Source organism: Chelonoidis abingdonii, chromosome 18 (genome assembly GCF_003597395.2).
Source record: "Chelonoidis abingdonii isolate Lonesome George chromosome 18, CheloAbing_2.0, whole genome shotgun sequence".
Taxonomy (NCBI): Eukaryota; Metazoa; Chordata; order Testudines; family Testudinidae; genus Chelonoidis; species Chelonoidis abingdonii.
The window spans coordinates 3,655,064-3,726,930 of NC_133786.1; the positions used below are offsets into that span (position 1 = coordinate 3,655,064).

Sequence of the window (71,867 nt, forward strand, 5' to 3'; positions counted from 1 at the left end):
CCCCAAAGCCCTGGGAAATATTCTTCAGGGAGCAATCCTGCGCTGGCTCGCAGGGGATGGGGGTGGAATGCACAAGACAGCCCCACAAAGCCATTTCTACCTTCACTTCCCATGCTTCGGTGACTGCTGTAGCAGTAGGTCTAGCCACGCCGCAGATATAGAGCTGAAGAATCCAACTGCAACAGGGTAACAACTTAGGAAGGTGTGAGTGGGTTAGTGGCTTGAGCAGGAGCCTCAGTTTCTCTGTGAAAAGCAGGTAAACCCCCTCTCGACACATTATTAACATGTTGCTACCCACATGACATTTCGCACTGTCCTAGAGGCCAACACAGGCCGAGGGACTTGGGATGTCAAGACAGTTCTGTACAACATTTCAACAGGCAGAATAAACGGCTGCCTAAAGGGATGAGGTGGACACATGTAATCTACACTCTGGCCTGCCCCAGATCCTGGAAACAGAATAAAGAACTCAGCAAGGAAACTCCCAAGATTATTTCTTCCTCCCGCACCCCCGCCCATGCAGTTGCCTGCGAATGACATTTCATTCCACTCTTTAAAAGCTTTTAGCCAATTGCTCCGGCATGATAACGTATCAGGTGATATTTCATATCTCCTGGCCCTGTCCTTAATGTACGAAGTGCTTTTTTACAAGCTCCGAGAGCTCAGAACACTATTGCTGGAGAAATTTGGAAAAGAGATGCCCGAGCCACATTCCTGCCGATGAAGTATTCCAGATGCCGTAGGCATGAAGGTTGCTCAGTAATGAGTTTCACCCTTCACCCTCCCAGCTCCGAGGCTCTACCTCTCACGACCATGGTGTGAGCTCTTGGGTTGCTAAATTAGAGCAGGGCGGGTCAAGCTGGAGGCAGACACAACATCTTCCAAACTGCTCCCAAGCAGTTCGTTCGGAAAGAAAGGGCGCCGAATTGCAGAAGAGTAATGCCCATCTAGGCTGCACTGGAATACACCTACCTCTGAACCTGTTCCTCAGAGAGCTTGAATGGAATGCAGATAGCTAAAGTCTGGCTGCAAATCTTGTGATCAGAGGCTTTGTTAGGGTGCTTTGCAGTCCTGGAGAAAACAGACTGCCTGTGAATCCTGCTGCTTTCGTCTGGGGCTCTCAGAGGACTTTATAAACATGGTTGATGAACCCTCCAACCCCCACCCAAGAAGACAGTGTCCTTTGCCCTGTATCACATGCAGGGGAACTGTGTCAGAGGGAAAGTAACTTGCCCAAGGTCACAGACAACTGGTAGCAGAATCAGAAGGGGACGCCCCCTGCTCTCGGCACTAGACCACACTGCCTGCTGGCAAACACAGTGATGGGGCAGAACTAGCAGCAGCCCCAGAGGCTGCAAACAGTCCAAGTAAAAATCTGGCGGAAGCTCACAGAGCCTTTGAGCATTCGACTCGTGTAGAAGAAGCAAAGCTGACGGCAACCTGAGCCGCCACAATATACCTGAGACGGAGTCATGTCGTGTCAGAGACCCTCTTGCCAGTTCTCCTGGTTCATTAGCACTGACTCTGCCTCGCTAGTTGCCTTTGCCAAGCAATGGAGGGGGGCCAGAGGGGTAGGGAGGGCATTTCCGGTGCGGTAGTCCAGGGCTCGGTGAGCGCAGAGCCCCAGACGTGCCCAGAGAGGGGCCTGCATTGGCCAGGTCACGCTGGGCCTGGGGCAGCTTGTCTCAATGTGTTTCAGAGGCTGCTGTTTCTGCGGAGGGGCAGAGAAGCATTTCTAGCACCAGGGAACAGATGCAGAGTGAGCCTTGGAGTGGCCTGGGGGAGAGTTGCTGTGGAGATACCCCAGCTGTCTGGGAGCCAGGTACAGGCAGGCCCTGAATGTGCCACGGCTCTGATCCCAGATGCATCATGGCAGGCAGCACAAAGCCCAGAGATGAGCCAGGCTCTGGGGAACCCAGTGTTAGTGATAGGGGCACTGGAGAAAGCAGGCTGCTGTCAGAAAATCACCACAGGGTACACAGGGCACTGCCTGTCACCTGCCTCGCCTCTGTCAGCCTCTCCCAAGGAGAGGCGCCCACTCTACACCTTGGCTCTTCATTCCTGCCCAGCCTCCTGCCCGTCATTCCAAGACCCAGGGGTGACTCTGAGTCCTGGACAGGGACAGGCACTAACCCGGATCCCCGCCCCAGATCTTCCAGCCCTAGACCCAGCTCACACCGCACTTCATCTGGTTCAGCAGCACAGGGGGAGGCTTTATTGCTGGGGCTCCAGTGAGGAGCTGAGCCCCCGGAACAGCCAGCCGCAGCTCCCCTGAGATGGCCACGCTTGCGGCTCCGACAGCCCGTACATGTGCCTGGGACCTGGCTGCCAACTGTAAGAGTGCCAGCCGGAGTCTGTCTGGAGCAGGATGAGGGAGAGGCCTTGCCTAGAGGGAGCCCTATGATCCCCTGCCACCACTGCCCACCCTCCCTATTACCCATGATCATGACACTGCAGCTACCAGTGGTGTCCCAGAGACCGAGGGACCTGAGCCTCCATTGTCTGAGGGAGATCAGCCATGCATGCCAGTGCTGGAGCTCAGACCCATTCCTGCCAGGCTTCGTGTTATCCCCCAGCAATTCAGAACGGCCCCATACAGCACCATGGCCACTGGGCTGGGCACGTCCAGCAAGGTCACAGGGCTGACAGGACCCCCCAGTAACCCCAATATAACAAGAGCAGGGGTGATGCCCAGTCCTGACCCCTGGGGTCTATGGAGGGTCTGGAGTGAGCAGATAGAAAGTGTTAAAAATTGGGACAGGGAGTGGGGGGTAATAGGTGCCTATATAAGAAAAAGCTCCAAATATCAGGACTGTCCCTATAAAATCAGGGCATCTGGTCATCCTAAGTGTGAGAGTGCCCCGAGGGGACTCATTGGTCAGTTTAAATGCCCTGTATGGGGTTTTGCAGAGGAATTCCCAATAACTCCTTTGTGAATCCTGTAGAGAAAATTACCCAGCTGGGACTGACAGCGCTGCCGGCTGCAGCCCACAGCGCTGGGGGACAGGCATCGACCCACACCCCAGACTCCAGCTAGGGCCGACTTTACCATTTTTGCCAGCTCAAGCCAAAAAAAAAAAAAAAGCCGCTCAGACTGTGCCGCCCCAAGAATAGACAGAATGCTGCCCCTTAGCCTGTGCCGCCCCAGGCACGTGCTTCCTCTGCTGGTGCCTGGAGCCGGCCCTGGCTCCAGCACAGCTCCAAGAGAAGAGGTGACTCCGTAGCACCATCTAGTGGCTGCCACATGAATGGGCATGGTGGTGAGGCACAGGGGCCAGCCACCATTGCAACTGCCATGCTCTCCTGGGTGGAGGGCACCCTGCTATGCTCACAGAGGGCAGCGCACGGGGACAGCAGTTCTGGGATCAGTGTTCCCCACCACAGATTGTCACACCCAGTCCAGCTCCCACACAGGCCCCAGAATGAAGCGGGCCGCACTCCCTCCCCATAGCTGCCATCAGTGTGTCAACCCTGGAACCCCTCTGATGGCTTTCCCAGTGCAAACACAGGGGTGAGTGGCTGAGAGCCATCTGAGAGATGTTAGCAGACCCTCTTAGAGCTTGACTGCACTCCTAGAGCAGCCTGAATAAAGGGGCAAAGGATCTTGTCTGCACTGCCCTGACTCCAGAGCCAGCAATTTACACAAGGTCAGGGAAGATCCTCCTGGTCTCAGCCATTTTCTGGCGCCCCCATCTATATCAACAAGCCAAGGTGCAAACACTTTGCCATAATAATACCACGGACCTTGACCCGAAATGCTTAGTGCTAGATAATTATCAGCTGTTACCACTTTCAGCCAGAGAGATCAATGCAGCCACTGTCCCAGGAGGGTTGGGGGAGCACAGAGACTTGTATCCTGGGGAAAGTATTCTGGAGACTGTGTCTTACAAGCCCTCTCTGTGCCAGTCTACAGAGGATATGAGTTACACCCTTACCTAGAGAGCTTTAACTCAAGCTGGGGCAACTCACACATTTAGCTCAGGAGGCTCTGGGGTGGCCAAAGAGGCAGCTGTCACATAGGGAGAATTAAGATCCCAAAGCACACTTACCCTGTGGGGCTGCAGATACTGGGATGGCCTGGCTGTCACAAGCTAGAATCCTGGAAAGAGAAAGATATGGGTGAGGCGCATGCAACTAAACTGGGATCTTCTAGTACCCTGGCTTCAGTGGGTTTGGACGAAGTAAGGCAGTAGGAGCTCGCCAAGACAGTTTGTCTGTATGCCCAGATCTGCTCCCCAGCAGTGTCCATCCAAAAGCCAGCCAAGCTTGAGTAACAGAACTAGCAACAGCTAGCGATCTGTCTCTCTCTTCCCTCCCAGCCTGTAGGAGAAGCAACTCCTTTCGCTCATGGGGCTTTTGTTTGTTTGCTTGCTTGCGTGGGAGTGAGGGTGTTGTGTCTATGTGCACGTGGGTAGGGAAGTGCGGGTTTTGGGGCGGGGGGGTTACTGTATCTCTGCCTGTGAAGAAATCACTCCAGGAATGCTAAGTTTTACATGTTGTCCCAAATAAGATTAACTTATGGTTCAGGTGTTTGTGTTCCAGGTTTTTTCATGGGCTTTTTAGTGTCTCACAGGCACGTACATGTCCTATAGGAAGTGAGATCTGGGGCCAGAGTGCGATCCATGTGTTACCCATGTGTCAGTCTAGAGGAAGTAACAGAGATCAGGATCCAGCCCCTGGTCTTTTCATGGTGATTCAGTTCCTGAAGGGCAGGGAAAATGCTGGGAGGAGATCAGATCTTGTATTTATTTCAGCTCCCTGCAGCCATGAAAAATACAAACGAAGATTCTCACTCCCAAAACATTGGCTTTTTCTGGCCTGCTGTTTTTCTTGGAACATCTAGGAGTAACTAGAGAATTGGTAGGATCATGATATCACATGTATCAGGAAGCCAAAACCCAAGCTCCTAGCTGGGGAATGGATTTTTAATCAGTCTCTTCAAAGTTCTTTATTTTCAGCGGGATTTGGTTAGCATATATTGAACTCAAACACACAGAATACAGTTGGGAGGAAAGATCTCTTTGTTAAAGATTCAGCACATCTCTTCCAGTAAGGGCTGAGAGATCTCAAACTTCAGTTCTCCATGGTTCCAAGGAGCCCTCCAGCAAAACCAGGGAAGACAAGACTTGAGGTTCATGATAGCTCCAATGTAAAAATCAAGAACTCCTCCTCCCCACATTTCTGCTCCCCTCCCCCAGCAAAAAACAAATCACCAAAGCCAGTACTTTTCCTTGGCAGGGTCACCTTTTCTTCAAATGTAGCCGTCCCTCTCTTTGGGAAGCCATTGGCCAAATGAAACTATTTACTCCTCTGGGGAGTGGAGCGCACACGCCTGCTTGTCAGTAATTTAGCTCATCTTGTCTTTGAAGAGCAGCAATCACTTTAGAGTTCCAGCTGTCACTTTCTCTGACATTCCCCCACAAGGCTGCTCTACCCCGCCCTCTCCATTGCCTCGGACACAGTCCCACACACCCCCTTAGGCAGCCTCCGGCTTTGAAGCATGCAAAGCAGGAAATTAAGAACCATCTTCAAACAAAAACTCGGCTCCCCCAGGAACAGAAAAAGAGGCAATTTCCTCACTGTCTCCTCTCCTTGCTCATAGGGGTGGATTAAGGTAATAAGGGGCTTTAGAGCCACCGTCACCCCAAATCAGCTTTGAAACTGGGGGAGGCTTGATAAGAAATCTGCGCAAAGCAACAAAAATATACTATGAGATAGCGGTGCATCTGCAGAGGAACTTCTACAAAGGGGCATGGTCAGGATGTTCTATGGGGAAGCCCTTGTTAAGATGACTCGCTTGGAAAGAAACCAGCATTGAAAGTGAAGATTGCTTGAGTCAAAACCCCACCTTCGAAAAGCCCTGTGTTTTGAGGAAGTTCAAAATCTAGATCCAAATTTGCTTCTCTTTATCAGGAGCAACACTACAACCCCGGAGCTGAACCCTACTTGATGCCAGGTGTCTGAAATCCAGACTGGGATCTGAATTTTACAGCTTTTCTATCATGCAGGGTTGCTGACCCTAAACATTCCAGAATCAGGCCCCTCAAAGTCACAGGATTGGCTCAGAAATCTTGAGTTTTAAAAAAGAATAAATGATAGGTCTTTATTGTGGTGTTTCTTTGCAGCCTTGGGAGGAAGGGGGATGTATGTCACACTTTCAGTTTTTTCTCCCCAGGCATGAAGACTAGAAATGTACAGTGGTTTTTTTTCTTTTAAATGAACATTGAGTCTTATGCATGCACCTGACACCAGGAGCTAGAGCTTCAAGAAAAACACCTGATAGTCTTACAGTAAAATCACAGAGTTGGCCACATCGATCATGGGGAATCTAGAAAGTATTCTTGGAAAGCTGCAAAAGGGTGAGATGCAGAAATCAGTGCTTCACAGTTGCCCAGCAATGTGACTTGTGTGGCCTGAGGGCCACATTCAAAGTTCAGGTGTCACTGGCAACATTAACTGTTCTGTGCCTCTTCTATGTGAAGTTTAATATGTTGGTTTATATTGTTAATTTGATGCCAGCGACTCGTGGTCTGTGGCCCATGACGGATCCATGGAACTCTGACGGTGGTCCATGAAGACCCATCTGATCATGTAATGCTGGCTTCTCATTGTTTCTAGCTAAAATTATATTAAATCCTCTCCCAATGTTACTTTTCTATTTGAATCAGTGTTATAGCTTCCACAAGGATTAGGGCATGGGACATGAGATATTCACAAGAAAATCTCTCTACAAATGTAATTCCCCACTATGAAACTATTTGAGAATAACTGCTCCAGACCACAAACTCTACAAAATGTGCTATGTGGCCAAGCATTTTGCATTCCCTGTCTTTTTTCCCTTCTTGTAACTATGTAACTTTGGTGGTCCATTAACAAAGTTTCTGGCAGTGAGTGTCCTTGTTTTTTGTTTATAAAGGGAAGGGGGAAAGAAATATCCCGTATCCTGCTGACAATGAAATGGTCCTAATGATATTAAACCTACCTCTCAGGGGATAGTAAAATTCCTGAGTCTGTATGAGTGCCATCTACACGTTAGTTTCCAACATTGCTACTGTTGACAGAGGAATTATGGGTACTATTTTTGCCAGTGCAGATACAGCTTTAAAGTGGTATGTCTGTCAGGGGGAAAGTACATTGTCACAAAACTTCATTAGGCTCTGCTAAAAATAATGCCCACTGAGCATGCTCAAAAGTGGCTTAAAACTTTATTATTCACCCAATTAAAAAAATATATTGTTTGTTGATGGACTGTACAGTGACCACGAATCACTCGCAAGAGTCAAACTCCTGTGTTTCTGAGCGAATTGTGTGGTTTAAAAAAAAAAAAGCAAGTTGGTGTTCTTTTAAAGTGGGAAAATGCTTTTTTACTTATGAAATAGCTGAACAGATTTTTCATCAAATCTTCCAAAACAATTAGTCTTCACCAAAAGATTAAGTTTGGGAAATAGCAGGCCTAAAGGAGAGTGTTTCAGACAGTTATGAACAAGTGATAACAGAAGTTTAGATCTGAAAATGTTAATAAGGGTGGTCAATATCTTTTTTTTTTCCATGAGGAAAATTGGCTTTTCAACCCAAATGAACATTTTCATGGGCGAGGTTCATGTAACCCATTATTACCTATTTCACCCATGAGCACTTGAGCAGAAATACGCAGCTAGTCTTGTCTTATGCGTGGAGCATTTGTATCCACCTCTGCAGGTATACATGGACAGAGGAAGCTAGAATTGCTGGGTTAGTGGATGCATTGAGGAGAGTTCTCTAGTACAGAAAACTCTGTCTTATGCATTGATTTTTTAAAATATATTGTATACAAATGGAAATAAATCCTGCTCCATAAGGGCTGGCTGGTTTAGGGGATTGGTAATGAGCTTTGACCAGAGAGTGCACTTTTCAACTCCAAGACAGTGACTGAATATCATTGTCACCTGATGATTGTTTGAAAGACATTGCGGAATCTCTCTCCAGTTCATGATGCACATGCATACATATCTCATTTGGCACTAGCTGGCATATTTGATAATAGCGCCAGACTCTCTTTGCTATTGTAATGAAACGTTGTTAGCCCCTGCTGGTGCAGCTGAACCAGATTGGGATTGTCATTTTAGATAGGAGACCAGAAAGAGGGCACGTGATAAAAGAATGTAAAATCCTCAATGGTCTAGACCAGATAAATCAGGAACTTCTGTTCTCCCTGTCTTGTAACACAAGAACAAGGAGACACCCAGCGAAATGAAAAGGTGGGAAAATCAAAATGGATAAAAGAAAATACTTTTCACCTAACACGCGATTGAACTGTGGAACTTGCTGCCAAAGGAAGTCACTGAGGCCAAGAATGTAACAAGATTAAAGACGAGATTGGACATTTATATGGATACTAAGAATATGCAGTTATCGTTGATGAGAACTAAAATTCTGGAAGGGATATTAAACATTGTGCGTAAGGCAATTGGCAACTATTAGGGATCAGGATGAGACCTACGTGAGTGCCAGATTATCCCACCTTTGCTACTGCAGGGTTCTTACGCATTCCGCTGGTGCTGGTGGTGTCGCAGACAGGATACTGGGTTAGAGGGAGGTCTGATCCAGGGTTGTGATTCCTAGGCAATAGTCAAGATATGCCTGCACTTCTACAAAGTGACTCGTCTTATTTTTTAATCAGACCCTATTCTCTAAATCTAACAATACTGAGTGTGCTGCCTCCTCCATCTAACTCCAGAGAACAGACTTTGCAATTGCAAACTAAGGCTGTGATATGGAAATACTCAAAAGATTTGACTGTTCTGCAGAGCTCAGCTCATGTCTCAGATGTTTCCAAAGGCAGATAAGGTAACAGGGGAGCACAGCGTGGGGGGAAGAAAATTTGTAGAGCGCATTTGATCTTTTCAAACTCGATGGTTTATCATTTGCCCTGAATAAGCCTTCCTGGTGATAGTCCTGAGAGAGAGGCTGCTCCATCCACCTCCTATTTTCCTTTTGATTTGAACTGAATACTTTCCTCCTTTCCTACATAACCTCATGCATTCCCAGAATGACCTCAACTGATATATCTAGTGTAGGAGGCTTCCACCGCTCCCTTGGTGGAATAAATATGACAAGCTCTGAACTGGAAGGATAAAATGGGATCCAGAAACACAGCAGCAAAAAATCTCTCTGAGCTGCAAATGTTTTGGAAAAAACACCAGGTTTTTGTTCATTATTCTTTTTATAGTTACCGTCTTTCACCCCTCCAATAGATCTCACCCAAAATGATCTCCAAAGGCTTTGTACCTTACATCCCCTAGGACTCAATATGCCCACTCCTGAAATGCAGCCATCACTGGGGTGGAATAGAACAGTTAACAGTGCAAAACAACAGTTTTAGGACAGGAACTACAGAACAACCTTTTCATGGACTGGCTCTACCGGAGTAAGGTAAGTAGACAGAATGTCATTGCTGGAGCTGCTCAAAACTTGTTCAGCTACAAGCTTTTTTTTTTTCCTTCTCAAAACATGGTTTAGTCAAAAACAAAATTTTATGTGAAAAAAAAAAACTCAGTTCTGATGACATTTTTCAAAAAAATTTCAAAATGAAAAATATAGGGAACAAAGCCTGAAATTTTTCAGTTTTGCATTTCAAAACGGTGGGAAATGCCCACTTTCTCTCAGTTATTTACCCTCCCTCATCCATATTTATCAACTGGAATAGTAGGGAAAGTCAAAACTGGAGAGAAAAGAACACTTTTTAAAGTCTCACTTACTGTGAAAAGTATAACACTTTTTTCTTAATGTTTAACTGTGTCTCTTTGAGAGTAAGCAACACAAAACGGAGAAATTAAAAAAGTGACACTCCCCCCTGTCCCCAAACTCTGCCTCACTCCATCCTGTCCTCGAGTGGGGAAAAATGGGGCAGTGGCGGAGTTGAAAAATAATAGAAAAGGAGATTTGCCTACCGAAACAAAATGAAAAGGTTCTAAACAAACAAACTCATTTAGAAATGTTTTGTTAAAACCTTTAAAAGTTTCCAATATACTTGCAATGGAAATGGTTTAAAAAAAAATGAGCCACAATAAAAAACAGTCGTTTTGACCAATTCTAGTCATTACTATCTACCTTCTTATAGAGCCCCAGTCACCATAGTATCCAAGTAGCTCAAGCCTGTGGATGAATTTAGAGAAGAATGATTATCCCCCATATCTTCAGGGAAACTGAGGCAGGGCAAGATTAAGTTACCTGCCAGGGCCGCAGCGGGAGTCTGACACTGAGGTAGGATGCAAAACCAGCCCTCCAGTGCCTTAAATACAAGACCACCCTTTTAGTAGCACTGGGAGCCCCTACCAGCAATGAAGCTGTGCAGCATCTCTCATGCCAATGTCCTGTACAAGGTACCATGCAATATCCAGTGCAATGTACTGTGCATCTGTCATGTCAATGCACTATGCAGTCCACAGTGGGTTAAATTCACCCAGTGAAGAAGGCCAGCAGAGAGGTGAATGTCTGCCAGTGGGAATACACTGCCTGAGTCTCTCCAGTCTTGAGATGAAATTCCTCACTGTGTAGGGAGCCCACAATAGGTCCATGCACCACTTACAGCTCTCATAATGGGGCTAACGCAGCCCCTAAGCCTGTGCTGGCTGGTTGCTCCCCAAGCATGAATTTCAGGCTCGCAGCACGTGTGTAACCCTGCAGGAGTAGCCACACATCCTGAGAGTGTGTGTATGTAAACACACACAAACACACACACACACACACAGTGCTTGATACCTTTAAGTATCTGAATGCAAACTCTAAATAATAACTTCCCTTTTAAAAACAAAACCCAAACAAGAAACCCAAACAAACAAAATAAAACAAACCAGAGCTTGTCTGCAAGCCAAGCTACAGAGCCGGCTTCCCCGCTGTCCAGCTGTGAAACCCAGGAATTACTCCAGCGTGGCTTATAAAAAGGAGAGTTTTTAATTGAGTTCATGTTCAGTTATAAATCAACATACAGTTAAATGAATTAAATCAAGGTTCTCGCTTGTAATGACTATCTGACCTCGTCACCACACGGCCCTCTCCCGGGCTGCCAATTCTCACAATTTCATAGTGAGTCTTGTGGCATCGGATGTTTTTCTTAAAGCCACAGCTCCTGAAGGCAAGTGATTTGGTGAGAATCTCAGTGTTTGTTTGATGGCAGAGAACAGTTTTCAAACATGACGCTGAAGGCTGAAAACCCAGACAACAAAGCCAAAGGACCAAAATGTATGGTGTTTTGTTTTTTTTTAATTCTCATGATTTTTACCATCATTTTACAATTTACCATCAGATTAAAGCTCGCCGCTGCTGGAGCCAGAGCTACTCTCGGCTTGTAGACCGAGCTCCCCGAGGAGGTATGGATCATCACACACCTCTCTATCTTCCACTTCCAGCGCAGCACCATTCTCCAACTTGCATTAAACCCAGAGCAGTGTGGACATAGTAAAAATCAGGAACACACAGTTTCCCCCAGGGGAAGGGAGGAGAGAAAGAATGACCCACACGGGGCAGATGTTAGTCATGACTGGAAGGTGCTCAGATACTGCTGGGTCAGGGCGGGATAAGAACCTGTATGGAAGAGAAGCTACTGATTTGGGGGAGCCCAACATGATTTTTGATGCTCAGAGCTGGCAACATTTTGTCTCCCGTCTAGCCCATGCACTGTGATGCCCCTAGAACAGAGGCTTTAAAGTCCAAAGCATCCTAGGGTGAGGGCTGGTGAGGGAATGTTCTTCCCTTTCCAGCATGGCAGGCTCTCATTAGCACTGGTAGTATTTGTCCCTCCCAGCCAAAGGTGGACATCACCAGTTCCTCAGTGTACAACCAAGCGCCAGAGGGAAGGATGGCCTTGTGAGCAGGGCACTGAACTGGGGCTTAGGAAGTCTAGGTTCAGACCAAGGCTTTCCCATAGACTTCCTGTGTGATCCTGGGCAAACACTTCATCTCTCTCAGCCTCAGGTCCCCAGCTATCAAGTGAGGTAACTGTATTGCCTTTGTCCTGTAATCTCCCTGGGGCAGGGACTGTGTAAGTATGTACAGCATCTAGTCCAGCGGAGCCCTGGTCTCTGGTGGGCCCTCTTCACACTCCTGTAATCTGGATCATGATACACTGGGAGGCAGCGAAAGGCCAAAAGAGGCAGGTTGAGCCCAGGCTATGGAAATATAAAAACTGGGCTAGTGCTGGAAAAGGGCCACACGTCTATGCTGGTGGGACACTCCAAGACCAGAGCAATGGCTTTCCCATCTCCCGGCAGGAACTCTGCTCGGATGCTTCGGAGGGTACGTCTACATTGTGAAAAGACCCCTGCAGCAGCCAACCCAGGTCTACAGACTCGGGCTCATGCATCACATGCTGCAGTGCTAAAAGCAGCTGGGTAAATGTTCCGGCTCAGGATCTGAAGCCCACCTCCCTCCCTGGGCTTCACAGTCTGAGCTCCAGCCGGAGCCAGAATGTCTACATGGCTATTTTTAGCGCTGTAGACCTGGGCTCTGAGACTCGCTGATGCAGGTTGGGGTTTTTTCGGTGTAGACATAGTTAAAGGGCTATCTATGTCCACATGGTCAGTGATACCAGCTTAATGTTAGGGGTGATTTTAAACCTGTTTAGTTAAACTGGTATTAAAGGCTGTGGTCTTGTCTACATGAGACAGTTGCACGGGTTTAACTTAAATCAGTTTTCACAGTGATTTAGATTAAACTGGTGCAAACCCCTCTGTGAACACTTTTCTTTCGGAGCGGTTCATTTTGGCTGCTCTCAACCCTGTTCCTAATCAAAGTCGGCGAAACCACAATAAGCCTCGTTTAAACTGAAAGAAGCACATCCACATTGCATCCACTTAACTGATGGAGTGAAACGAAATTGGTGCAAGGTTTTATGTGGTCAAGGCCCACGATCACGCTGGAAGGTGTGTATCAGCACTATCGGTAGCTCCGAGCAAGGTCATTGCCAACCCAGGTGGGCGTTTGCAACTCGTATTTCTAATCCCATGCACAAAAGCACTCGGGACTCTTGCCCACAGTGAGAAGAGTGCCCCCTTGCCATCTGTGAATGCTTTTGTTTCTTACTGTATAAGAAAGTCAGAGGTTTTATTTCAATCACCAGGGGACCTGGAGGATCAGAAAGTTTTTCTTGTAAGTTTTAAAATACACCAAAATCCTTTCAAACAAATTCTTGTAACATAAACAAGCATATTAACAGAGCCATTGTTCTGTGCGCCAAATGCTCCGCTGATCTTGAAATAACACTGGAAAGGTCCAGTGGGAATATTGGACGGAGAAGCAGCCTGTGAAGGAGCCGACGTTCCAAGTACCAAACACAGAGAGATACAACTATGAGCTCTAAAGCAAATAGCTCTGCTCTCCAAGAAACCAAAGCCAAGACTAACCACAGGCCACCACAAACAGTTGGGTTAAAGAAATGCTGAGCACTGGATTTAAAGCTGCAGGACATGAGGCGATCCCCAGGTCAGGAACTACGTGACACACAGCTTATGGGGGCTAAACATAGGGACACGCCGGACTGCATGGACCTGATCCAAAGCCCACTGGATCCATGTGAGTCTTTGCACTGATTTCTCAGAGCTTCGGACCACGTCCGTGCCCAGTGTTATTCATATTATTATCCCAACAAACAAAGTGCTTTATAACTTAAGGCTGCTTAAAAAGGATCACACTCCCCACCCCACACACCTATCACAGCCAGAGAATGTCCAGTTAAGGGATCCATCTGAGCCATACCTTAATCCCATCCACTTCTGTCACCTGCTCCTAAATCCCATCTACCCGCAGCAAGTGAAATATATACTTCAAGTTCTTAACAATCCCAATACATCACCAAACCCTAAGGCACTGGCCGGGGCCACGTGGCTGTGGTCAGATCAAACACGTCCTCCACATTCATCTCTGAAACCTGAACTCAAACTCAAATACAAGCAGGCTGTTGGTCAGTTCCGGGGGGTGGGGGTGGGGGGGGTTCAGAGAAGAGCCATGGGAATGATGAAAGGATTAGAAAACCTGCCTTGCAGTGATTGACTCAAGGAGCTCAATCTGCTTAGCTTGACAAAGAGAAGGTTAAGGGGCGACTTGATCACCTGCACAGGCAGGAGTTTTGCCCAGTTGTGAGCAGTGCACCTCACTGTGACTGCAGGATTGGGCCTTTCACCGTAAGCATTGCAGGACTGGGATGATGCCTCTATGCTTTGTGCAGGGTTGATCACACTGTCAGCGCTCTACAAATAACAAACCACACCTACATGGTGCTGCTCTGGGATGCAAAGGTTACCGTGAAAGAGTGAGTGTTTGCCGGCAGACAACCTGTGCAGCGAGCAGTTATCTCCTATCCTTGGAACAGAATATCTCAGACCCCCCGTGGGCAAAGCCTGGGTTTTAATGGCAGCCATGGTGCACTGTAAGTGACACAGGGTTAGGTCACGGGATTTTGTGCCGATCCTTTACAAATGGGACTTAGGGTGACATTTTCAAAAGTGCCTCAGTGATTTAGGCACCTAAGTTCCATTTTCAAAAGTGACGCAAGAGTCAAAGTCTCAATGGTAGTCAATCGAACATTGGCGCCTATGGGAGTTAGACACCTAAATACCATACCGTGCCTATGTGCCTAAATCACTTTTGACCATGCTAAGGTATGCTCCTAAGTCACTTTAGCGTGTTTGAAAATTTTATCCTTAGGCAAGTTCCCTTTCACATTAACTGCCAGAAGGATGAAGCTTCAGGACTCCTGGATTTGGGCAGGAAGCAAGGTCTCCTGGGATTTAGGAAATCTCAGTTCACTTCCTGGCTCTGCATGACCATGGCCATTTGCCCCTTCAGCTCTGTGCCTCAGTTCCCCATCTGGAACATAGGGATAATTCTTTACTCTCACTCCTGCTCTGTCTTGTCTGTTTGGATTGTGAGCTCTGAGGGACAGGGACTGTCTCTTACTAAATAGACGTACGGCTCCTAGCACAGTGGGGTCTTGGATTGGGGATCTAGACCCTACAGGGATTTGCTGAGTAACTTACGCATCTCTTTCCATGCCTCAGTTTCTCTCTCTGTAAAAGAGGGTGATACTCTCTTGCTGTGAGAACAAACTCCTTCATTTCCAAAGCCAGTTGAGAGCCTCAGCTGATGCTAGTGGTCCGTGCCATCAATGCTATTACTGTGGTTGCTCTGCTCCAGGCTTTCATGCACTAACACACCCTGTTCTCTTTGCTGTTCCCATTTCGATGGGTTCAGCACATGGCTCCTCCCCGAGCCGGGATGTTTCTGGCACCGCGTTTATCTGTAGTCCGTGAGATGATGGCAGGAGGAGCTTTCCAGGTGGAAGGCTGTAGCAAGGAGCGCACCCCAAGGCAGCAACCCCCCAGGATGCTCCCTCCCCTTCCTCACAACCCTGGAGACACAACGCTCAGTGCAGCACAGGAGACAAGTCAAATAAACACCGCAGTGAAGCCTCTGCCTTCTTGTTTATGATGGAAAAACAACACAAGCGTCTCTGGGCTCTGGGGAAGGAGAAATGTTTACTCCACAGACAAACAGCCAGCATCTCAGCACAGCACTCGCTTGGCAAGTGGGCTCCTGCACAAAGGCCTATGCAGCAAAGGATCATGGGGGAGTGTTTGCAACACCATGGCACTCTGCTCCAGTCCTGCCCCAGCCTTGTCTAGACTAGGGCTTGAAGGGGTGATGTTGGCTTCAGGTGGAGACTTGGCTTCAGCTTCACCAGCTGGGCATGTGTTCAATGCAGCAGCCTTGTCTGCACTAGGCTGTTCAGATGTGTTAGCTGAGATATGCCAATATCTCACTTTAAATCCTAGTCTAAACCAGGCCGTGCTAGAGCTGAGCACATAACTGATTTTTCAACTCACTGGTACTTTTGGAAAAAAAACCATTAAAACATTCATTTGGGGTCAAAACATTTCATTGTGGTCTCAGGATTCGTTCTGGTTATTAATTTTTTAAATAAAATTGAATGACATTTTGAAACCAAAATTATTTTGAACTGAAAAAAAATCCAAACCTTTCCATTTTTGCTCAAAGTTTTGGTTGACCCGAATCTGCATTTTTCACCCCAAGAAAAAAAGTTTCAGTCTAAAAACTTTGCCCAGCTCTAGATCTTCGGTCTCTGACTCCCCAGACAGAATTTGCTCCCCTGATCATTTGTCTCTTCTACACCAATTGCTCTCTCCGCCAGGATAATGGCTTGCAAACGTTCAGCTCAGGACACCAGCTACTCCCAGGAGGACGGCCCACCTCAAGATCTCAACAATCACGGAGACCCCCCCAAAATCATCAGGTTAGGGAAAAAGATCCAGAGACTTTTTAAAAATAACTATATGATGTTCTAGAGAGATAAGGTGCGTGAGGTAATACCTTCTATTAAGATATTACCTCTAATATCTGATGTCTCTTGAATATCCTGGAACCAACATGGCCGCAACAACACTGTGAACAGTTCTTGTCAACTGTCTGTAATAGGCCTCTCTCTTACCACTTCAAAAGCTATTTTTCCTCCATTAGTATCCTGCTGTTAATGGATTTATCTTGTTAGACTGACCTAACACTTTGTAAAGCACCCCCATCTTTTCATGTATTTATACCTGCTCCTGTATTTTTTACTTCATACATCTGATGAAGTAGGTTCTAGTCCACAAAAGCTTATGTCCCAATAAATTTTAGTCTCTAAGGTGCCACAAGGATGCCTCATTTTTTTTTGTTTGTTTTTTTTTGTCTTTTGCTTCAACAGACTAACATGGCTATCACTGAAACAAGTCTAGATAGTAGGATTTGGAGTTTTGTGTTTGGTCTGTCTCTTGATTTCCAACCTCCCCTTGCACGGGTGACATCCAGCTACATATAGATCCCGGTCCAGCACTGGCACCTGTGCAATGGATTGCTGATGCACCGTAAGTTGCATGCGTAACTCCCACCCATTAACAATGAAAAGATCAGTGCTCCTGCTCCAGGCCATAAGCCAATCACCAGCTGAGGTCAGGAAGACCCCTCCCCACCCCAAACTCCCAGTGTATTATGGGGGAGGTGAGTCATGTCTTCCTCTGAACCATCCAGTATTGACCCTGGTCAGAGACCAGAGGAAAGGAAGGTTGGTTTATAGGGTTGTGGCTCCTTTGATGTTGTTATACCCTCACTTTCATGGGTCCCTGGGCATCACAGAGCAGCCATGATAAAAATAAAAAGTGACAACACATGGTCTAATCTTGTGTCATCAGAACCAATATATTTTTATTAATATTTATGAACATTTTTAACTTTTTAATATGACAAAATCTATATCAGTTAACAAAAAAATTGTGTCTTTTACCAGATCACATCTCTTATTTGCTTAAGTTTGCAGCTCTAAGCTGAGTGTGTGTGTCACATTTTGGTCCGATAGGGATCCGCATAAAAACAAGATGTGAAACTCATCAAATGCCAAAAAATTAACAAGTGTCTAAATCTGAGGCCCCCTTTGAGCTTGAGGCCAAGCCAAATGGCCATCTTCCCCCTCCCGATTGGCCCTGAACCTGATGGGCTGGAGGCTGGGAATGTAACAGGCCCTAGCTTCCAAGAATTCACTACTACCAAGAATTCACCCCAGCCCTGACCCAGATCTCATTCAGAAAGCATCAGGGCTGCTGCTTTCTCCAGGCTTTCCCCTGAGTCCTTGCTCTGTTTTTCCTGACACCTAGGCTGCTGTCAATGTCCCCCAATCTCTACCCACATGACATCATGGCTCAGAGTGGGGATCATGGAGTGCTGGTTCCTGATACCTGAGAACGGGCTTAGCCTCAGTCTGAACCACCTATTCTGTACCTAGATACCATTGTGATGGGCAATGTTGATGGGGGGTACTCCCCACCCCAGCCCTGCAAGAGCTGAATTAGGCCAAGTAGGCCCAATCAGCCAGTTCAGTGGCAAACGAGGCAGATTTCGGCTGTGTGGAGAGCCTTGATTGGAAAGAAGCTCACCTGTGAGGGAACAGGCAGAAAAGCAAGAGGCTGGAGCGAGCCTGGGGAAGGGGCAGGGAGTCGCCTACAGTCCCTGTCCCTGAGGTAAGGGAGGAGGAAGGGGAGAAGCAGCATGGTAGGAAGGAGTCTGGGGAGAGGCGCAGTAAGAGGGGTCAGACCTTGACTATTCCCTGCAGGGCCCTGGAGGAGAACCCAGAGCACAGGGTGGGTCTGGGTCCCCTACCAAGCACTGCAGAGTGGTGTTGTTAAGGACAGTGGATATGAAGACCCCCGGAGTCACTGCTGCAGTGACACAGGCAGTGGGCATGAGGACTGCCTGATGCTTTCTGTGGCATAAGACTTTGGAAGACAGGAAAGAAGCTGCTGAGTGAGCTGGCAGGAGGGCCGAGTTCCAAAGAGGCAGCAGCAGCTCCTGGAGCCAGAGAGAGGCTGCAGACAGAGAGAAAGACAGAGGGATGGAGTGCAACCGCAGGAAGGGGCATCATTATTACACTGGCCCATCCTTTCCAATCTCAGGAGCCGCACAAGACAGACAAAGTCCCCCCCAATTCCCTGGTTGGCACTCACTTTGGAATGGGCACTGCATATCGCCCATGCTGGTGCCTCTTGATGCATGCCTGTGCCCATCTGCGTTATAACTCAGAGTGGCCCCATCCACTTGTTTCATTTTGCCTGGGGAGCTGTGAACCATTATCACTGAACCATGCAGAAGCCTTGCGGCTGGATTCTGAGCTGGTGTAGACCATCTGTTTGACATTGGTGGAGCACCGCCACTGAGACCCTGCTCTCACCGTTCCATGGCTGTCTCACAGGCCTTTCGCCTGGCTGGTGCCATCTACACCAAAGTGTATCAGGGGATAGACACAGAGCCAAGGAAGCTGTGTCACAGATGGGGCACTCTCAGGCCAACACCCAGTGCCCTGGCACAGCCAGGCTGCAGAGGGGACGGGCCTCTGAATCAGCTGCTTTTGTAGGCTGATGGCATTCATCTCCATGACTGGGCCTGGTGAAGGTGTCCCAGAGCCTGGGTGAGGGCACCTGCCATTGAGAGCCACCCACAAGTGAGGAAGGCAGCAGCTCGATGCGCTGAGTGTGCGGTTGGGCCCTGCCAGATTGCTGAGTGTAAATCCCCCCTGCCAGCCTGTCTTTCTATGGGAGGGGCCCAGAAGCAGCCTGGCTACTAACGGCTGTGACAGCCCCATTGGCTACACAGCTGGAGACCCCGCACGGAGTTGCAGATGCAGGGGAAAGCATTGCAGATATTGAAAGTGGCCCTTTCAGGGCTAGATTAAGGCAGGACAATGGCATTGGGCTGGCTCATCTTTAACTCAGGCTGACAAATAGATGGCAGGCCCCTTGTCGGCAGCTTTGATGTATGCAAATCCCACTGTTTGCAGCACTTCACCCACTCCAGCCCGGCTCTCACAATACTGCGCTGCAGCCTCTTGCAGGGTAGCTGCCCTGGCAGGCCGGCATGGCAGGGGGGAACCACTCCCTGCCCTCAGGCTGATGCCGTGCAATACACGCTGTGCCCAGGTTCCCACAACAGGCGAGGGGAACATTTCCATGGCACCTTCAGGGGACGGGGTGAGCGCCATGCCAGTGGAAGGGGAAGTGGAAGGGGAAGGGCTGGGGCAGGAAGTGAGAGGGATCCCAGAGGAGCAGGGACATGCGTCGGTATTGAGGGGGAGCAGGGTGGGGGCACAGGGGCAAGGGAAGGGAGACATGGCTGGGACAGGGGTGGATTGGGGGACACCTCGAATGCGGGGGCATAGGCAGGTGAGGGAGAAATGGGAGGGGAGGGGTGCATGGAGACCTATGGGGGAGAGGGTGATGGGGGGACTGGACGGGGGTAGGACAGGGCTCCCAGGAGGGGGCAGGGAGGCCCCAGGTTTCCATGCAGGAGCAGTACTAGGAAGTCCCAATCCTGCGTTCAATGTCTCTGGTCCGTCTAACGAGCCTGAGTCCTGACTAGCGCTGTGGAGCTGGAGCAGGGACTAACCAAGCCCAAGAACCTGGCCCCACTTAGGAGAGGGGGAAACACGAGGGAGCTGGGATCCCTACACCAACAGCCAGTGCTTCACAGCAGCACGGCTCCCCTGCCAGGGGCCTGCTTCCCCAGAGCCCATTGCACAGCTGAGGGCAGGGGAAAGGGTTAGGAAGCTGGGAGCCCACACCTGGCTGTACCCTGCAGGGCTGTGAGCTGCCAGCCCTCCCCGCCTCCTCTCGGCTGCTTGGGAAGAAGGCGAGAGCAGAGCCAGGTACTGGTGGGCAGAGCTCCAGCCTCCCGCTATCAGCTTCAGGCCTGGAGCCAAGGCTGCTCCCCCGCTTCCTGGGGCCTGCACACGATTCTGCTGACAGTAAACAGCCTGGGTGTTCTGGATGCAGTCTCCAGCCAAATGTCAGCCAGGCCAGGACCCTCCTGAGCTGCGCCCAGCGCCCAGGGCTATGTGCCACTGCAGGCTTAAGGGGGACCAGGAGCGAGTTCCCCCTCAGGCCTGGCCGAGCACCTTCCAGAATGGGCTGAGTGCCTGCCCTGTTCTAGTCTATGGATGGTTTTATACTAGCTGAGCTCCTTCTGTTGTGCTTTTCGCAACCTGACCACACAGCTGTGATGCAGTGCTTGTTCTCCCATCCTCTCCCCAGAGAGAGAAGCGTGTGGATTGGAGTGTCTTGTCTGGGTGGGGTTTTTGTGAGTGATGGTGGTCAATATACCTGTTGCTCTGTGTTTACATTAGAGAAGGCCAGATCAAAAAATAGCCTTCAGCTTTGACTGAAACCCCCGGGAACAAAGGCGTTCGTCACTGACCAGGAAACGCTCAGCGCCTCACACAATCTGGCCCTCACCCCGCCAGCCCCTCACAAGACAGTCAGTTACGTGATCATAACAAGATGACGTGACAACTAGACCTTACCAGCCCATCCATCTAGAGATCTCAAAGTGCTTCATGAGCATCAGCAATTGCAGCCTCACAGCCCCGTGAGGTGGGCATGATCCCCATGTTACAGATGGAAAAACCGAGGCACAGAGAAGGGAAAGAACTCGACCAAGGTCATGGAAAGAATCAGTGACAGAGCCAGGAAAAGAACCCAGGAGTCCTGACTCCCACGGTTTGGAAACACGAGTCCCTACGAACTTGGGTTTTCAAATCCAGATTTAATACAAGTCCTGCCAAGTCTGGTATACTGGTGAAATCAAGGATTATACAAATATGTGTGCGGGTTAATATGGAGCTGAGCAATGGGAGATGCTGCCTATGGAGGAGGCTGGAATCATGTGTAGTTGCCAGCATCCAGAGCATTTTTTCACAGCCCTGAGCAATGTAGCTCAGTCAACGTAAGTTTTAGGTGCAGATCAAGTCTAAGGCAGGGGGGTAGGGAAAACTAGTGGGAGACTAAACAAAAGCTTTCTCCCAGGCCCTGCAACAAGACCATTGACCAATATGGCAATTGAGCTGAGGCTCACACAGGGAGGGTGGGATTTTGAGGAGGGGAAGGGGAGAAGGGGGAAGCAGACAGACTGGGACTCAGGATCTCTAGAAGGCAAAGTGAGACCAGGCTGGATGCCAGGAACCATGGGCTTGCTAAAGGAATGCAAGCTGGGCTGTTACTCTGGAGGGACCCGCATCTAACCTAGCTTGTGGTAAAGTATAAGATACAGGAGTCATGACATATGTCACGTGGTGGTTGTTTTAAAACCCTTTTTTACTGCTGCTTTGTGACCTTTGCTAATAAATACTTGTGAGAAGGCTGCTGGATGCTGTACAGCTTTTGGTGCACCCATCTGTATAGCTCTGGTCACCCCTCCACCCGCCAAAGGGAAGGCTCAGGTCTCGAGTCAGAGCTGCCTTGTAGTAAGTGTTTGGCTCCATGGGGGGAGGGTGGAAATGTACCCAGATCCTGGTCCGTGAAGAATGGTGAAATTCCACGCCAGGACAGAAGAGGGTACGAGGCCTAACACGTGTGCGTGTATGTGTGCCTGCATGCACGTGTGCAGAGACCGGAAAGGGGACAGAGGTGTGAGCAGCCCCGTAATCGTGACAATTCCCTTTCGGCTGCTTCTCTCGCTCCTGTGAGGTCTGGGATTTGCTTCTCAGTAGCAGAGCAGTTCAAGGAGCAGGACCCTGTTAGCACAAGGAGGCTCTTGGCCGCCTGCTGTGAGGTGAGTTGGTGCCGCCCAGCCCAGTCCCACAGCATAAACAGCTGCAGGTCATGGAGGTCCCAGGCTTGTCTCCCCACTAGAAGAGGGCCCCTGTCACTATGCAGTAGCACAGAGTCCTGTGGCCTGTCAGGACAGCAGCATTCAGCAGCAGTGAGTTCACAGATCTAGAAAAAGGTCTTTGAACAGAGTAGGACACCCCCCTGTTTTGGTGACAATCCCTCCAGGTAATTAACAAAGCAACTGTCTCCTCTGCTGTCCTTCAGGAAGTTGCACAAGGCTCATCCAAGCTCTCCGTGCAAGGCCCCAAATGTTATGGCCCATGGGTAAACCTCTGCGGTTCGCTGAGCAGTTGCTTACGGGCTCCGAGATTAGTTAGATGGGATGCGCTGGCAGATTAATGGCACTAGAACGATGGATTCTCTGTAACTCAGGCAGGTGTTTATTGTCCTAGCAAGCGGGCCAGTGAGCTTTGCAAGTGGAGGGAATTCGAGCTGAAATGCAGGCCCCAGCAGCACAGACTGGAAACCTCTTTCCCTCCTATCCCAGAGCTCCAGCAACAGACTGATGTGAGGGCTCTTCCCGTCCCTTTGCTGCTCTCTGCCTTTGCGGTGGATCCAGATCTGCAAAGCGCTTGCTGGGAGATTTCTGGGTGAAGATGCTAAGGATTCTGTCCTGGCCGGCTTTGCCAAGGCACACCTGTGGGACCCGCGCTCTCTGAATTTATGGCTGAGAGGACGGATTTACAGGCAGCCACTGTCACCATACTACCTTGGCATTCCTAGAGCAGCATTCAGCCGAGGATCTCAAAGCACACGATTTGCAACCCTTCCCCACGCCCTGGAAGGTAAGGCAGGATTATCCTTGTTGTGCAGATGGGGACACCAATGCACAGAGAGGTGGTTGTGACCCACCCAAGGCTACTCAGGGAATCGGTGTCAGAACAGAACAGAGGCTGCTCGTGCCCAGCATTCTGTAAAGAGGCTGGAAATTCCCCAACAGGAGAGCTTTTTCCACTTGATTTATGCAGCCCGGCCACGGAGCTGCTCCAAGTCTCCCTGTGTCAGGGGCTCATCAGCAGTCTGTCCCAGGAGGCGTGGCAAGGTCTCTATGCCCTGGTGCAGATGAGTCTAACCTTGAACATGAAAAATAGCTGTGTTTACATTCCTCCCCTAGCCCACATTGCCTTTTATAGGCTGCTCTCACACACGCTTCCCCGCTGTTATTATAAACAAGACTCTGTCGTCTTGGCACACCGGGCACGGGCCCATGCCATGACTGCTTTGGATCAAACGGCTGCCTGCCCCATCCGCGCAGCATCTCGTAAAGGGCTGTTTAGATGCCTTTGGTATTTCGCAGCTTCGGATGACCAGCGCTCTCCTCGCCTGGCTGGGGAGGAGACACAGCTATTAAAGAGGCATGTAATGACTTGAGTATCCTCTCCAGAGAGGAGCATAGAGAGTCCATGGCCCTGGTAGAGCCGCATGCTGGCTACACTTGCACAGAGCATATGGGCAGGCTTGACACAGGCCCTAGCTCTGCATACTAGGCAAGCACTTTTCATGTTATTCATGACTTCTGGGGACAGTGTAAGTCCTGTGGTCCTGAGCAAGCTCCCCCTGCTATACGAAGAAGCTGCATTTTTTGGTATCTAGTGTGTTTTCGACAACATTCAACGGAGGGAGCACTTCCCAGTGGTTACAGGCCTGGAAATCAGGACTCCTGGGTCCTATCTTCCAGCTCTGCCATTGCCTTCCTGTGTTAATCCTGGCCAAAAACCGCTTAGTTTCTCTGTGCCACAAAATGGGGATATTGATAATGACCCACTTCCCAGGTGGGGTTGGGAGCTTAAGTCATGAATGTCTGGAAGGTGCTTTGAGATCCACAGCTGAAGGATTCCTGAGAAGGACAAAAGGACATAGAGCCCCTTGAATTAGCTTAACTCCAAGCACAAAACATACCACATTTCACAATGACCAGGGCACAACGCCCGGGGAGAAGGGTGCATAAAAACAAGCCGGGGGGTGGAGGGAGGTCCATTTTGTAAGGATGCAATTTTAGGCCTGGACTTTTCGTTTGTGCTGCACTCAAAATACACTTTCACCTTTTCAACCTTGTAACCCACCCTGAGCCAGCAGCGCTAACATCAGGAAAATAGTCCAAATGTGTCGCTAGCGATGCTAGTGACAGACTGGATAGAGGCGTGGAATCATTTCAATAAGCCATTCTCAATCTTTTCCATTCTGGAACTTCTCCAGGATGCCTCTTCCCTCTAGCCAGAGCCTCTCCAGTGAGCTACAGGAAAGGGCAGAGTGATCGCAACCCCATGACACCAGGTTCAGAACCTCCAAGCTCAGATTCCACCAGTGAGTTCGTTTCCAAAACAGGATTCCAGCAACGCTGTACTGAGGTCTCACAGCTCTGTCTTCCCCCAGCTGCTCCATCCCTTAGCAGGTGTCACTCAGACTTTCTAACAGTCCTGAGTGTCTCCTGGCAGGGCCTCCTCCCCACACTCACATGGGATCTCGGGGCACACTTGTACCTTCTGGGCAACTCTCTTAGGGGAGGGCTAGTAGAGATGGGCCCCAAGCCACAAATTTCAGCTTCAGAACTCAAGTCCCCCAAGATTGCTGCCCAGGGTGTTGTCTTGACCCTCACTCTAACTTTTGGACCCACAGTTTCATTGTCTACTTGGCTGTTTCCATGTCTCGATCTTTTGTGTTGTCTCTGAAAGGTTCATGTAACAGCCAGCCAGAGCTCTCGGGGGCTGAGCGGGGACTCTGCAGGACCACCACGCTGCTTTCCACTCTATTCCCTTTCTTTGATTGCTAGATGTCATGCTCCTCTTGACTTTGATTGGCCAAAACAGCATCACGTGGCCTGTTTGAATGCCACCCTTTCTGCCTGAGGCCATGGCACATAACAGGTACAGCTGCATGGACATTCCCAGCAATGGGATTTCTGCTCCATTGATTACAGATAGAGGAGAGGAACGAAAGCAGCAGGGAGTGTCTTCCTGAGCTATGGTTGGGTAAAACACTGTCTTTGGGAGAGAATGGTCATCTCTGATGGGGAATAGCTCTGCTCTCCCCAGCTTCAAAATCATTATCAACCCTGCATGTCTCATGTAAGGCCCTAACTCCCAAGCCAATGGGAGGTGTTCCATTAACTTCAGTGGGCTTTAGAGCAGGCCCTTAGTTGATGGTGCTGGCCATTTGCTGCGATACGTTTTATTTGATGATTCTGGGGTGAAAACAAAATCTGAAACGTCAGGGGATATGGAGCCTTGCCTGGCTGACATGAGTTACTCATAGCAGGGAGTCTCATTAATCACCCCTTCTCTGCTGCCCCTAACCCAGCTGTGGGCGCAGACGCCAGCTCTGCTCCAAGAGGAATGGCTGTTTATTTCAGCCTAGCTGCTGTTCTCTGTTTGTTTTTAATATACATATTACTTCATTTTCCAAGTGGATTTCAGGTGGTGTTTTCTTTGGCCCCTGCTCCGTACCTTGCCTGTTCCATTAGGGCCATGGATACAAATGCCTCTTGGCAGGTTAGCCCATAAAGTACCGCAGGGGCTATTGTTTTTCCAGGAGTTCTGAAAACAGTAACTCCACTTGCATAAGAATGGCATAAAATCAACTCAGAGGGTCTAGCCTGAAGGCTAGAAGCACATGGTTGGTAGGAGCTGGGTGTCCCAAATGGCAACATGCAAAAGGCACTCAGACAGAGTGGCTAAATGGTTTTTTCTTTTCCTGTTCCAGGCCTGCTAACGTCCCATGACCCTGCCCTCCTGGGATGTCTCCCCCAGCATAAGCCATGCTGCAATCTACACGTGTCTAGGAACCCACAGGGGAACAGCCTATTAAGGGCAGGTATGTAGTATTTTTAAGCACATGACACAATTTTGAAAAGGTTTGTAATGGTTATTTTCCGTCCCAAAGGCTCAGTTATAACAACAATGAACAAAATGTTATTCTGAATAGATTTAGCAGGGAAATGTAGTTCAAACAAAACAAATCTCATTCAAACAAAATCTACTTATATATCTAATCTACCCAGATCCAGCTGTCATTAAAGTCAATGGGGGAGGGGGTTCCACTGACTTCAATGGGAGATAGGTCAGCCCACTCAAAGACTCTGTGACTGCCAGATCCAGGGGAGTGTCTCCTTTAAAATGACAAATGCCAAGAAATTCAGAGTCCAGGACAAAATTCTGCTCTGCAATAGCAGGTCCTGGCTCCAAAATCTGCTCTCCTCTCTATGCAGGGATGATGTGCTGGCATCCAATTCTGGAGTCAAATGCTCTGCTGTTGTAAATGGAGTCAGCCCTGAAATTGATGGGCCTGCATCAATGTACCCTAGCAGAAGTTCTGGCCCATCATCCATTTTTGTGGACCAGAGAAAAGAATTTGTCTGTCGGTTTAAAATCTTCACTGGCTATTTACAGTCTCCAGCTGGTGGGCAGCAAAGAGTCCTGTGGCACCTTATAGACTAATAGACGTATTGGAGCATGAGCTTTTGTGGGTGAATACCCACTTCGTCGGATGCAGCTAGTGGGGAATCCTACAATGGCAGAGGATGGGGAGTCTGAAATACAGGCTAGATTGTATTAGAGCGAAATGCATTTGATTTGCTTGCACATTCTCGCCCCCTAAGCTGGACAGAACCCACTGCTGTATTGTTTGATCCGGATTTTATATTGCTGAAGTTATTCTTTCAGAGGAACCCAGCACACAGGAATTGCTAGAGCAGCAGTGGTTTCTTTAGCCTGGTACTCTGTCTCTGACAGCAATTGTAGGATGCTTTATAAGAAGGGGTAGCACCCTGAATCAGATAAATATGGAATAATCTTCCCATAGGGGGAAGTTCCTTCCCAGCCCCCTGAAGCATGAGAGCAGACATCCTGGATTTGTTTTAGTACCCTGGATACTCATCTATTTTGACCTTGTTCACAATACAGTGCATTTCAGCAGACTCTTTTGGGTTAAGACACCTCATTTGCTTTTTTTGAAAAAGCATCTCTCTTTACTTTGGTTCCACAAGCCACTTTGTCATTCTTTCAGTTCCAATAATCTAATCAGCTTTTCACCTTTTTTCAGCTTCGGCATTGGATAGAAATTGGTCAGTTACACTTATGCTCTGTAGATGAGTGGACTCACCCCTGCGGTGCCTCCTGCTGGTGACTTCTGGGAATTAGCTCGATTCAGCTCCAGAGCGCCCTCTGCAGGCCAGTGATCCGCCTGTCCTCTGGTCCCATGTCCCTCCCAGGACCCAGTGCTCTTTTACCTGGAGTGCTGCTCCCTAGCAGTAATCCCCTCAGTCTTAGGGTCTCCCTTCCCCAGGGAACCCTCACCCACTATCCCCACCTCAGTATATAGCTACTGCCAGTCATTGTCTAGCCCTGTTCCCTGGGGCAGACTGCAGTATCAGCCACTCATTATAGGCAAAGGGATTTGGACCTGCTGCCTTGGCCTACCCGACAGCTGCCCTCTGCAACCCTCAGTACCTGCTGGTCTTGTGCTAGGCCACAGCCTGGGGCTTTCCAGGCTGGAGCTCCCCAGCTCCTCTGCCTTTCCACAGCCCTGCTCCACTCAGGTACTTTGTCTCTAGCTCCCTGCAGCCAGGCCCTTCTCCCTCTACAGGCAGAGGGAGACTGTTGGGCTTCTGGCTCACAGCCTCTTACAGGGGCCAGCTGGGCCTGATTGTGGCATGGCCACAGCTGAACCTACTTTCCCCAGTCAACCCAGGCTTCTTGCCCCAGCCACAGCCCTCTTCTGGGCTGTTTTAAGCCCTTCAGGGCAGGAGTAGGGGGCCACCCGGCTACATGTGTTAGTCTCAAATAAATGTGTTAGTCTCTAAGGTGCCACAAGTACTCCTGTTCTTTTTGTGGTTCAGTCCAGATGCTGATTCAATTGGAAGAGCTCTGGGGCCACAGGGGATGTAAGATAGAGCAGACAGAAAAGGTAGCATTGGCTAGGGAAATGAAATGGAAAAGTCCACAAGTAGAACTTCCTCACAGCTGTGGGGGTGAAGAGCTGAATCCACCATGGACAGTGCTAAGGAGACGTAATTTACATAGTTCAGAGCTCAGATACCACCCTGATGGGCACTACAGGAATACAATAGAGAAAGAGAATTTTCTCTGATCTGAAAGGGGACATTTGTATCATACATTATGCGTCTATCTCTACAATAGAGGTGCTAGCTGTGGTTCCATTGTTAAGGTGTATATATATATAAGCTAACATGCATGAGAGAGGTGACTGTGCAGACATTTTCTGCAGCGGATCCCGTATCCCCACCGTTGGACCATGGAGTCTGGCAAAGATGGCAGAGCTGAGAGTCAAGCTGGAAGCACCAGGCATCCAAGATGCCAGCGAAAGAACCAGCTCTATTGTCGATTCCAGCACCAGGGTTTCAGTAAGGCTTTCAGCTGCAGCCTCAGCCAATAGCAATAGCTACATCATCCCTTCCTTACACAAATGGGCACGTGCATGCACGCACATGCATGCACACCCAAGCTGTCCAGCCCTGGGAGAGCCAGCAGGTTAGATGGCCTGGGCTCTTCAGGGAGAGGGGATGGGGATATGCCTCTATTAACCCACCAGCTTTGCCTCCAAAGAGCTGAACGAGTCACTTACCCCCCGCTCCACCAGCAAACTCCTCTCCTCCCAGAGCCTCTCCTCGCCGCTCACAGGCACCAGACACTTCTCTCAACGTTTTCTTCCAAGTGAAGCCCCCTGTCCTACCGTGGCTGCCTGCCCAGTCGCTCTCCCCGTGCAGCCAAGGAAAAATAACACTGGTTGGGAAAGGAGGTGAATGGGGAGGGATGGCTCTCGACTCGGGGGCTCGGCTCTGTACCATCCGGGAACACGGAGGAGGGGGCTGCACGGGAAGGAGACAGATGGAGGAAAGAAAGGGTTTTAAAATTGACACCACATGGCCGTTTCTTATTCTAGGGCCTAGTAAATAGAGCTTTCATGCTGGGCCTGTTGCCCTAGCAACAAGCATGCAGGAAATATCCCAGATAACTAGAATAGTGGCAAAAACATATGTTTTGGATAAAACATTTCCCTCCCGTTTCACAGCTTTCTCCATTCTGCCACTTGGCACAAGCTTCTTTTTCACAACAGACACCTTCTCTGTGCAGGCCCGGGGCCGGGGGTCAGCTCAGGAGATGAGCCCTGTGCCCTGCCCCAGGGGAACGGGTAGGAGGCATTCTTTCTGGCCTTTCGACAGCCCCGTCCTGCTGCTGCTGCTGCTAAGTAAAGATCCCATGGGCTCGGTGACAAGCATCTGTCACCAGAGAATGGACTTGGGGAGGAGAGTTGGTAGCCAGTGGTCAATGGTGACCCACACATTGCTCCTTGCCTAGACAGGGAAGGGTCCTCTTGTGATGACTGCTTTAGGATGCAGGAAATTTGGGTTCAAGTCCAGACTTGGCCCCAGATTTGCCGTGTGATTGAATGTTACTTCCGCGCTCTGACTAGTTTCCCCACCCATGGGCAGTGTGTGACTCTTGCGTTTGGCGAGACTGGGCACAAGCACTGGAAGCTCCCTAGAAGTGAGGCGGGGGGGACCTGGCGTCTGGACCATGGCCCACCCCGCTCGGCCTTCTCCGCCCAAGGCTTTACCCACTCCCCCCTACTCTGTTCCAAGGGCCTGTTTCCACTCAGCCTCTTCCCCTGAGGCCTTGCCCCAACTCTGCCTTTTCCTGCCCCCTCTCCATCTCTTACCCCAAGGGTCCTTCCGCCCATCCTTTCTGCCCCTTCCCCTGAAGCCCCCACCTACCTGCTGCTCGCTCATCTCTGCCCCCTCCCCCAAGACAGAGAGGAGTGAGGAGCAGGTGGGTGGGGGCCTTGGCAGAAGGTGGCAGGGGCAGAAAGAGATGCAGCGTGGGCTCGGCCACAGGGGAAGACACCGAGTAGGAGCGGGGCTTGGGGTTTAGTGGGACGAGGCCATGATCTGGGTGCCGGCGGCGGCAGTGCTCCAAAGGAGTGGGCCTGCACACCTCCAAAGGGAGGTGTACCACAACCAGCGCGTCTTGCCCTGTTTGGGGAGGCTTAGCCTTCACCAGCAGTTGTTCAAACCTTCTTTCCACCTTTGGCTCACAGCCCCCCAGACTCCACTCTGGCCAACCCCCATGTCGTGACTGGTCTGGGGATAAAACACTACAGAGCGCCGCACCCTTACTACCTGTCGCTACCGAGCAACCCAAACTCACTGAAATAATGGCCCAGGTTCAACACTTGGGCTGGTTCTGTACAGCTCCAGACTAGGTGAAGGAGAAACGGGTGGGAACAGAACCCAGTTCATCCCCAGCCATACACCTAGACTTGCTATAACATCTTGAACTTGCATAGTCCTTCCCAGGCATGGATTGCAATGCCTGCCATAAACATCAATCCTCCCACCCCCTCTTGGATATCACTACCCCCATTTTGCAGCTGAACACACTGAGGAATAGAAAGGGGGAAGTGACTCAGTCAAGGACACCCATTGTAGAAGACAGGGTCAGAACACAAAACTCCCTGGCACCCAGTCACATGCACTCAACACACAATCGCTATCACTGCTGAAGGCAAAGAGCTCCCTCCCATCAAGGCAGCATGTTCCTTTTCTGCTTGCTGGAAGAATCAGCTGCGTTCTCTTTGCCCCTCACTTCTCCGGAGTTGGGTTCCATTTACATGCCTGGCTTAAGTCCATCAGTTTCTCTTCTCTGATGGGAAATAAACAAGAATGAGAAAGTCAAGCCACATGGCTAAGTGCTTTCTCCCCAACTCATTTGGAGGAAACTCAGGCTGAAATGGGTTTTGTGTCTGGCTCTTACTCTCAATAGACTGAGCTAAATTGCCCTGCAGACGTCTTCAGTATGTTGGAAAGAATGTGGAAAGAGTAGTATTTTATATACCTTCTTCCCGTGTCTGTCTTTCTGCTTTGACTTATGTAGCGATTTAAAACTGCTTGCCAATAATGGTCATTAGTATATGGAAAAGAAATAACCAGCTGATTGCATAGAGATGGATGGATAAGATTTGGGAAAGTCTTGACTTGAATGAACTCACTTTTGCCATGGCTGCAAAAACAAACACAGCAAGCCGATCATCTATTCAACATTTTCCCCCTCTTTTTCTGTTTGTGATTTGTCTGTGAGTGCCTCAGAGTTCTTTCATGTTTATTCATGATCTGAAAATAATTCTTGATCTATAGCTCACAGGTGAGCAGTTTGCTGGGAGCACTGAATAGCTCAAATCTGAGCTGAGTTAGTTAGTTATGAATGGGTGATGTCACATATAATCATAGAATCATAGAACTGGAAGGGACCTCAAGAGGTTTTCTAGTCCAGTTCCCTGAAGTCATGGCAGGACTAAGTATTATTTAGACCATCCCTGATCAGGTGTTTGTCTAACCTGCTCTTCAAATCTCCAGCGATGGAGATTCCACAACCTCCCTAGGCAATTTATTCCAGTGCTTAACTGCCCTGACAGGAAGTTTTTCCTAATGTCCAACCTAAACCCCTCTTGCTGCAATTTAAGCCCATTGCTTCTTGTCCTATCCTCACAGGTTAAGGAGGACAATTTTTCTCCCTCCTCCTTGTAACAATCTTTTATGTACTTGAAAACTATTATCATGTCCCCTCTCAGTCTTCTCTCAACCAGACTAAACAAACCCAATTTTTTCAGTCTTCCTTCATAGGTCATGTTTTCTAGACCTTTAATCATTTTTGTTGCTTTTCTCTGGATTTTCTCCAGTTCATCCACATCTTTCCCAAAATGTGGCATCCAGAACTGGACACAATACTCCAGTTAAGGCCATATCAGCATAGAGTAGAGCAGAAGAATTACTTCTCATGGCTTGCTTACAACAGTCCTGCTAATACATCCCAGAATGATGTTCACTTTTTTTGCACTGTTGACTCATATTTAGCGTGTGATCCACAATGACCCCCAGATCCCATCCCGCAGTATTCCTTCCTATGCAGTCATTTCCTATTTTGTATGTGTGCAACTGATTGTTCCTTCCTAAGTGGAGTACTTTGCATTTGTCCTTATTGAATTTCATCCTATTTATTTCGGACCATTTCTTTAGTTTGTCCAGATCATTTGGAATTTTAATCCTATCCTCCAAAGCACTTGCAACCCCTTCCAGCTTGGTATTGTCCAAAAACTTTAAAAGTGTATTCCCTATGCCTTTATCTACATCATTAATAAAGATGTTGAACAGAACTGGATCCAGAATTGATCCCTGCACAACCTCACTGTATATGCCCTTTCAGCTTGATAACTACTGATTACTACTCTCTGGGAATGGATTTCCAGCCAGTTATGTATCCACCTTATAGTAGCTCCATCTAAGTTGTATTTCCTTAGTTTGTTTATGAGGAGGTCATGCAAGACGGTATCAAAAGCCTCACTAAAGTCAAGATACACCACATCTATCACTTTCCCTCATCCACAATACTTGTTACTCTGTCAAAGAAAGCTATTAGGTTGGTTTGACACAATTTGTTCTTGACAAATCCATGCTGGCTGTCACTTATCACCTTATTATCTTCTAGGTGTTTGCAAATTGATTGCTTAATTGTTTGCTCCGTTATCCTTCCAGGTACTGAAGTTAAGCTGACTGGTCTGTAATTCCCCGATTTGTTCTTATTCCCCTTTTTACAGCTTGGCACTATATTTGCCCTTTTCCACTCCTCTGGAATCTTTCCCATTTTCCATGATTTTTTGAAGATAATCACTAAAGGCTCAGATACCTCTCAGTCAGCTCCCTGAGTATTCTAGGATATAGTTCATTAGGCCCTGGAGACATGATGACATCTGTCTTGTCTAAGTAATTTTTAACTTGTTCTGTCTCTATTTTAGTCTTTGATCTTAACTCATTTTCACAGGCATTCACTATGTTAGATGTCCAATTGCTACTAAACTTTTTGGCAAAAACTGAAATAAAAGAGTCATTTAGCACTTCTGCCATTTCCAAATTTCCTCCCCTCACTGAGTAATGGGCCTACCCTGTCCTTGGTCATCTTCTTGTTTCCAATATATTTGTAGAATGTTTTCTTGTTACTCTGTCTCTAGCTAGCTTAATCTCATTTTGTGACTTGCCCTTTTTAATTTTGTCCTTACATGCTTGTACTATTTGTTTATATATCTGGTTAAGCCAGGATGATCTGGTCCCATGCTTTCTATCTTTCCTGCGCAGTGGGATAATTTGCTCTTGTGCCCGTGGAATAACATGGAATATTTCTGTTCCCTGTCTGGAAGAGCCTAAGTAGAGCTGGTTGGGAATTTTCTGGTGGAAAATGCCTTGTTCAGAACATTGCATTTTTCCACAGGAATTCCCCCAAAATTCAATTTTTTGTCATAAAAATCAAAGTGAGCTCACCCTGCCTGCCTGGAAGGCTCTTGTCAATGTCACTTGCTGCCTATAGGCTGAAAGACTTTTGCCCCCATTTTGCACTGATGTAAATGGTGACACAACATGCAGGGCAGTGGAGGTTCCAACCCAGCCTCTGCCCAGAAGGTGGCTGGTCCAGAGGAGGCAGGGCTGTGTCCAGAGCTCAGAGTAGACACAAAGGAGAGGAACAGAATGGAGAGAGCCCAGGCACAGCATGTTGGGCTTGCCTAGCTACCACACTTTCACTCAGAGAAAAGCAGATGACCGATTTTGGAAACTCCTTGGGCTGGGGAACTCTTGGCGACACTAAGCTCCCTTTTCCGCACACAAGTTATGTATGAACAGACTTTGATCGTCGTCAATAAGTCATTTGAAATTGTTTAGTGAGCATGTGATGTGAACGTTTTGCAGCTGTTTGCAAACCCTCTGTTTCAACTATGTCTCCAATATTCTACTCTTTGTTATTTCTGGTGTGTGATTGGTTGCCTAAGTCGCATGGTATTATTTCTGCACTCTAATTGGGTGTCTGAAGCTTTTATTATCAAAAAGAAGCATATCAAAGATGGCCACCCAGAGGCTGGAGCCAACATCCACCTGCAGCTAATGACCATTTGATGGTAATAAAGCTCTGGGCCTTTCTCTGAGCCCCAGCACATTCCCCAGCTCTTTGATCAGGCAGCAATGGGCAGATCTTTCTGGCAGGCACTGCGGCCATTTGTTTCCAGTTAAATGCAGTTTAGATTTCTGAGAAAGTTCTTAAAATCCTTGAAAAATACACCCTCACCGTGCTACCTGGGATCAGGGATGCTGGAGAGTGGAGCTGGCCACAGAGACTGGCGAGGCTAGTGCTTGGAGACTGATGTTGGCTTCTGATCTCACATGCACCGGTGTAAATCCAGAGTCAGTCCATTAAAGTCACAGCCAGCTACCCACTCTGCTCCCTGCCACATCCATTAACCCTGTTGCTAACACCAGCGTCAGTGCACTGTCGTTTTCCCTTCCCAGAACTGCCACATCTCTCTCCCCCAGTACCAGTGTGTCTCCCCATTAGGGTGACCAGATGAGAGATGTGAAATATCAGGACGTGGGAGGGGCGTGCCTTGAGGGGGGCAGTGAGAACGTGGGAGTGAGGGCAGGGTCAGGCAAGGATTTGGGGAGGGATCCAATGGGGGAGGGAGGGGCGGAGTCGGGGCAGGGCCGGGGTGGAGTTGGGGCGCAAGCTACCTCCGCCTGTGCGCCGGAGGGCAAAATATCGGGACAATTCGCATCCCGATCAAACATCAGTCGGGACACAGGACAAACAAGTAAATATCGGGACAGTCTCGCTAAATTCGGGATGTCTGGTCACCCTACTCCCCATCTTCTTCCAACACGGCTGTTTGCCCCAACCCTCTCCAGCTAGCTCTTCCATCTGAGTTCCACCCCCCGCTTAGCAGTTTTGTTTAACCCTCCATAGTCAATAGTTAATCTCCATGTTCCATCTGCCTTTTTTACTGGCCAGATTGTGCCAGGTTAGGTGCTAAGCACTTCCGGATTAATTTCCGTTTTTCCAGTTCTTCTATGACTTGTCTTAGCAGTTGTGGATCACCAGTGTGGTTAGATGTTGATAGATGTTTGGCAGGGTGTGTGTGTTCTCTTTGTGTGCCACCCCAGCCCTACACAGACAGCTGGCACAGCAGATCTCGAGTGAACAGCCCAATGACCACAAAATCCATTAAGGGATGAAGGCACCCAGCCAGGTTTATTGTCGACGAAGCACAGTACTAGTATCCTGCAGACTCTACCAGACCACTAATGCATGTATGTCCGAAACAATGGACCAGCTCAGTGAACGGCGGCACTTTACATTTCTCTCTAGGCTGGACAAAGATACTCCCTGTGAGATACATCTTTATACCCTGATACAAGCAAATTAGTACTGCCCCTCTGACATAGTTAGTTACTGCCCCCTGACGTGGCTAGTTATCACTCATCACCTTAGAATCATAGAAGATTAGGGTTGGAGGAGACCTCAGGAGGTCATCTAGTCCAACCCCTTGCTCAAAGCAGGACCAACCCTAACTAAATCATCTCAGCCAGGGCTTTGTCAAGCCGGGCCTTAAAAACCTGTAAAGATGGAGAGTCCACCACCTCCCTAGGTAACCCATTCCAGTGCTTCACCACCCTCCTAGTGAAATAGTTTTTCCTAATATCCAACCTACACCTCCCCCACTGCAACTTGAGACCATTGCTCCTTGTTCTGTCATCTGCCACCACTGATGATAGTCTAGATCCATCCTATTTGGAACCCCCTTTTGGGGGGTTGAAGGCTGTTATCAAACAAAGCTTTACTTACCCCAGATGGGACTTGAACCCACAATCTCTGGCTTAGGAGGCCAATGCCTTATCCATTAGGTTACTGGGGCTGTCAGCCTTCTGTAGTTCTTGAAGAATGCTACCAGGGAAAAGGTTCCCTGCCTGATCAGGAACTTGAACCCTGGACCCTCAGATTATAAGCCTGACATTCTACTAACTGAGCTAGCCAGTCTTACATTATGCAGGCTGGTTTGAGCAAAACATCTTTATTGTGTACAGTCATCCTAACCTTATCTTTTAGGAGGGGTCAGTGTGTTTCTGTTATCCTTGGGGAATATTTTTGTACCATCCTTGATATTGGGATGTGTTGGTACTGTGATGGGTTGGATCACAGAAACTCCCCTGGGGCTTCCAACTGATGTTCCAAGACTACTTCTGCCCTTGCTTTCCTGCCAGCTTGGGACTCCAGAATCCTGCCTGGTTGTTCCAGACACGCTTGCCGGCCACAAACACAGACCTAGGTCTTTACCACGTCCCACAAACAGCAAGCTTAACTGAAAGCAGCTTAAGAAGTGTTCCTGTCTTTAACACTCAGATGCCCAACTCTCAACAGGGTCCAAACCCTGAATAAATCCATTTTACCCTGTATAAAGCTTATACAGGATAAACTCATAAATTGTTTGCCCTCTGTAACACTGATAGAGAGAGATGCACAGCTGTTTCCCCGGCCCCCAGGTATTAATACATACTCTGATTTAATTGATAAGTAAAAAGTGATTTTATTAAATACAGAAAGTAGGATTTAAGTGGCTCCAAGTAGTAACAGACAGAACAAAGTGAATTACCAAGCAAAATAAAACAAAACACGCCAGTCTACGCCTAATACAGTAAGAAAACTGAATACAGATAAAACCTCACCTTCAGAGGTGTTCCAGTAAACTTCCTTTTGCAGACCAGTCTCCTCCTAGTCTGGGTCCAGCAATCACTCACACGCCCTGTAGTTCCTGTCCTTTATCCCAGTTTCTGTTCGGTATCCTTTGGGGTGGAGATGCTCTCTCTTGAGACAGCTGAAGACAAAATGGAGGGGTCTCCCAGGGGTTTAAATAGATTTTCACTTGTGGGTGGACACCCTTCCCTCCCCCTGTGTAGAATCCCAGCTACAAGATGGAGATTTGGAGTCACATGGGCAAGTCACATGTCCATGCATGACTCAGAACTTACAGGTAGCAGCCATTGTTCACATGCTGCCTTGAACATCCTCAGGTAAACCTCTTCTGTGGATTGGAGACTTCCAAGATCCATTGTCCGTTAAGTGTTTCTTGATTGGGCACTTAACTTGCACATTCCTTCTTAAAGAAGCTGACCAAATGCTTTACTAAGGCTACTTAGAATCAAACAAGTACACAGCCAATATTCATAACTTTGAATACAAAAATGGTACGTGCATACAAATAGGAGGAATAGATTCAGTAGGTCGTAACCTTTACAGAGATATGTTACATGGCATATGTAGCATAAAACATGTTCTAGTTATGTCATATTTACATTCATAAGCATATTTCCATAAAGCCTTATGGGGTGCAACGTCACAGATACCACTTGATATTGGGATGTGTTTGCATGAGTACTCTGTGACTAGCACTTAGGAATATGTATTTTTGCAATATCAGCCCTGTTCTTACCAGATTCTGTGAGCACGTCCTGCCTCATACTAGGCCTCTGATACAAGGGCTTATGTCTCAGGCTCTCTTCCTACTACACTAGCTGGAGCAACCTGCACGGAACTTGGTGGAAGGAGCACAGATTGAAGCAAGGAAGAGTTTGGACTTTGGAGTAGACACCAGGAAGTCAGTCTATGTGCACATGGCTAGAATGCTAGCTGCAGTTGCAACATCAATGTAAATAAATCTAATAAAGAAACAGTTCAGTTTTACAAGCATGGAATCCTCTCATGCTATTACCCAGCATGTGGTACATGAGATGTAGTGGCAGCATTCAGTCTAGCGAGACAAACAGCAAGGAAGAGAGTGTGATTAACAGGAAAACGAAGTAGCACCGATAGGCAGCATGGAAGGACTCAGAGCACCAGGAATGCCAGATTTCCAGACCAAAAAACCTGGCACAAGCATGGAAGCAGGAAACTGAGTCTGTAACCAGAGCTGAATGTGGGGGATAGCGATGAGAAAAAGAAGGAAAAGATCATTTCCTGTCTAACTGGGGGGAAAATACTGGAGAAGTGTCACTGTTGCCAGGAATAATGCTGGACACAGCAGAACCACAGCGAGAGGGCTTTGATGAGTACTGTGACTCCAGACAGAACGAGACTGTGGAGAGATGCTGATTTTTTTGCTAGAAACCAAGAAGCTGAAGGAGGACTAGATTACAGAGCTGAGACCTATGGAATCCACATGGAGCTTTGGAGACACAAACAATTCCCAGATTAGAGACAAATGATTCCAGGTTACAGGAGAGAAATGGACGTAGCCCTAGAGAAATGCCTCCAAGGAGCAAGGGCGGCTGAACTGAGCGAGGAAACGATCCAACAATGACAGCTCTGAGTGCAGAACGGGTATACAGATTCAAACTAATGAAATCAGGAGACAAGAGAGAGACAGACTGACTGAGCATGCAGGCATCATGGTCCAGTGTATGTACTGGGGAAAGCAACACAAAAGGCCAAAAGAAAAAGGCCCAAGCTATGTGCAATGATGCAATGGATGTGGGAAACAGAACCACACGGGAAGAAAAGAGCAGTAGTACATGCGGTGCCTGAGGATGCAGACACTTCCAGTGAAGAGAATATCTGCAGCCTGCCTCTAGGACTGCCAAAGCCTCTCAGTGTACTGACGTTGCAGAAGAAGGCTGCCAGCCATTCAGTTGCCATATTTGCAACAATGCTATTAGATCAATGACCAGTTTGATTGTGAAGCCAGCTGCCGTGAAGCCCAGCAATGCTGATAAACAGCAATATTTGCGTGGCGAAATGTGACCAGGTGCTGGGGTTGTACAATAAAACTGTCTGAAGAAGTGGGCTGTAGCCCACGAAAGCTTATGCTGAAATAAATTTGTTAGTCTCTAAGGTGCCACAAGTACTCCTGTTCTTTTTAACAAAACCATTGTGAGGCTAATGCAGACTATATATGAGAAACCCAGAAGCAGTTAAGAGAATGCCAAGATAAGCAGGCAGCCTACTACAGCAAAGGATCCCAGGACCTGGGGCCATTATAGACAGATGACCCGTGCTGGGTCCAGCCATCAAATAGTCAATGGCAAAAAGAAAGGTCCAAGCTGAAGTGGGACACAGGTCATCTGAAATAGCTACACACTCTGGACAGCTGCAGAGATGAAACCTAAGACAACTGCAGAGTAGCAGCAGACAGCCAGCATACCTGGCCAGACGGGATCAAGGCCAGGACCTGGAGGTCTTAGAAAGAGCCACAGCCAGCAGCTGGCCAGACATAAGCACATCAGCAGAAATGAGATGTCTGAGGAACACAGAGGATCAACAGGACGCCACCCAACAGAATAAAGGCAGCCACAGGGTAGGTGCAAGCCCCCCATCACGAGCAATAACACAGACAAGACCCGCTTAATTTGAAGACCAGCCTACTTGAAGGACCCTGAGTAGGCAAGTGACTCATCCAGTATTAAACCGAACCGTACTGCTTTTCTAGGATTTGTCCCTGTCTGGTGCTCAGACAAAGCCAGACGTGGTTTTGTCCGGTACTGTGCAGGAACACCATTTTGAAAGCACGGTGTTCTGCCCCTGCCGGTGTGACCTCACGCACACCGTACAAGCCCCTCTCTGATACAGTGTGATCTTCTACACACCGTGCATCTGAGATCAAGCCAGCAAGGGTAGGGCAGCATGCTTGGAAAAATGGATCTCCCCTCACGGGGTGTGCTCTTAAAAATGGTGATGCCCATGCAGCGTGACCTCACACACACTGTGTGTCAGAGGTCACACTCGGAGGGGTGGGGTCACATTGGCAGAGGCAGGTCCACGCTGTTCCCGGAAGTACTGGAATGTCTGGTATTCTGGGAATGCAAGTGACCACCCTAACAGGCAGCCATGGGTGGGCAGTACAGGCTATGTTCACACGGTGGGCTATATACTAGTAATCTCTGGCCCTAGCAAGTCAGAAAAGGCTGTCACAAAGGACACAATCGTTAACAGGAAAGAGTGGAGCTGGAAGGGATGAGCATAGGTTGCAGGAGGGAAGAGGTTGGAGGAGGCACCAGGAAGTCAGTCTGTGTGCACATGGCTGGAATGCTAGCAGCAGTTCCAGCACCTCTGTAAATAGTTCTCTTGGGAAAGAGACAGTTTAGCTTTACCAGCATGAAGCCCTCTCTTGTTATTATTCTATACATGGTAGATGAAACATGAGCTAAAGGAGGGCTTCTCTGGGATGTATGGGACCATGAAATTGTAATGCCCTGAGACCCTAGGAACTCTACCCAGGTGCAGAGGCTGTATCCATTTTATCCTCAGAGTTGCTGAGGCATGTTAGAGGGTAGCTATACACACACTGCATGCAAACTTGCAGAGACTTTACTTCTGTTCTTTCTTATTTTTTCCCCCATTATCCTAAAATAAAAGTAATTTGAGACTGAAAGCACATGGTGGTTCTTTGCATTTAGAAAACACCATCTTTGAACTCAAATGGTGCAGGCTTGGATTAATTATTTATTATCTGCCACGTGTATTGTGGTAGTGCCTAAAGACCACAGTCAGGCTGGTTGCATTGTGCTAGGCGCTGTCCCCCAAAAAGCTTATATATTACAGTCGAAAAGACAAAAAGCCTATGTTTGCGGAGCCTAAGGAGTTGCGCGATTCTAGCCCTGGATCCACAGACATGGGACTGTTTTAGCTGTAGCTCATGAATTTGTGTAAATGCATTGGATACCTCAGGGTCAGTGATGTGTCCTGCAAAGCAAAGACAGCGCAAGCACCAGCAATGTGTGGCTCCCAGGCCTCGAGCCGAGCTCTGTCAGTGTATGGGATATATGCTTGTTTGTGGGGATTAATTGCCAATGTGACCTTTGGGTTTAGGTTATGGAAACATTCCTCTCTTACTGAGTGAAACGCAACAGCAACAGCAGGGCTAGCTGGGTCCTTGGAGCAGAGACTCTCCAAAGAACTATACATTGCCTGTAAATGCCAGAGGCAAAGGATCGTATTGAGACGTGTCAAGCCACTGTGACTCTGATACCTTCAGATTATGCTGAGCTAGTCGAAAATACCATCCACCCTCTAACTACCCAAAGGGGCAGTTCTTTAAGAAAGGCTGCAGTGTTCATATCACAATGAACCTACTTGCTGTGGAACCTTTTATTAAAATTAAGACAGCAAATTGCTTTTCTGGATTCTGTGGCACTTGCTCACCGGACTCCACCAATGGCCCCACTGGAATAGGTGCTCCCAAGGGAGTGGGAGATGGTGGACTCTGGCTTTGGTTTATTTACATATCATTTGAAAAAGAATAACGACTGCTCACTAGGAATTTGTTATCTTGACAGAGGAAGGACGCAGAGAAGAGTGGCAAGAACGGAGCTACCATTTCAGAGGGCTTTTCGGTCCTTTCATACAGTAAGTGCTTGCTTTAAAAAAGCAAAGTCATTTAAAAGTTAAAAACCAAGGGAGCCAATTTTGCCACGCTTTTACTGTCTCTTCTTTCCCAACCATTCAAAGGTTTTGTTCCATCCTCCCCTGCAGCATTGTTCAGAAACCAATCCATCACCTTTGCAGGATCAATGCTCTTTGTCTGATGTGTGTTGGGTTGTTTTAGAGACAGGCCCAAGTCCCAAAGTTCATGGAGCGAACCTGGATTTTAAAATCCGCAAAGATTCGGCATGGCAGGTCCAGGGGCTGGGTCATACCACAAAAGGCAGGGGCCATCAGAAACACTTGGCTCTGGAGTCCAACTCCTCTGACAAATTTAGGATGAGACCAGAATATAGAGGCAGTTTGTCCCACTTCTGCTTCTGTGGGCTTCTTGCGCCGTCCTCGGAAGCAAACGTGATTCTGGGATGCATTAACAGGCGTGTTGTGAGCAAGATACGAGAAGTCATTCTTCCGCTCTACTCTGCATTGGTTAGGCCTCAACTGGAGTATTGTGTCCAATTCTGGTCACTGCATTTCAAGAAAGATGTGGAGAAATTGGAGAGGGTCCAGAGAAGAGCAACAAGAATGATTAAAGATCTTGAGAACATGACCTATGAAGGAAGGCTGAAAGAATTGGGTTTGTTTAGTTTGGAAAAGAAAAGACTGAGAGGGGACAGGATAGCAGTTTTCAGACATCTGAAAGGGTGTCATCAGGAGGAGGGAGAAAACTTCTTCAGCTTGGATAAAACAAGAAGCAATGGACTTAAACTGCAGCAAGGAGGTTTAGGTTGGACATTAGGAAAAAGTTCCTAACTGTCAGGGTAGTTAAACACTGGAATAAACTGCCTAGGGAGGTTGTGGAATGTCCATCTCTGGAGATGGTTAAGAGTAGGCTAGATGGTCTAGACAGTATTTGGTCCTGCCATGAGGGCAGGGGACTGGACTCGATGACCTCTCGAGGTCCCTTCCAGTCCCAGAATCTATGAATCTTGTGCTGCCGTTGCTGGAGACAGGATACTGGACTACATGGATCTTGGGTCGGATCTAGCATGGCAATTTCTGTTTGCTATTCTGGTGGGAATAACAGTACAGTGGTGGGTTGTGCTGGGAGGCTGCTCATAGTGATGGAAATGGTGAGGCTGTGTTAGATTTTTCTGTATCAAAACTCATTTTTCAATCCCTCTCTGTTCTGGTTTAGTAAAATATTGGGTAGAATGAATGGCTGTCGTTCATCTTTACGGTCACAACAAAAACCTAGGGAGAATTCCTAAGCCAGCCTCCCATTCCGAACATCCCCAAACTGTCGGAGTTGTACTCCAGAGCCAGGTACTCCAGATGGCCCCTCTCTTTTGTGGTACAAACCAGCCCCTGGATCTGCCAGGTCCAGTTTTTGAGGATTTCAAACTCTAGATTCACACATTTTGGGGCTGTTTCTAAAGCCCAATACAAATCAGACAGTAAGCACTGATTCTGTGAAGACTGCAGTATTCGATGCTGCAAAGCCAGCCAGCCAACACGACGACATGGCCAAAGCTGTGCTCAGAGGGCATTGTTGAGGGAGTCTGTATCTTCTGGTATAAAATGCCCTGGGTTAGGCATGTGCACATGAAGACGAGCTGCTGTCAGACACACTAGAGCCACAAGGCTCCAAACACACAGGTACCCTTCACAGAAGACAAGTGGGAGTGTCCATTGCTGTGAAATGTGTGCATAGTGCGTGCACGTGACTGGATACCTACGCAAGGCTTGCAGTCCCGGGCACTGAACAGGTCAGAGCTCAGCTAGCTCTGCTGCACGTACGGATGGGGATGGTGCTAACAGATCACCTGGGAAACTAGACCTGGATACAAGAATTCCTGCTTAACCAGATCTGGTGCCAGGCACTGCTCTCCTTATTCCAAACAAACCCGCCAGGATCACCATTCCCAATCCTCTACCAAGCTTGGGTGGCTGGGAATTCTGGCCCCTGGAGAGAAGGATCCCTGCTCAGCCATTTTCCCAGGCTCGCGCTCAGGCAGCCTGGCAAAGCAAATTTGACAGACTCATTTTCTGTGATGCTTATGTTCAGCTTTCTCCAAACATCTTTCTCTGACACCATTCCTCTCTGTTTATTTATGACACCAGTAAAACCCCTGCCTGCAGTTTCGGCTCAGGGAATGCCGCATGGGGCTGCAGTGAGCTCTACAGAGTCACTCCCTGCTGGCGGGAAAAAAAACCACGTCACAGAGGGTGTTTTTTGATTGAAATGCAACGTCCCCTCCTCTCCCTATTTCAGATCCCCGGCTACAATGAAACCCCAGGTACAGGGTTCAGTCTGGCTCCTGGGTGGATTGAAATGCCTAGCATTATTATCATATTTAATATGATTTGTATTACCGAGCTCCTAGGAGTCCTAGTCAGGGATCCCATTGTGCTAGGTACAAACACAGAACAACAAGACAGTCCTTGTCCCATAGTTTCCTGGGGACAAATTTAGTATAAGAGCCCAGTAGGAGAGAAAGCTATGCAATTTTCAGCTAATTCTTCTTCTTTGTATTCTGGTAGCAGCTGGAAGGCCCAGCTGGGATCAGAGCCCCATTTTGCGCTGGGCACCCCAGGGCAATGGGGGTTCATGTATGAACCCGGGCAAAACACGTGCCCAACAAACGTGAACCAAACCGTGTCAGACAGTGAACATACTTGCAGCGCTCAGGACCTGATTTGCAAACCGAGAAGGGGGCTTGGATTGATGATTAGCTTGTTTGCCCAGCTCTGTGCCAGCGGCTCATTCGCAAACTATGAAGCCAAAAGTAGCTGCCACATGAATGAATTTTCTACAGTTAACAGAAAGTCCTGGGAAAACTGAGTAGGCTAAGGGGCAAAATTTGGCTTACAAGAAGGAGGGGGGTAGGTAAGGCACTAGGCTAGGACCCAGAAGAACTGGGTTCAGTTCCTGGTTCCACTACAGCCTCTCAGAGAGAACTTCAGTAAGTCACTCAGGCCTGGCTGCTCAACAGTGTGTAAACAGCTTTGAGAGTCTGGTCCCTGCTTTCTCTACGCTGTGTGTCCCTATCCATAAAAGGCAGATAATGGTGTTTTCTCCCCTACCTGTCTTGTCTATTTAGCTTGTAAAGCTTTTGGGGAAAGGACTGTCTCTTGTTCTGTGCCTGTGCAGTGCCTAGCATGGTGGGGCCCTGACCTCCTCTGGGACCTCAAGGAGAAATCTCATTTCTCTCCAGTGCATTGAATTATTTGACCCCCTCTCCTCGGCCCCATTTGGCTCAGATAGAGCTGCATCAGACATGAGCTTGGCCAAAGAGATTCAGATGAGCTAAGAAGGAGCATCTGGGATGAGGAGTGTTTACCCAAACTGAACATCTGAACCTCTGCAGGCTCAGGTGTCAGCAGCGAGGGGAGGAAACCTAGAATCCTGCAGAAAAGGTACATGGTGATTCAGTGGGGCTTTGAGACAATTGCCATCCTTTGTTGCAGGGACCTTCAGACAGATAATGCAGCTGGTTTAGGACAGTGGAGTCTTATTACCCAATGATGTCCTCAGGGTATTGCCTTCCCTGGGGGCAGGTTATGAGTCTGGGAGGGTTCATGTATTTTGGGGTTCATTTTACCACAGCCCTTCCCCCATCTGTGAGCAGCTACAGCTGGTAGAGATTAGCAATCAGCAGAGAGAACAGAAATCAGGGGGAATTTAGGGCAAAGCCAAAATGGGGAGGGAGCTGTTTTGCAGATGTTCCCTTTGTCTTTCTGATTCAACGTTTTTACTAGCCATCAGATGGCATTAACTAACAAGACGTTTCTTTGAAGGGGCTCTGCAAATTCCGAGCATTGACATGTGCTGTGCTGCTCAAGAATGGGTCGGTGCTGGTAGCTATATTGTTACGAGAGCATTAAAGTGTTTTTGTCACTTGGGTTTTTCACCTTCACCTTCTCCCCCTCTGGTTCTCGCGGGATCAAACTGTCTAAGAGCAGACTCAAGCGTCTTCACTTGCAGTAGAGCCAGAAGAGCTGAGTGCTCACCAGCAGGGCTTGGTTTTCTGCTCCATTTGGTGCAGGAATAGGACAGGCAAAGGCGTCTATCAATGACTGTTTTGCCTCTCCTGCTCTGGGCTGAGCCCTCTGCTTGAGCTGCAACAGCCTCAGGGCTGTTCTCACTTTGGCTGCCCATGCCCACAAGGGGCCAGTCCTGCAGTCAAGAATAGCTGGAGGGCAGTGGTGCTTTGGCCCTAGGGCTGGGACTTCAGGCTTTATTGCCCCTTTGCCCTGCCAGGGTGATACAAGTAGCTTAAAGTGACAGGCAGCGGAACCCAACACCCATACGCGCTGTCCAGACAGTCACAGGCTTTGTCGCCGCCCTGGCTAGGTGGTGGAATCCTCTGGCTCTCGGAGAGGAAGAGTTTAAAGGCAAGTCAGAGGGATGCATGGATTCCTTCCTATACAAGAAGGGATCTACGTGTGTCACCCCCACCTGTGCCTGTATGACCCTCCCTTCTGTGTCCCCTCAGCTGACCTGTGCTCACACAGACCACAGAGCTCTCACCACGTCCAATTAGCTGCCCTGGGACTACTGCAGAGTCAGCCGGGGGAACCGAGATCAGGCCTGGGTCCTGGACAATATTCACAAAGGGCTGTTCTGGCTACTGCCACGCTCCTTCTTTTCAATTCAGTGCCTCTGCCCTGTTGCCTCCTCTTTTCCCCTAACCCACCCACTTCCTTGCTCTCCGATTACCCATCGCACCATCTCCCCGTCTCTTCCCCTTATCCCAATAACGTTCCCATCTCTTTCCTCCCATGCCTCCTCCGTTGCCGCTTAGGAGTCTCTGCTCTTCTCCATTTCGAGTCTGACACCTTCACTTCCAAGCCACCCCTCACAATCCTTTGTGCCAGGTGCTGGGCCATCTCCTTGTTGCCACTGCGGCAGCTATTGCCAAGGATTCTTGAGGGGTCTTGTGAGTGAAGGTCCTGGACTAGATGTGGCCGGAGGAGAGAAAGAGGGGAAGTGCTGTCATGGGCAGTGTTGGAAAGAGAGAGAGACAACAACGTGTAAACGGAGACAGATACACCTAGAGAGGTGAGGAATGCAGGGGGCAGAAGCAGAGCCTGGGGGAGCCATCCCATAAGCTGGCCTGTGCTGGGGCAAGTCGTTTCTCTCTGGCTTTTAGATTTTGTTGAATCCAAATTCTCTGCAACTGGCTGCCTCTCTGCAAAGTGACCCAAAGGGTAATGAAACAGACCTTGTTCATCTCACCCATGCAAAGAGAGCAGCATGCACTGCTAGGTGCCGAAAGGGCAGGGTGGACAGCCTCAGGTCTGTGGCTCTTCCTGGCTAGGGTGGGTCAGGAGGTGGGTGGGATCCCCTTCCTTAAAGCTGGGATGAGTTGGGCTGCCCAGCCTAACAGCACCACTGGCCAGGCTGGCTACCAGCCCCCAGCTCTGTATCCTGTCCTCCGCGCCCCAGCTCCCTCTCAGAGCAAGCTGGAGTGGGCTGGGAAAACTGGAACTGTTCGACATGTGTGAATTCCTGCCGATTAGACTGATATTTCATTACAAGAAATGTTCTGTCAGTGACTAAGGGCCTGCTTGGTTCAGCTTGTTCCGAATGAAACATTTCTCTGTTTCCTGTTGGAATGTCTTTTTGTTGTGAATTGCTTCCATGTGGTGTTCTCCCAGCCCCACCATCTTAGCCCTACTGAAATCAGCGGGGCTTTTACTATAGGCTTCCAGGGGGCCAGGATTTCACCCAGGGCTCCCACGCTGAGCAATCCCCTGGGCTTCCTCTGCCTGTCTGGGCCCTGGCAAGAGCCAAACTATGAGCTGTGTTCTCTGAGCCCAGCCATGCATGCTCCTGCCAGCCATTCCCTCAGTCTTCTCCCACCTGACATCCCATTAACCTGCTCACTGCGCCGTCAAAAGCACTGACCCCTGACCCTGCAGATTAAAGAGATAACACCTGGGCTTTTTATGGGAAGCCAAAGGGTAAATACCACCACGCCCCAGCTCACAATCCCTTCCTGGCAATCCCAGGCTCCTATAGTAACACAAACCATCTGTTGGGGGCTGAGGTATGGGGGGAGTGGGGAGCTGTTTGATAGGTCTCGGGGTGGCTGTGAAAGGACCTTGTGGTTTCATTGCGCATCCTAGGACATGCCCTGGCTGGAGGCAGCAGAGTTAATAGGCCAAGCCTCTCTCCAGGCTGAGGGATTTCTCTTGGGCCAGCTCTGCCTTGGGTATGGCCAACTCCTGGCAGGCGCTGTCTGTGAGACACCTTTAATCAGGCACTCCTTAAAAAGCGGAGGTGAAGATGGGGAGGCGGGACCCCCGGTTGGGAAGGGTTGTTGCTGTGTGTGTGTGTCCCCCTGTACAGGGAATTCTCTCCGACATCCATCTGACGAAGTGGGTATTCACCCACGAAAGCTTATGCTCCAATACATCTGTTAGTCTATAAGATGCCACAGGACTCTTTGTTGCTCTCCGACATGGTAATTCTGTTGTCTTCTAGTCCAGGTCTCCTTTGCATCCCTGTTACTTTTCCAGTTTCTTGTCGGAGATGCTCAGTGAGCGATGTGCCCTGGCTCAGCCACAAGGTACCTACTTCGAAGCAGGAAAGGGTGGGTGAAATCTCCAGCCTGCATGATATGGAACCTCAGGCTGAATGGTCACAGTAACCACTCTGGCCTCCAATCTGGGCGTGCCAGGGCTAGTGTCCAGGGCCAGATTTAGGAGCAGGTGATCCAGGCAAACACCTAGGGTGCTGGGATTTGGGGGCACCAGATTTGGGGGGCTGTTTTTATGGTTAGCGACAAAAGGGAAGGTAGAATGTTTGACATAACATTTCAGGGTACTCCAGATCTGGATTCATTTTCCACTAACCTCCTAGAATGTTCTGGACCTTTGTAGAATCTGGTGGAACCTTCCAGACTTTCTGAGAATGACATTTTCCTCAGACCTCATGGATATATATGGGGGCAGGGCGTTCCCAGTCAGTCTTCTATGACCAGGTTAAATTATGCATGCAAATTGTCAATCAAAGTCATGAAATGGGCCACAAATGCAGCAAAAATAAGGTATTCAAAAGTTTAACAAATGGGGGCGGGGCGCCATTTGGTCTAGGCTGGCCCTACTCATGCCTCCCAACGCATGTGCCACACTGGGGTTTCCGGAGAGAGGCTGGTGAATAGGTGACTTTTCCAACTCCAGGCTATTATTGTTGAATCTGGGTTACAGTACAAGAGAAGAAACGCTTCACTCAAGACAGATCCAGTGACCCAGGAATCCAGCCTTTCTCACCAACCAAAGCGCACTGGGGCTACGCAGGAACCAGCTCCCTGCCCTTGGGTTTTGTGAGGGAAAGATCCCAGGGAAGCAAGCAGCCATGGATCCTGGCTCTTGTGCTGGAGGTAATTGCTTGACTCCCTCTCACCTGTTTATCTACTGGCTGCCCACCCTCTCCCTTCTTGCTCGGCCTGATCTTTGGTCTCCAGCCTGCAAAGGGTTATTGCCCGGCATGACAATAAGCACAAGCATGTCTCTGTACATTACTGGTGCTTTTATCTCAAATCCAATTCCCCTCTGATCCCAGTTCCAAGTTCAGGGTGTTTGACTGATTCGTTTGGATCTGGATCCAGGCATCAGATCAAACAGTTGAAATCTGAGGTCCTTTTATGTGGTGCAGACAGCTCTCCTTATAGGGTCATCTCCATTGCAGTGGAGTTCGTGTGTCTGAAACACACTGCTGTGGCCTCAACAAACTGGAGCAAGGTTTGCAGATTGAAGCCCTTGGCAGCCATGGCTCCATCTTCGTGGTTCTCCCCTGGGACATGTTATCTTTATAAAGATGGATGGTTTTGCACAGGTCTCACTCACCCCTCACAAATGCTTCTCTTTGATTGACACAAGAAATTTCTTTTTAAGGATAAACAGACCCTTTCCAATCACATCTGGCAAACACAGGAGGCAGAGCAACCCCTCTGGCCAGGCTCCAAGCTGCTAATAAAAAAGACGAGAGCCATAACTCTCCAAAATTTGAACTGTATTTCCAGACGTCCCACACTAGCTGCAGTGCACAGTGACTCGGATCAAAGAGTCAAGGAAGAACTCAATGGTTCTCACTACAGCAACACTGGAGAACCCAGGTTCAAGCCCCACTCATGGAGCTGCTCAGACGGGGTCACAGTATCTCAGCCTGCCCGGATCCCCGCTGAGCGTGGGCTAACTACTCTCTCTCGCAGCACCAATGGTAAATCACCTCTGCCAGCCAGCCAATTATGTGGCACCTGTCACTGCGGTATCTCTTTCTTGGCTGTTATCCGGCCCCCGCTGCTGTGCTCTGCATGAACGCTCCTGTCGGTCTCTCCAGACAACACGCTGTGACTTAGGGATAGATGGTCCCAGACAGGAAACCAAGATACAGAGAAGGTAAGTGACTTTGCACGGTCACACGTGAAGCCTATCCCAGAGCAAGTCACTGACCTCAGGCCTCTTGAGTCGCAGCTCAGTTGCAAAGCCGGCCTTTCCTCCAGCCAGAAGTGCTGCTTATAGACGTACTGTTACCGAGGAGACGGGTGCTGCAGTTTGCGCCAGAGGCACAGAGCTTCGCAGTCTCTCTGGTGGCTTTCAGTGGATTCTGGATTCTTGGGCCAGTTGCTGCAAAAGCTCCGTGTCCTCTTCGCAAATCTCACTCTGGAGGATAACAGTTCCATTGTCCCTGGGATGGCGTCGTCATAGCAGGCCTGATTGTGCCGGTCAGATGGACCCTGGGGTTGTGTGGGCCCATCTCTGGGCCTGCTCTGATGACGATCTGCTGGAGCAAAGAGGAGCCCAAGTGCACGCCAAGGTTGCAGGCTTCCTTAAAAATCAGACAGTCAGTGGATGAAGTGCTTTAAAGTGCTTCCCTCTCCACCTTGACTTTCCAGGGTTCATCATCAGCTGCTTTTCACCATGCTACTGGAGACTGGGAAATGGTGCTCACCATATCTGAGGTGCAGGTGGCGTTGAGCTGGGTGTCATTTGAGTACAGCTGAGATCTCAGGCCAGGTGGTCCCATTGTCTTCTCCTGTGGCTCCATGTTAAGTAGGCTGTGGAAGAGGCTGGATGCCCACAGGACGCCACGGGTGAGGGCTTTGGAAGTGAAGGAGCAGGCTGTCATGACTATCTGGGGGCAGCCGGAGATGAACAATGGAAGCCAGCTGGATCCCACTGAATCCTGCCATGTTTCGGAACTCCAGGGCTGAATACAGCTCAATCTGTGGAGAGGCCCAGCTGTAAGAGAATGGATGGATGGTCTTTGCCCATGGCCAAGAGGCATCTAGCCATCAGTGCCACAGCCCTGGCTGGCAGGGCCCTGGTGTTGGCATGATCAGCAGTGGAGTTCAACCCTGACAGTAGCTGGTGGGTCAGCTGCACTGCGTGACAGTGTGACCTTGGCACACTTGATGCTCGTGTGAAGCTGCTGTTGCTGGGCTGCGGCTGACTGGCGGCAGGTGTCTCATGAGCTGCGTTCTGGGTGCTGGTGTGCTCTGCTAGGGTGTTTCTACCAGAAACAGGTGGATCGGGGAGGAGATATGCTGGTGGTTACCAGGGGGCTTGGGGCTCACCAGAGACTGGAGGAAGTGGAAAGTGAGGAGAGACTTTTGTTGTGAATGTTTTGTAGGTGCAGGATGTTTTGGGGCTGCGAGAGCGCAGCCTGTGCCAAGAGGGAGGGGCAGTGACCCCACTCTTGGACTGGCTAACAGTGAGGAGTTGCTTCCTGGGTCAGAGCTGCAAAGCGCCCCTCTCTGTCCTGAGTAATTGTCCCAAGACTGTAAACCCCTCAGGCAGGAACCTGTCCACAAAGCGTCCAGCCCCGCGCTGGGCTCGGCAGGTAATACAGGATCAGCAGGTCCTTGTCCAGTAACTGTGGGCCACATGTACAAAGGGAGTTAGGTGTCTAAAGACCTTTGTAAATCTGGTTCTGTGTCCAGGGGGTTGCAACAAGGGAAATGGGGTGCTGTTGTTAATTTGGATTATAGAGGAGGAGGAGTGCATGGAGGGTGGGACAGGTAGAGAAAGGGACTTCTATGCTGGAGAGTACTAGAAATGCAAAAACTTTCTGTGGCTTGAAACATCCAGGGCTACAGAGAAACTCTTTAGCTCCAGGTAACTTCAGTCCCTCCCACAGACCTGTCTGCTCCAGAGAAACCTCTGGCTGGAAGGGGCACTGGGGAACTTCAGTATCCTCTACTGGGATCCTGTAAGTCCTCAGCCTTGGGCCAGAGAAAAGGGGCTGGGCTTGAGGGATCAGTGGTCTGCTTCCCCCAGGGGATGCTCCCCCATGATAGGAAGGGTTGGAACATCTTGCAATGTATGCTGAGGGGCATGGTGGGGTAAAGTGGTGATGTCCACGAAGACACAGAGCACAGTGGAGCATGGTGGTGTCCATCAGTGTCAGGAAGAGTTTAGTTGGTGTTTGTCCTGCTTTGAGCAGGGGATTGAACTAGATGACCTCCTGAGATCCCTTCCAACCCTAATATTCTATCATTCTACAATTCAAGGGTTAACACACACCTGCAAGCTCCCCCGAGCAGCAGGCTTCCAGTAGGCTGTTACCTGGGGCCGGCTTCTATTCACCAGTCCCAGGTCATTTTGAAAGGATCCCAGGCTGCAATGAAAAGGATCTTTGTGCGGCTGCCTCCTTCCCTCCACTTAAAGAAAGACAAAACCTGCTGCCTCTTTACTTCCTGCCTCCCGAATGCACAAAACCTAGGAAGGCAGCTCCCTCTCCAGCCCACGCTGCCTCGCCTCCTTTCTTCCTTCACCTGCAAAAGCAGCTTAGTAGCAGGAAAGGCTCCTTCCGACCAGGGCTGGTTCCTATTGTAATCGCTGCCAAAGAGGCAGCAGGAGGGATTCCTGAGTAACCACAAGACGGGGGAGCAAGCGCACGTGCCGCAGAGCCAGTGCTGCTGCAGCATACCTGGGGTGCCAGCACTGGGCAGGTGTCCTCTGGAAACAGAGCGAAAGGTTCTCCTAGGCGGGCAGGCAGGGGCGGCTCTATGTTTTTGGATGCCCCAAGCAGTCAGGGAGCCTTCGGCAGCTTTTCTGCGGGAGGTCCGCCGGTAACGCAGATTCGGTGGCGGTTCTGCGGGTGATCTGCTGGTCCCGCGCCTTCAACGTACCTGCTGCCGAATTGCTGCCGAAGCTGCAGGACCGGCAGACCTCCTGCAGAAACACCACTGAAGGCCCTCTGACTCCTGCCCTCGCTATGACCGGCATGCCACCCCTCCCCAGCTTGCCGCCCCAGGCGTGTGCTTGCTGCGCTGGTGCCTGGAGCCGCCCCTATGGGCAGATGAGGGTCCTATTGGTTAAGCCAACTCAGGTAGCTAGAAAGAATGTCAGAGATCACAGAGCAGGCACTCACAAATCCTGCCCAAACGATAAGTGCACAGAGCGGTCTTGTCGAACAGGAGATGGTGGAGTTAATCTGGTGCATTTTACTCCCACTGGCTACGTTCACACAAGTAGAGCTGCCCCAGCTGTCTCAGTGGGAAAAGCGCCCCCTAGTGAGTCCTTCAGGCCGCCAGTTATTCCTCTATGCAAGAGCTGACCGGGCCCAGCCCGGCTTGGGGTCTAGACTCTGACAAGCTCTCTGGCTGCAAAGTGCCGGCTCGAAGCTCTGTCGGTGGGTGGACAAGAGCCCCACGATCAACCAAGGGCCAAACAAGCCCAGCAGTGAGCATCATGGTTGCATCCCAGACCACTTCCCAGGGATGGAGGTGCTCCTTTGAGGTGTCCATCGCCAGAGGGGCTGGCAGGAGCCCACGGGGGGTGATGCATGCTGGCTTTGGCTTGTGTGTTTTGCATTCTCCAGGGGCTGCTGAGCCTGAGGAGAAGGACGCCCCTCCAGCAGGACATTGACCCTTCCTCACTACTGCCATGAACCCTTTGGACACAGCCCTGCGTCCAGCAGCCTCTGTCTCTCTTCAAGGCAGAGAGAGGGCCAGGCAGAGTTTCCACTTGTCTCTCCACTCAGCTAAATAAACAAAGCCTGTTCGCAAGCTGCTCTGCTGGCAATCCCAGCCCGAAGACTAGCAACACTTCTAAAACAAACACTTGCACACTCTACCGGGCGCAGGCTCCCTCCTCCCTGGTCCCAGCGCCTGCCCTTCACGCGGGATCACCAGTTTGCACACCCACCGCACTCTCCAAACAAACACATGCTGAAAGTATTAGCACTAAAATAATAGGGCTGGCAAGCCCCGACCCCCTTGGTAGAGGCAGATGCTGGTAAGGGTTCCTGGGAAGGAAGCCACCTCCTTCCCGGAGCCGTTCTGCTCGACAGAGGTCTCTGCAAGCTCTCTGGAGAAATAAATAAATAACGGTGCCGAGTGGAGTTCAGTTTAGTTTGGCAGCAGGGCCAAGACATCGTCTCGGAGCGTGTTTTCTGTTCCTAGCGAGAACATTAATTCCAAAGACAGGATGATGAAGCTGCTGTGCTGGAACCCCTGCTGCTGTGCCAGGGCACATGACTCCTGGATGCTTTGCACAGCGTCAGCCACAGGTGAGGAGACTCCATTAGCCTTGCACTGGGGGCAGGCGAAGTGCATTTTCCCATCAGCCTGTGAGTTGGCCATGGTGACCCAGACATTGCTGACCCGCCGGAACCGAGCCACCGACCCTGCAGGAGCTCCCAGTGGGTCAGCGTGCAGTAGTCAGCTTGCTTAGTGATTGCCTGGAGATGACCTCTCTCCACGCGCTCCCTGTGCGCTAGGGAACTGAAGGCAGGAGTGGGCCAATACGCAAAGCTGCCCAATGATCACTCCAGGGATCTCTCCCAGTGCCACCATGGCCCCCCTGGAACAATGTGCTGCAAAGGAGAGATGTGGGCATGTTGGGGGACAGAGCTTTCTAAACAGCTGGTCCATGACTGTGCAACTCACCCCCAGAGCCCATCACAAGGAGCAAGAATCGGGATGCCTCCAGAACAAATGGCATGTCCCTAGCTAGATGGACGGGACGCCTGGAGATAGACTGGATAGAAACTGGTCTTCTACTAATTCTCTGGTTTTCCCAGAAGTTTCTTCATTAAAGTAGTGACCAGCTGTGCCCCCCAGGGCTGTGATCTCACCAGTCCTGCAAGCTCAGCATTGGTAGGCCCTGGAGCAGGAGACCCTGGGGGACCACCAGCTGCAGCAGGGAATGATGGCAGCAATTCGGTAGGATCTCCTCTCTGAGAAGGACACTTGCCCCAGAGGGCACCTGCTCTTAGTGTGGCAGCGGCAGGCGAAATAGCCAGACCCTCAATGTTTAAAGCTGTAGTGCAGAGACCCAGGGTTACCAAGGTAGCCCAGGAGAGCATTGTGGGGAAGGCTCGGCAGCAGCAGCCATGATGGTCCATGTGGCTTGAGCATCCAGCGCTGCACAGATGAGGCTTGTGTGGAGATGACCCAGAGCTGCAAAGTCTGGCAAAGGATTTCCCTAGGGTAACCAGATGTCCTGATTTTATAGGGACAGTCCCGATATTTGGGGCTTTGTCTTATATAGGTGCCTATTACCTCCAAACTCCCTGTCCCGATTTTTCACACTTGCTGTCTGGTCACCCTAGATTTCCCACCCACCAAAACCACCAGGGTGTGATCTGAGAGTTGGCTCGGGGCCTGATCTAGCTTCAGGACACTGAGCCCTGCCCTGCTTGTTGCACTCTGTAACCGTACATTGCTGTAAAAGCAGTCACTGAACGCACGCTGCCTCTCCGCAAGGCAGAGGGAAACACGCTCTCTCTTCCCTCGGTGCGAAGTGCAGGACTCTGAACTAATGTTATTCCAGTTGGCTGGCTTTTTCCAAGTGCATTCCCCTAGGGTCAGTATTGAAAAGCTCATTAACAAGACCAGCCCCTTCCTGATTCATAGAGAGCAGCTGACAAGCCAAGGCAAAGAGACAAGCTAGCGCTGTCAAAAAAGTTCCTCCTGTACGCTCAGCCCTGGCATGCTTAGGGGCTCCCACAGGAGAATGGGGGAAGACTGAAGGCTGGTGGTTCAAGTCAGCTTGGCAGTCACGTGTCTGACGTTAATCCTTCATGTCAGTGCCATTCATTGCTCCCTCCAGCTCGTGCTTAAAAGAAAAATGACGCTGCTGCTGTACAGAATATTTCCAAGGGATGGACAAAGGACACTGGGTAAAATAAGAGCTTCTGATCCCTTCCCCAAGCCCTGAGTCTTTGGAGAAGCCTGGCTAGCATGCTTGCCATTTTCATACCCCCGGCGGGCTCCATAGGAAGAGACCCAGTCCCAGGATCGAGGTTGCCCTGATATCTCTGAGCCCCCCACCAGACAGCTCACGAGAGTGGTCAAAGTGCCTGGATCCTAGTCCCACCTCTGCTGCTGGGTAAGTCACTTCACCCCCTGTGCACTGCCCACCATCTCAACCCCTTGATCCGTGCGTATACACCAGTCAGCAGCTCATCAATGCTCATTACAAGGGCATGTGAGCCACTCGCAGATATGCATGAATTCAGCCTCACAACACTCCTGCCACGAGGCAGAGAAGGATGATTATCCCCGTTCTATGGATGGGGAAAGCGAGGCACAGAGCAGTGAGGTGACTTGCTGGGAATAGAAGGGAGGAGTTGTGGCCTCCCAGGCCTGTAGTTGGGCCCCAAGGCCACCCTCTCTCCAGTTGATTTGCTAGCACAAGAGAGTTGGTGATTAACTGATCCCTCCGGTGATGGGCTTTTGACTTCTGGACATTGCAGAGACAGAATCAGTGAAAACTCCCTTGTCACACAAGGTCACATGAATCCTGGAAGACATCATGGAAAAGTTGGACAAAGCTCTTGTACTTTGTGGCCCTCCTGTGCCCAGCTAGCATTGCTTCTTACTGTGTTGGGGGGCCAGACCCTCTGCCCCTGGAGTGGCACAAAGGAGATTTATGTCAGTGCCAAAAGATTGGGCTAGTGGAGAGCAGAGCTAGTGAGTTATATCACAAACCCCCTCCCCCAGTCCCCAGCACATGGGCATTCTGGGGCAGGCTGGGAGAAGGGGAGTATGCGCGAGGATTGGAAAGGGACAACACTGGAGCATTATGCACTCTGACAAGGAGAGCAGGCCCTAGAGGGGTGCTAATCAGTATCACAAGTGCAGGTCGCTCCGAGGCTGCTCTAACTTGCCCCTACAGGATCAGGATGGGGAGGAGCTGAAAGACGGTGCAAAACCTCTCGTGTCCCAGCCTCCTCAGGTGCACGGTTTCTGCTATGTGCGAATCCAGCTGTCAGGGGCTTGGCCCGTTTATTTATTTATTTGCATTGCTTTAGATGTTCCACTGAAATCAGGACCATCACGTCAGTTCAGTGCAGGCCTTCCCGTGACAGTATCAAAGTATCTGATCCTTCCTCCAGGCCCATGTGCCACAGAAGTCTCACTTTAAGCCCCAAGTGAGATATAAGTGGTGCTGATCCTCTGCACAGGAATGAATTTCATAGACTTTAAGGCCAGAAGGGACCCCCCACGGTCAATCCAGTCTGATCATCAGCACATTGCAGGCCACAGAACCTCGCCCATCCACTCCTGAAATCGGCCCATCGCCTATGGTTGAGTCACTGATGTCCTCAAATTGTGATTTAAAGATTTCAAGTTACAAAGACGACACAATTTCCTCTAGCTCAAACCTTCCGCTCTGATTCCTTAGACTGAGGGCACGTCAGCTGTGACAAAGAACCACTGCTCACGTGAGGGCATTCATTTCATTAGCAGAGGCTTTGTCCATATGCTTGATTTCAGTCCCTAAAGGCTTGGCCGAAAATCAGAGGAGAAAATACCCAGTGAAGCAATAATTGGAGGGAGGTGAAATGAGCGATGTACCCTGGCAACTTCCCCTCATTCTGAGGGCATCACTCATCCTCAGAGCACATTCCCCTCTGTCCCACACACACCTGGGATGTCTCTCTGTGTCCTTCTGTAAATATTGCTGACATGGGGAATGTGGAATATTGAAACTGACATGGAAGAAAACATCAACCTTATTAAAAAAAACAACCCAAAGTAAAAGTTTAAAGTGTTTAAGTGACTTAGGAACCTGTGTCTCATTTTCAAAGGTAACTTAAGTATTACGGACGCAGATCCTCAAATGTATTTAGGTGCTTTAACTCCCATTGATCTCAGTCCAGAAGGCAGTAAGAGGCTCCCCCATGCTATCCAGGTCTCGGACATGGGCATGCGGTACCCACACACTTCCTTCCGGAACAGAGGGGAGGGATGGATGGAGTCTTGGCTCTGTACACACCCACATGCAGGCCAGCACAGCTGAGCCAGCGCAGAGGGTGTCATAATTTGCTTGTTTAGGCCAGGATTCCTCCCCCTCCATCTCAAAAGTTGGGGAAGAATCTTGCTTCCGTCTCTGAGTCACGATACCTCCAGGGGCCGCTTATGTGTTGGCTGCATCACAGATTGAGCTGCTGACCTCCAGAGCTAAAAGCATGAGCTGCTCCAGCTTGAGCTGAAAGAGCCAACCTCTGTAGCTGAGCACCGTCAAGGACCCATGAGCTTCGGGGACACGGTGCGGATGGGGACACGGCCACGCTGACCTGTGGGTTCTGGGTTTCCTCTGGAAAGAGGAAGCTCATCCCGAGGCTCTGAGGCCCCCAACAATTCACATCCCAGGTCAGTCGCCATTTCTGCCATGTACAATTGTGGGCTCTTTGGGGCTGTTCTGCGTTTGTACAGCACCTGGCACCGGGGGTTGTTAGTCGCTGTGGTAGTAAATAATTTATGTGCAGGCTGCCACCTTGGCCAGCATACCAAATTGAACCAGGCACCTGCTATAGCACTGCAGCTTTAGCAGACTCATACTCTCTCTGCATTGGCCCTGTATCACCAATCGGGGACACTTACACACCACCCCTTGCTAATCCCATCCTGTGTAAATAACCTCTGCTGGATTTCTTGCATCATTCTAGGGGCATAAGGCATGGGAGGGGGGGGAGAGGAATGCAAACTGAGCATTGGAATGGGCCGCTACCTCCTGAAAGACCATTCTAACAGCTGTGCTGCAGATGGGGAACCGAAAACACAACTCAAAATTCATTCTCCCCCTTCAGTGTTTTTTTTGTTTTGTTTTGTTTTTTAAATTTTCAGTAAATTTCCCAGCCATCTCCCACCCCCCTCAGTCCAGGGCTATATTATGGGTTTCTGTGAGGGTTAGAAAAATAAACAGAATGTAACCATAACTGTCTTAATGTGCTAAATTACTGGAAAAGACAAAACAGATTAGCAGCGTGGATTAGGCCTGGTGGAAAGTGGCCAAAACAGCCCATCTGTGGTGGTTATTTAGTTTAGGATCATTTTTGTTTGCCTGTCTCTCAGGATGGATGTCTGAATGTATCTAAACCTGTTAGATTTCTCAAACCAGCAAGGAGAGTTTGTACTGGGGGTGGGGGGTGTAGATCTATAGCTTTTTAAATATTTAAATTTCAAATTCTGTAGCGGAGCATTGCATGTTCAAAAAGCAGCAGTGTCGTTACAGCTTCTCACCCTTTGGAGTTGGAAAAACGCACTGCCCGGGTGAAAGTTCTCATGCGCAGGGAGAGAGACAAAACACACAGTCTAGGGGCTTCAATCCACTGGAGTGAATTCTCTCCCCAGCGCTTACGTGCTAATGATAGTGACTGTACATCCTCTCTTGGGTCGCAGCATCCTCCCTGCACAGCCATCTGCTTCGCACGTAGGCTGGCTCAGACCACACCCAACTAGTCTGGCTGAAGTGGCCTGTGCTGCATCACGACTTTAATACCTTGGAATAAATCACAGCTCCGAACAATCCTGAGTCATTCTCCTTTCCCTGGGTTATAGCCAGAGATGGGTGAAACTCAAGAGGGGTTGATGTTTGGATCAGACAATTCCCCGAACATTCAGATTCTTCTCCGTCTGAGCTATCCAGAACTCTGCAAAGCTGGGCTGGAGGACTTGTAAGCACAAGCTCTCTTGCTCTCTCTCATGACAAACCCCTGGGGTGGGATGATTAGTTGGGGTTGGTCCTGCTTTGAGCAGGGGGTTGGACTAGATGGCATCCTGAGGTCTCTCCCAACCGTAATAGTCTATGATTCTATGAGATTTCTGGTGCTACCAGGCACATCAGCCGCCAGCCTGGCATTTCAGCCCATTTGCTTCCAGAGCCAGGTAAAACCCGGGAGCACAGAGGCAGCTGAGCAACCAAAAAAAGCAGAATCAATCAATCACGCCTAGTAACTGTCCTCACCACCTTGAACGTGAGATTTCCAGTGCTGAAAGCAGGTATCGCTCCAGCATGAGCTAAAAGAGTAACTCCTGGGGCCAGCAGCTTTAGTAGACTCACAATCCCTGTGGATCAGCCACTTGCTGGGGACACCACACACACTAAAGAGTCAGTGACACAAACTTCTGACCCTGAGAAAAGATTTGGAGCTGTGGATGGGAAGCTACCGTTCGCTGAGCTAGATCAGCCTGTCCTAGTAACAATGACCGGTCATACCAACTCTCTGTAAGCAGAACACCCTACTGACCTCCGGGAAAAGGGGCCGCTTCAGACTTACGGCACAATAATAGTATTTGTTGTAGCCATCTCAGCCCATTAGTCCATCAAGTCTTGTAAAGAAAAACCCCACAATGCACCTGGCTAATTGTGTGGTGTTATACCTGGCAGGTCAGACTGAACCAAAGAGCCCTTCTCTTTGAGATGGTTGAAATCTGGGGCCAATACTCATGGCCAACTCCAACTCCTCTCTTGGTATCAGGACCCAGCCTGCTTTGCAGGAACATTGCACAGTGGTGCGTCATGCTGTTCTCCAGTTCAAGGTCCTGCTCCTCACTTATAAAGCCCTGATGGGGCTGGGACCAGGCTGCCTCCCTTGGCCCCTCTCTGTCTGCACCACAGAGCGGCAGTTGTGATCAGCCAGGACCCAAGGCGTGCCCTCCAGAGGCAGGGGCAAGCATGCTCAGGGATGGGCCTGCAGCTGGAGAACTGGTTTCTGCCAGAGAACAGGCTGCACCTTGCGCCCTAGTCAAGCAGGTTGGTTGCCTAACTAACCCGCAGGACTCTTGACTCCATCCACAGGCTAGTCTAATGATAAGGATTTAGATTGTGAGCTCCAGGGGATGGGGACTGTGTCCCCCTTTGCATTTGCGGCTATCACCATATCAATTCATAGTTTCCAAGGCCAGATGGGACCATTGTGATCATCTGACCTCCTGCTTAGCACAGACCCCAGAACTACCCTGAAATAATTACTAGAGCAGATTTTATGAAAACATCCAGTCTGGATGTCACCATTGTCAGGGATGGAGACTCCATCACTACCCCTGGGGCATTGTTCCCATGGTTGGTTACTCTTAGGGTGCCAGATCCTGAGCTGGTGTAAATCAGCCTAGCTGACTTCATTGGTGCTGTGCTGATTGACCCCTGGTGGAGAATTGGGCCCACTGTAATAACTAATTAATATCAGAGAAGAGGTGGGGGAGCCACGCTGCCATTGGAGGACACCCCTTGCATTGGACGGGAGCTTTGCGGAACTAGGAATAATGGGATAAAATTGAGAAAATGACGATCTAGACTGTGTGAGCCTAACACTGCTCTCACAGAGGGTTTACTCACTGGGTGGAGTGACTCCTGATTTATGCTGGGTGAAGTGAGGTCAGAATCAGGAGCAATAGGATGAAAAACGTCCTGGCAGTGAGATGTGTGAGGTTGTGGAATGTGTCCCCAAGGCAGGTGATGGAAACAGCACTGCTAGGGACATTGAAATCAGACTGACAGAGGCTGGCGAGTATGCTGCCTGCTCCCACTGGGGGTTCTGGCATGAGGGGATGCTCACCTTTCCCTCTGCTGGGTGTCTGGTGCACACAGATCAGGGGCAGCAGGGGAGACAGCGTGGGATCCCTGTTTGCACATGTGACAGAACGCTCAGCTGGGAGCTGCGAGACTATTCAGGGAGTGGACGCTGCGGGAGCCATACGGCGCTGCTTGTAATAGGGCACTTGCCATCATCTGGAACCTTTTTAGCGGCAGGTTTATTTCAAATGATGGTAAGGTCCAGATGCTGCTCCTTGCCCAGGCTGTGTTTGCTTTTAGACCTACAGCTGCAATTACATAAGCACTAAATATATCAGAGGACAGCTAAGCACGTGGTTACAGACCCACAAACCCCTAATGTTGGGACATCTGGTCACCCGAGCCAAAGCCACACTGCAGTCTGTGGGGGTTTGCCTTAGCTGCGATGAGTGAAGATGGGGGGGGCAGTGCTTGTTCTCCCAGATCTATGCACAGAGGATCCTCTGCACTCACAGATCTCCCCATTTACTCTGTACTGGGGGGCTCTGCACACAGGAAGAGGTGGGGCACCTAGATCATTTCCCCACAGCACCCAGGTGGAATCCTGCCAAGCAGGCAGCACCGCCCTGAGCAGCATATTTCCTGTGCAGCACCACACCCCTTCTCGGAGAGCACAGGGCAGCTGCCAGCATAGGCACACTGCTGGGCAGAGGGGAGGTGCGGCAAAGGGCCCAGCCTGGAGATCTGTGCAGGCCATCCCCTTCCCTCTGGGAAGGTGAGGCCTCCCTGCGCCTCATCATAAGGATTGGGAAGAGACCCTGTGCAAAGGGAAGCTCCCAGTGTTTTCCAGCCCTAAGCCCCTCCTGCGGGTCTCCCCTTGTGAAGCTGTGACATAGCCCTGGGGAAGGCCAAAGGGATTTGGCTCTCAGCGCCGACACCACTGGTTCTTCCTGTTGTGGTGTCACTGAGGTGAGGCTAGTACAAGGACTCCTGAGGTCCAGGATCCAGGTGAGCCAGCCGCAGGGTCAGGAGGAGCTGTGCTAATATAGTCTCCTTTGGAAGCTGCTTCTTGCTGATCTGATGTAACACAAGCATGGTCAAGCCCTGCGGTGCCTGGGAGATTTCTCCAGGCAGGAGATGACTCAGACTGTCAACCCTCTGGGCAGAGCCTCTCTCTTTGTTCCGTGTTTGTACGACACCTACCACTGCTGGTGCATGTCTGGGGCAGCTGGGTGTCATCACAATACAAATAACAAATCCTAATAGTACTAAGGAAGTGAAATCAGCGGGAAGGAAATACCCCCTAAAAGTAAGAAACAGAGTAAATTCTGGAAACGGAGTCAACAAAACACCCAGCCTCCGGCCCGACCGGTGATGCACCGCTGAGAAAAGCTGTGAGGTATATGCTGGAGGGGCCTTCGCTGCAGTGATCTAGTGGGTGCTGCTGCTCAAATGAGCCTCCCAGATGGTCTTTATTAAATGGTTATTCCAAAGTTTTCATCACGGGGCTAGAGACTTGAGCCAAGAATGTTCAATTTCTCCTCTCTGAAGTTACCCTCCCCCAGGACTGTCAGTTTACAACTGGCCCAGGTACGTCCTGGCACATGAGATTTAAAACTCATTTACTCGCCTGATAACCTTCCCAGGCTCTGTGATGGAGATTGTTCCAGCCTTGCATTCAGGAGTAGGAGCGGGATGTGGGGGGTAGGCCTGCCTGACAGCTACACAGCACCATGGGAGAGAGCAACAGGAGGCACCGTAAAGGGAAAAGGGAACGGAAAGATGCATCGGAAGAGCCCAAAGAGGAAAAAGAGATGGACCAGAGATGGGGGAACCTGCCAACCAACCAATCACTTCAGGAGGAGGAACTGCGACTCAAGAGTTGGGCCTAGTAGTCATGGCCACATGTCGAGGATGGCCACAAGGCAGAGGACAGCAAGCAGGGACTGGAGTAATGGCTAGAGCCGGGTTGATAGGCGAGGGTCAGGGTCAGAGTTAGGCTGGGCTTGGAAGCTGGAGATCAGAAAGCCAGGTGAGGTCTGGAGCCACTGCAGGCCACAGATCAGTGCAATCACTAAGCCGACTTCCCAGGCCACACTCCAGGGTTAAATAGTGCGCATGGGCTGATCAGAGGGACACAGGGTGCTCCTGTCACTTGGACCCTTTGGGCCGTACTTCGTGCGGTCCCTAATCTCCACAATGTCCTTGGAGGGGGCTCTGCATGGCATCCTGGTGGCAAGGTGGGAGCGTCAGCCCTCCCAGTCGCCTCTGACCTGAGCTTTAGTCCCATGGAGCCATATAAGCAGGAGTCTTCGCTCGCACATGTGCAACGTCATCCTTTGTGTGTGAATGTTCGCACGGGTCTCGAGCGCTCCACCGGGACAAACTGCAACAAACAGCTCAGGCAGGTTCAATGTCATTCACTGGTAATACACTGGTCATTATCACTCCAGGAGTGCGTTCACTTGTGTGTCATTTGCCCTGTTCTGCAGCTAACTGAACACTATGCAGCAAGCAAATGATTTGATGCATGTCAGCAGCCTCTTTCAAATAATTCTGTTCGACGTTTGTAGAGCATCTCATACAATGGGGGGAGGGGCTGCTCTCTGGCTGCAGCTCCTAGGCCCTTCTGCAATTCAATTAATATTGTATTCAAATTCAATAAAACCTTCCGGCTTCATCCCGCTCTATAAACTACCCATCACTGCTAAGATCCACTCAACAAGTGGGGCAGAGGGAAGGGTCAGTTGGTGTTGACCATTCCACGTTGACTTCAGGGATGGTTTTGCCCAAGCCCCCGGGGTTTAGGTCCATCTGAGTAAAGGTGCCTTTGCTGGTCTGACATTTCCAGCCCATGCCTGGTGTCATGAGACTCAGCTCCGTGCAGTCCGATACACACCATGCACCGTCTGAAATCCAAGGACACTCTACAGATGTGCTTGCAAATCACTTTATGCTCCAGTGACGCGACTCCTTGCCTGACAGTTCCCAGACCTCCTCCAGCTCCGCACTGGAACTGATATCAATTGAGTTAGATTAGGGCTGAATTTGGCGCGCTACATTTTGGCTCCACCAGGCTAATTAGCGCATTCCAGGAAGGGTGAACAGCAGGTGAATGGTCCCTCTTCCTTATTGCCTCCACTGCACAGCTCTCTAGTTGCACAGATGTCCATTTTTGATCTGAGAAGACTCCTGTGCTATCATTTTTAAGATGCTCCTCTTGTCTGGCCTTTGCTGCATATCACGTCCTGCATTAGAGCCTTGGCACACAGGATGGCCACCCGTCTCAAGACTCCCATAAACACCAAGTGCAGGCTGAGAACACCTATCAGGTCTATGGAATTGGGCCAGTCATCAGAAGGTTAAGGGGTGATTTGATCACAGTCTGTAAGTACCTACAGGGGGAACAAATATTGCAATCAGCTTCTCAGTCTAGCAGGGAAAGGTCTAACATGATCCAATGGCTGGATGTTGAAGGTAAACAAATTCAAACTGGAAGTACGGCATCAATTTTTAACAGTGAGGGCAATTAACTGTTGGGGCAATTTGCCAAGGGACGGGATCATGGTTGATTCTCCATCACGGACAACTTTTAAATCAAACTTTTAAAAGCTTTGCTCCAGGGATTATTCTGGAGCAGTTCTCTGGCCTGTGTTCTTCAGGGGGTCAGACTAGATGTCCCTTCTGGCCTTGGAATCTATGAATCATCTTTTGAGGATCCCCCAGGTGCTGTAGTATTCCAGTGCCATGTGATGATGCCATGTTGCAGGAGTATGTTCCACAGGACAAACTCAGTTGCCCCTGCAGAGTGCTGATGATGCGGCCTTGGGGGTTTTTCACCTTCCTCTGCAGCATGGGACATGGGTCACTCCCTAGGGTCATCTGGGTATACCTCACTTAATGAATTCCCCTCCATTGCAGGGGCCTCATGCACTGGTGCACCTCAGTCCCTCCTGTTCTCTGTCTGTGACACCCAAGACTTTAGTCTTCTGAGGACTGTAATATTTTGATCTAATTCTGGTTGTTGGCTTGGTGTGGTGGTGGTTGGGTGTTGTTGGTGGCTTATGATATACAGGTGTCAGATTAGATGATCTAGTGGTCCCTTCTAGCCTTAAACTCTATGACTCTATGTTAGTTTCCATTTTTCTTGTGGTGTCCTCCCATCCCACCCCCATTCCACTCTCCCATATGGGGAATAGAATTCTCAAGACACCTGCTATCCAAAGAAGAGAAATTCCTTTCACGGACACTGAGTCTGAACTGTCCAGAAATGGTGTCATCCTAGCAGGCGCAATGCCTGGAAGATTTGATGTGATTAATTATAATCCATCCAATAAATGACAGGACAGTAGGGCATAAATAAATATGAGAAATTAGGAACAGCTGTCACAAAGGGTTTGTTTTTTCAGAGGCTCATAAAAGTGTAAAATATATCAGGCAGAACTGCTTAACCACAAACACGAGGCTCATATGAGTAGACAACAACTCCTGTGGGAATACAGCACTAATCAGAGCATCCATCTCAACAGAGCCAATGTCCGTTTCCAAAACAATGGCCTCTGATTGTTATGGCCCAGGCAGTCACACAGGCACAGCAGCCATGAAGGGCTCCTGCAAGAAGGAATCTTCAAAAGCCAACTGGTCAGTGGAAGGTTTACTTGATACCCCATGGAGTTTGCTGGTCTATCAGGACAAGATGGGTGGGTTTTACAATATAGAATATCAGGGTTGGAAGGGACCTCAGGAGGTCATCTAGTCCAACTCCCTGCTCAAAGCAGGACCAATTCCCAACTAAATCATCCCAGCCAGGGCTATGTTAAGCCTGAACTTAAAACTCTAAGAGGAGATTTCCATACCTCCACTAGGTAACCCATGCAGTGCTTCCCACCTCCTAGTGAAAATTCCTAATATCCAACCTACCTCCCCCACCGCAACTGGAGTCATTCCTCCTTGTTCTGTCACTGAGAGCTAATCATCCTCTTTGGAACCCCCTTTCAGGTAGTATCAAATCCCCCCTCATTCTTCTCTTCTGCAGACTAAACAATCCCAGTTCCCTCAGCCTCTCCTCATAAGTCATGTGCTCCAGCCCCCTAATCATTTTTGTTGACTCAACCCCAGACTGGTGACCATTTACAAGGAAGAGCGAAATTGGCAGGAGGTGGCCTTCTAGACTCTCCAGAATGACCCAGAAACCCAGTAACTTAGGATACTTTGGAGCCAGTTCATGGTGAAATCCTCATTTAGTCTCCCCTGCCTACAATACGTACAGTGTTTGCTGATGTGAATCAAGAGACACTCTTGCTAAGGCTGGAATTTTCAAAGGGGCTTAAGAGAAGGAGGCCCCAATTCCACTGGGCTTCCAGTGGGAGTTGGGCACTATTTGAAAATCTCAGCCAAAATCTAAATTGTCATCCCATGAGGCACGAAGGACGGATAGCGGGGACTGGGAGTCAGGCTTATGTGGCTCTATTCCCAGATCTATCCCTCTGTGGTACTTACACGGCAACATTACTTTATGATGGGACAAAACAGCTGATACATCATTAAGCAAGTGCTTTCCAAAGTCCCAGAGCCTATCCACTGAGCCTTTCACTGATTCATCATGCATGCAGCCACACAATCTCTGCATGATCAGGTGCTCCCCGAGTCCAGGGTCCCTGATGGAGCAGAGAGGAACGTCTTTCCCCTGACGTTCAGGGAGAAGAATCTTTATCAGCATCAGGGCAGCTCCCAACAGAAAGGAACGCAAGCTATCTGTTGAAACATGAAGGTGGTATAAATCATGGGAAAGAGAAATTCAGCAGTGTAGATAAAACCCTGAGAAGCATAAATCAACACCGAACAGAAAAGAGATAAAAACACTGAAATGGACATTAAAAATGTAATTCTCCTGCCAAGTCCCCCTGATGGATCCAATCTCTGGGGAGTTGGTTTGGAAAGTTGGCCTTGGTTTTGAAGGAATGCAGAGCCCTGTCCTCTCCTCCCCACATCAGAACATCTCAGACTCAGGTTAGACATTTAAGGAGATTTTTGGCCATTTTCCTCCCTTAGGAACTTTGCAGAAAGTTCCCTATGACCGGAGCACCTCAGTGTTATTCCAAATGCTATAACGAGCAGCAACTGATGCCCAGTGCAAGTTTGGAACTTGCCTCACCCCAGACACAGCTCTTTGGTTCTTCTCTTCAGTAGTGGAGGCCAGCCCATCGCATCCAGTCATCAGTGCTCACAGTAGGGGAAGAAAAGTGCTGATCTGCTACCATGGGCTGACTTTGAAAATCCATAATCCCTGGCTCACCAGCATTTCTTGGGTACTGGAGGCACCCCTAAAATATGTGAGCATCTGAGGACTCTGGCAACATTCCCACAGCCTCCTGCGTTGAAGCTAATAAGAGTCAGTATGAGTCAGTAGAATGGCTCTGCAGCTTCATACACAGGCCTAGCACCTAATGCCACAAGCGGTTTAAATGACCTTGTCTTTACCACAGAGCCCATGTACTGTAATGGTAAGCACAGCACAGCAGCTCGTTTTGCAGCACTTAGGTACATAAAGGGCCACATACACCAGAACACTTCAGTTAGTGTGCACTGGTCTTGCAATGCAAAGCCAATGTAAGACTAGCTGAACCGGCTAGTTAAGGTGGCTCACTCCTCCTTTGCATTGCTGGAGGGGCACAAAGCAGCCATAGTGTGCCTGGGAAACAGGACCACATACTTTAAAGAATGCACTCCTTTGTGAAAAAACTTCCTCTTGGTCCTTTTGTTACACTGTATGTGATTTGCACTGTTGGTGTAACTTAGATCCTTGGAGCAGGGACTGTGCTTTCTGCTGTGTACTATGCCGTGCTGAGCACGCTGATAGCCCCTGATAAATAACATTAACAACGGCCTGCCATATTACCTGGTTCCAGCCAGAAACAGGGTGAGGATAGCCTCCCTCCTGACATTTTGACATGGCTCCTAGTGCAACCAGAAAGCTGAAACAAGCAAACACTTCAGCAAAATATCTCCAGAGCCGTCAGGTCAGTTTGGGGCAAAGGCTCTGGTGGACATTTGGATTCAAGCCAGTTTATCCAATGACCACGGGTGAACAGAGCCCTTGTCACACAGGTTTCCTGCCTGGCACTTGATGGCTGTGTTTTGCAATGTGCCATTTTTCCATCACTGTGCAGACTGCCCAGAGATGCAACCGAGAGATACAGTTACGCTGGAATTCCAGCCAGGACACAACAGACTCCACTAAAGAGTTTAGCAGTAGGACTGAAACCTGAGGCCAGCCCCAGGTTCAGATTTCACAAAGCAGGGATCAGTAAGAGCCTGGCTGAGGCGAAAGCATAAGGCTCTCCATCTGCTTGTGCCTTGCGAAACCTGTCCCTGCAACAGCTGCACCCAGCCGGGGAAGGCAAATGAAATAAGCTCCCAAAGTGTTTGATAAAAGAAAGGGGGATTTCAGGAAATCCACGTGCTCAGATCTCAGCCCAGCTGTGTTGTTTTTCATAAAGTTACACTTTAATGTTCTAAACCAACATGATCAAAAGAAAGGCATTAGGTGGAGCTGAGGAGGGAGTTGGGACAATCTAGCCCAGATGAGGAGCTCAGTGCAAGTCTTCCCTGCTTTGTTAGTGGTTTGATCAGAAAGATTAAGGTGCTAAAGGTGACTGGGTAGGTGCCATCTCACCTAGGCGGGGGCCCCATGTTTCTAAAATCCATTGCAGGAGGTTAGGTCAGGGAAGGAGACTGTGGCTGGTTGTCTCAGTAGAGGAAATTAAAGGCTCCTGTGGCTCACTGACAAAGCCTTTAAACACTAGTTCGATGTGAAGCCACTGCTCAGAACTGTTACCCGTAGAGTTGGTCTCAAGCTGCAAAAGTTGGCTTGGTGTCTGGGAACACTTCCCCGCTTCCCGCTGCCTTGGGACTTCTCCTCCACCTGGGATTTGGCAGAGGAGAAGCTCTGGAGGGCAGCAAAGTGGGGAAGAAAGGGGAGTCCAGACAGTAATAGAAAATAGCCGGCAGTTCCCCTTTCCCGGGATGCTGAGATGGTGACCGAAGTCTCCATCTGAGCATCCAGGGAGAGCTGCATTTTTTGTGCATGCTAGAGATTGGCTTTTCAACCAGAAATTCTCTGACACACACTGGCGGAGGAATGGCGGGGAATTAAAAAGTCAAAAAAGACTTAAAAACAGGGTCTGATGATGTTTTTAAAACCTCATGGTTGATGGGGCCAATCGCACGATTCTTTGGCTCTGACTCCTGATGTCTGATCTCTTCAAGAGGTCTAGTGCATGAATTTTCTCTCTTGAGGCTGGTAATGCGGAGCAGTATTAAGGCTGCTCTGATTTATACTGGGAGACAAGAGCAGTGACCCCAGGATCAGAGGAGAGCAAATGTGACTACACACCCCCCTTGCACTCTCCCTCCTGAGCTGTATGGAGGCAGGACCCCAGGATCTGGCCCAGTCTAAGAGGCCAAAGACTTGGGTTCCAATCCTGCCTCTAGCTGAGATTCCGTCAAAGGCCTTGGGCAAGTCACTTCTCTTTCCATCTTGCCCAGGCAGGTGCATCATTCATGTTGGCAGGCTGCTCAGATCCTTGTGACTGTGCCAGAGCAATGCGAATAAAGACATTCAGTCAGTTACTTCCCCAGGTTAGCCCCAGATAATCTCTCTTCACGAATTAATCCCTCAGCAGAAAGCCACTCCCTGACTGGCTCTAGCTGGACCTCAGTGGAGAGGCCAACTCCTGGAGCCATGGAGACTGAACGCTTGTCAAAGCAGCCAGGTGTCCCTCACAGGTGGGTGGAAGCACGGTGGGAACAGGTCAGGTGAGGAGCATGTGCTGCTCTGCCCAGTCCAGACCTGCTCTGTGGGTGAATGGCCTTTGCTCTCCAGGGTGTCAGCACTAAACTCACCTACACGACCGACAGGCACAATATGTCCCTCAGCTTTGCAAACGCCAGCACCGTATTAACGCGGCCAGTGTTTTCAAATGGAGGCTCTCACTTGAGACTCCTGCTAGCTTTGGTTCGAAAAGCCTCCCCAGTACCTCCCGATCATTGATGTGCATGTTCTCCCAGAACCACTGTGAGGGCGGGCAGTGCTATTATTCCTATTTTACCAATGCACCTAAGGCATGGAGTGGCTGAGTGACTTGCCCCTGCTGGTGGTAGAGCAGGGACTTGAATTGCTCCTCAGCCCTCACTAACCACAGGACTATCCTTCCTCAGCTTTCAGCGGCTCACGTTGGGCTCCCGAAACCGTGGCCTTCACAGCTGAACGCTACTTTTGAAAATGTTGCCCTGGTCTTTTCTTTACCGTACCCCATCTGTCCATTGCCTTAGGACTCCTGTACAAAGCAGGGATGTTTTTCAGTGGCTTTGGCCTCTCCCTCACCTTGAGTCGTTATAGGAGAAGGGGCCATTCCTCAGGTCTGGAGACTTCCCCCTCTGTAGCACAGTGTGATGTATTGCACTGGAGCATGTTTTTAGATTGCAAGTTCTGCCTGTTTTCTGTTTGAAGGTTTTTAAAATGAATTGACCAGAGCAGAAGTTAGTAAATATGATGCGCCCTTGAGGACAGCAGTGGAAGCTTAGCAGAACAGCCAACAGAGAATAGGGGAGGAGGACCACAGAGGAAGGGGAGGAGGCTGGAGCCATTGCAGTTTGGGAGTGTGCTAAATAGAAACACCAGCCAGATTCTGCTGCAGATTTGCTCACTCCAGCTAATGTCCAAAAATATTGCTGCTCTTTCACCTCTTGTGCAAAGGGCAGCTCTGGGAAAGAAAAGGCGGAAGAAATCTGTCTGCTGCTCACATGCTAAGAAAAGTTCCTTCGTAGCTGGGGCAAAGAGGTTTTGCTGGGTGATGTTTCACCCACATTCTTGAGGAGCTTTTGGGGAGGGGGGGGTCGGAAAGTGAGTTGAATAATGAAGATGGAAGGGGAGGGGGAGGGTGCAAGCCATCTGGGGTGATGTGAAGATTCCTGCCCTGCTGAGATCAGAACCAGCTTAGGCCAAACCAAAGCAGAAGCAGATGGTGGAGAGCGTGGAACCAAAGAACTTTCAAATATTTCAGGCATATGGGGCGAGACCTGGTACTGCCACTGGAGTGCTAACAAGCTACAATCCATCCATCATGACCCCAGCTGGGGAGCAGAGCAGATGGAGCTCAAGATCCACAGCATGTGCCATGGCATGGCTGGGTGAGGATAGAAACTTTCATGTTCAATACCTTGAAGGTGCGCAGATACATAGGCAGCGAGTTACATGGGCCCATGGTGCCTGGCTCCATCAATATTCAGGAACGTGGGCCAGGCTCCATCAATGATTGGGCTTATATTTTCAGAGTCATCCCGTCCATAGGACGGACCAAGGCAAGTGCCCCGGGCCCACATTTTGGAGGGCCTTGCACTTCAGGAGGACACAGGGTCCAGAGTGGCCTCGGAGGTTAGGGAGGGGCCTGGTGCTGGCAGCAGCAAGTGACCCAGCTCCAGCCTACCCCGCTCCGCTCTGCCCTGCCTCTTTCTGCCCCAACTCTGACCCACCCTGCCCCCTCGCCACCCCTTCCCCCTGCTCCATCCCTGCCCCCATTCTCCATCTTCCCCCAAGCCCCTCCCCTACCTCTTTCCAGCCTCCGCCCCCTCCCCTGAGCAATTCCAGGAGCCTGCAGTGCCGGCTAGGTCTGGGTCACTCACTACTGCTGCC

At 49.6% G+C, this 71,867-nt stretch overlaps 1 non-coding gene across 1 annotated transcript; it reads right to left on the reverse strand.

The window, feature by feature from the left end:
• Window positions 1-35,845: 35,845 nt before the first annotated feature.
• TRNAR-CCU (transfer RNA arginine (anticodon CCU)) lies at window positions 35,846-35,918 on the reverse strand. Its single transcript has one exon. It is a non-coding gene; the product is annotated as a tRNA-Arg (tRNA).
• Between the last annotated feature and the right edge of the window lie 35,949 nt (window positions 35,919-71,867).